Below are 72089 nucleotides of genomic sequence, written 5' to 3'. Positions count from 1 at the left end.
AACACAACCTTAAGTGGTCCAATTCTTGTGTCAAGCTTTCTCCATCTGAAATGGCATAAGCTCTTCTCGCCAACGTCCGCAGGACCCCCGTACGCTGGAACGGTGGATGACAGCTAGAAGCATGCAGGTAACGGTCCGTGTGCGTAGGCTTTCGATAAACACTGTGTCCCAGTGTCCCATCATCCATTCTGTACACCATAACATCCAGAAACGGAAGTTTTCCATCACTTTCCACCTCCATGGTAAACTTGATGCTAGGATGCAGGGAAATTAAAATGATCTAGGAGGAGGTCAAGAGCTTCTCTCCCATGAGGCCCCACCATAAACGTGTCGTCGACGTACCTCCAAAAACAGGTTGGTTTTAAAGACACCGTCTTCAGCGCCATGTCCTCAAAATCTTCCATAAAAAGATTGGCAATTATTGGGGACAATGGGCTCCCCATAGCCACTCCGTCAGTCTGTCCAAAATATTTATCAAGAGCTTCCCTCAAAATTACCGAGTTAGCTCCTAGCATCATCCGTGAGTTTATAGATACCTACGTTGATTTTACAAATACGGTCGCCGAAACTTTCAGTCGATTTATACTGCTTACGAAAAACCCTAATAAGTCGTTCCCGACAGTATTATGCCACGTATTTCTTCCGATATCTGTCTATTAACACTTCCTGAAAATCCCCAAATGTTTTAGCTTCTCTCAGATTGTATGTGTGTTACGTTCTGTTGCGCAGTTCAGTGGTATGATACCGTGACGTAAGTGGGTCGGCAAAGCACTGAGGTAAGCAACACGAAGGAGAACGCTGTGTCACCGGCCAGTAGACGAAGTGATAAGAAGCAGCTCGAGGCATGCCAGGTTGTCAACAACGAGGGTGGTAACTGGGTCAGATACGCCAGCCACGCAACACCAGAATATTCCACCGAGCTACTGGGGAAGAGGAACCCTAGACATCAGCAGCAGAAAGCTGTATTTAAGGTCCGGCAGGCAGCTCGTTATCACCGACCATCGTGAGGTGATGGAGTGACGCAGAGCCTGTGTCAGTTAGTGCCGCGACCATATCAGAGTCATCTCATCACAGTCATAGCAATATTCAACGCCATAATCTAGGGCGTCGTCTAGGAGGAGCCGGAGTGACACCACCGCCGTAGCTATCGTCGGACGCCGCCATCAGGCAGCCACCTGTTGTCGTAACTTACTGTTGGCATCGTCCTGGGACGCTGCCTCCACAAACACCGTGACCGGGGCCGGAACCAGGGACTCTGACTTGCCGACGCCAGGCAGCTGCAGCTGAAGATGGTCGGTGAGACAGGGCACTGACCTATCGCGGTGCCACCGTCCCCCAGCCGTCACCATAACAGAGACCCGCTGCATGTGGTCCCAGCCGCCATAGTAAGACCCAGCGAGGTCATAGCACCATCGTCGAGGCAGCAGATTCCAGTTACGGCAGAGTAGCTATCGAATCTGGCGATGGACTGTGGCGTCCTGTGCCTGTTAACACAGCCCAGTTTCATTGGTGTCAGGAACACTGCTCAAGCATCGCCCCTTTTCCTGTCTTTTGCCTGAATCATTGTTTTTATTCTTTGAGTACACTTTCTAAGCTTGTTATACTTTTTTCTTGATAAAATTGTAGTCGTTGAGAAGTAACTTTCAGCTACTGAGGTTATAGAGTAACTTGGGAAACAGGTAGATAAACTGAAACTTCCTGGCAGATTAAAACTGTGTGCCGGACCGAGACTCGAACTCGGGACCTTTGCCTTTCGCGGGCAAATGCTCTACCGATTGAGCTACCCAAGCACGACTCACGCCCCCTCCTCACAGTACCTCGTCTCCTACCTTCCAAACTTCACAGAAGCTCTCCAGCGAACCTCGCAGAACTAGCACTCCTGGAAGAAAGGATATTACGGAGACATGGCTTAGCCACAGCCAGGGGGATGTTCCTAGAGTGAAATTTTCACTCTACAGCGGAGTGTGCGCTGATATGAAACTTCCTGGCAGATTAAAACTGTGTGCCGGACCGAGACTCGAACTCGGGACCTTTGCCTTTCGCGGGAAAGTGCTCTACCGACTGAGCTACCCAAGCACAACTCACGCCCCGTCCTCACAGCTTTAATTCCGCCAGTACCTCGTCTCCTACCTTCCAAACTTTACAGAAGCTCTCCTGCGAACCTTGCAGAACTTAATAAATTACTGGTAGAGTTAAATAAGCTCAGAGTAGAGGAGAGGAAGCTGTCACAGTCCAGCCCGCCAAATCTGGATGGCACTGCGGGATGGGTTACCCCATTTTTAGAGAAACAGGGGAAAGATATTTTTATCTTTCTTGATAATTTGGCTATAGCCGCCAAATTGGAGGAGATGGAGCAAGGAGCATTTATTACGTGTTGCTGGCTCTCAGTGATCCTTCACGTTTTAATTAACTTCATTACTGTAAAATTCTTACCTTTAAGTAACTTAATCGCTCTCATCATTCGACCCTCTACAACTAGTAGAGACGTTGTGATCAAGAACACCATCGTCCAACAGCGTATTATAAAGAGGTGGTAAACCATAATGTATGGAGTGATATGAGAGAGGAGTATCAAGCATGACCATCGAGGACTGACGAGAGGAGCGAGGATAGAAAGTAGACGAATCTCCAGTTTGTTCAAATGGTTCAAATGGCTCTGAGCACTATGCGACTTAACTTCTGAGGTCATCAGTCGTCTAGAACTTAAAACTAATTAAAACCAACTAACCTAAGGACATCACACACATCCATGCTCGAGGCAGGATTCGAACCTACGACCGTAGCGGTCGCTCGGTTCCAGGCTGTAGCGCCTACAACCGCACGGCCACTCCAGCCGGCAATCCCCAGTTTGCCACAATAGATAATTAGGGCAAGATACGTCAGGTACTGGACGAAGATAATGTGAGTAAATTTGTCGTGGTATATTCCTAAGGGTACGCCTGCCAGCGTTTCTGAGTAATCAGCGCCGCGAATGCCATGCGAGCGGCCTGGGTTAGTAGATTCCCGGCTGGGTTGGAGACTGTCCAGTCGGGGCAAGTCGACGTAGTGGCGTCAAACGACAAGAATTCCATCAGGTGACCGAACTCTCCGAAAGGGGACTTCTGGCCAAAACATGTGACCATGGATACGCTGGAATACGTTGATTCATATTGTTTTCCGATGTAAATCTAAGAAAAGCGTATAGGTGAATTTTCGTTACGTTTCAGAGAATTAGTTATAGACAGTTAATGGATAAAATAGTGCTACAATTTGCAAATGAACGTGCCAGATTCTATACTGAGATATAATGAGGTCGTTTCTGATTCGTTTCACAGACGAGCCTTTAAAGAATTACGTTTCAGATATGTCGAGACGGTGAAATGCAGGTGTATGATAAATTTTGAGTACTTTGTGGGGACCACAGTTGAGGCGTGGCGGCCCATTTCACCTTCCCACTATCAATAGCTTACAGTTGGCGTCTCACCTGGGGGCGTATGTTAACCCCTTGTGCGATTGTCCCTGCCCCGGCTAGGCTTCAAAAGCAGCTGCTAAACGGACAAGCGGTGTGGATCAAGAAGACATCTTTTCCGGGTCGTCGTTAACCCTTCTTTGCCAGGACTGGGTAGAAGGCAAAATGTTTGGTTCGTCTGTGTTGTGCGTATCTGGTTGTTCAGTTCTGTGCACTGATTTCCCGCTCCCCAAGCTGCTTGAGCCGATGTTTCACGTTTGTATTCACTGAGTCGCCATGCATACCTTTGTTATTTGACTCTATGTGATTCTGGGACAAATTTATTGCCCTACCTGGTCCACACGATTTTTGAAGTGACTTGTGTTAAACTGCTGGCCTGGGTTCTCTCTAAGAATTTGCGTAGATAATTATTCTTGCGAAGACATGTTCATGTAATATGGATCTATCAAATTATGCCCGGCCTTAGGCTGTATGGTTTATGTCCCGATTTGTATTGGGCGGGCACCCTTGCTCAAAGTTCCTTTATGGCGTATGAAATTTGGTGCCTTGTGTTACATTTGGTTGTTCTGGGCGGCTATATAATGTTCCCAGTATTCAAACATTATTATATCAGAGGCCTATGAATTATCCAGTTTTTTTTTTAAATTTTGCGTTTTGTTTTTAAATTGTTTTATGTGAGAGAACAAACTGTTGCTCGGTTTTGTTTTCACAATGTTTTAGAAGGTAGTCTCATCTCTGGTATTATTACTATCCAGCCCCTTAAGTTCTGTGTGTTATGACCTCCAACTAATGGTAACACCTTAGCGAGTTATTATTTATATTCCTTCCTGGAAGAATTTACATCTCCCTTTGACTGATTTTCTTTTACACCTCACATTTTTAGCGAGGCTTATTTCATAGGCGTATGGCTTTATTAGAAAGGTTCTACGAGGGTCACTCCAAAGGAAATGCACACTATTTTTGTAAGAATACAATTTTCATTCTGCATGTGTGAATGTTTTACAGTGTGTAGATACATCCTTCCCACTTTTTTTAAAACTTAGTTCAACCTGTTCCCGTGAGTGGCACCGTCACAACATGTCTTCAAGATGGCTCCAACACTAGACGTTCGTCAGAAGCAACGTGTTGTCATAGAATTCCTGTGCTGTGAAAACGAGACAGTGGGAAACATCCACAAGAGGTTGAAAAAGATGTATGGAGAAGCTACTGACGATCGCAGTACAGTTAGATGGTGGGAAAGCAGGTTACGTGATGAAAGTGGGCACAGCAATATTGAGGATTGTCCTCGCAGCGGCAGGCCTCGTACTGCACACACTCCAGACAATGTACAGAGAGTTAACGAATTGGTGACTGCTGACAGACGCATCACAGTGAACGAATTGTCACGCTACGTTGAGATAGGGGAAGGAAGTGCATGCAGAATACTGAACGTGTTGGCGTTAAAAAAGGTTTGTGTCAGGTGGGTTCCCAGGATGTTGACAGTGGCTCACAAATAAACAAGAAAAACGGTATGCAGCGAACTTTTGGAACAGTACGAGAATGGCGGAGATGAATTTCTTGGAAGAATTGTCACAGGTGATGAAACATGGCTCCATCATTTTTAACCAGAGACGAAGAGGCAGTCAATGGAGTGGCATCATGCAAATTCGCCCAAAAAAAAAAAAAAAAAAAAAATTCAAAACCACACCTTCTGCTGGAAAAGTTATGGCTATGGCGTTTCTGGATTCCGAAGGATTCTTGCTTGTGGACATTATGCCAAGTGGAACCACCATAAATTCTGATGCATATGTGACGACACTGAAGGAACTTCAAACTCGACTGAGTCGTGTTCGACCACATCGGCAACAGCAGCATGTATTGCTGTTGCACGACAATGCATGGCCACATGTCAGTCAAAAAACCATGGAAGCGATCACAAAACTCGGAAACTCTTTGGGAAACTGAAAGACTCTCTTCGTGGAACATTGTTTGAAGATAATGACTCCCTTGTGCACGCTGCCAAACAGTGGCTCCAACAGTTTGGTCCAGAATTTTACCGTGCGGGTATACAGGCGCTGGTTCCAAGATGGCGTAAGGCAGTTGAAAGGGATGGAAATTCTGTGGGGAAATGAAAATATTGTTCCTTAAGGATGTATCTACACACTGTAAAACATGTAGAATAAAAGACGAATTTTTTTAAAAAAATAGTGTGCATTTCTTTTGGAGTGACCCTTGTATAAGTGCAATCGTGGTTAAACAATAACTTTCAGTTGTAGTTCAGTAATACATTTATATTCGGTGTTTGTTGACAGCACCAACTAAGTGGCCCGGAGAGCGTTCTGAGTCGACGGCTTCTTACTGCGTGGGCCTGGCTTTCTTGTGGCCGTGTGGGCGGCCCCCGAGCATTTCCTAGCGCCGCTTGATATTTGTTTGCATTTACATGTCGTAACTGGCTGTGCTCAAGTTGTTATCTGATTGTATGACACTGTAAATGAATTTTTTCTGTCGGTTAAGAGGCCTTTATCTGATCAATTAGCTTTGCACAGGGAATTTTCCATTTAATGTCATTTTCTGTTTAATACATATTGTAACCTTGTTCCAAATTTTATTTTAAATTATTTGATGTAAACCCTTTGGGTAAGCCGCAAAGGCGAACTGTTATGTCTTCAAATGGTTCAAATGGCTCTAAGCACTATGGGACTTAACATCTGAGATCATCAGTCCCCTACACTTAGAACTACGTAAACCTAACTAACCTAAGGACGTCACACACATCTATGCCCGATGCAGGATTCGAACCTGCGACCGTAGCAGCAACACGGTTCCGGACTGAAGCGCCTAGAACCGCTCGTCCACAGAGGCCGGCGTGTTATGTTTTGTTGACTGGTTAATATATATCTCTTGGGAGTCTGCTTAATGTATTGGCCTTGAGCTCGCTTTCAGAAATTTATCTAGAGTTCAGTTTTAATTATTTTACCGGTTTATTTAAATTTTTTAAAGGCCAGTGTTGTTATAGTCTTATCTTCTTGTATCTTGTTTAAGGCCATTAAAAGGGTGTTATCGTAAATCAGCAACTGTGCTTTTACCATTTTGAACGCTGTTGAAGTATGTAAATTTAACGTGGCAATGTAACTTGAAATTTTCCTACCTGTTTCTTTTAAAGGAGTCTTGTTGTTACTTTGCAAAACAGGTGTTTGTTGTCAAAAGAATACATGATGCTAGTTAAAGGGGCCTAGTCCTTTCATGTCATTTTCCTGACCCTGGTAATTCCTGATTAACTGTAGAGCTGTCGATGTTGACGGGATTACCATTTTCAGTACATCGAAAAACTAATCCAAAGTTTCAAATTTTAATTTTTTTACTCACTCTATGACTAGTTTCAGGCCGAGACCCATTTTCAGATCATCTCAAAATAGTCTAAAAAGGCATTTCCTAAGATTTCAAAACCTTGTCAGAAATGTGCAACGAACAGTTGCAGCGTATACAGATAACTGTTTAGGCCTTATTATTTGGCAGATGATAGAACCGTTTGTGGCAGATATATGTCCATAAAGGGTGAAAATATAAGTACGGAACGCGAGTGGAAGAGTTATCAGAGCCATTTTTATGAACTACCATCTTCTTCAACGCCATCACACAGAGCGAAAAAATCAATATCTGGTGTCGTACGGTCTGTCTATAGGTTCACACACAGCTAGACAACAGATATTGTGTTCAGAGGTGATAGATTAGCGAACAAGATTTACATTCCAGAGTGAGATTGTCACTCTGCAGGCTGTGGCTAAGCCATGTCTCCGCAATATCCTTTCTTCCAGAAGCGCTAGTTCTGCAGGTTCGCAGAATAGCTTCTGTGAAGTTTGGGAGGTAGGAGACGAGATACTGGCAGAAGTAAAGCTGTGAGGACAAGGCGTGAGTCATGCTTGGGTAGCTCAGATGGTAGAGCACTTGCAAAGGTCCTGAGTTCGAGTCTTGGTCCGGCACACAGTTTTAAGCTTCCAGGAAGTTTGAAGATGTACACATGAATGCAGGAAACAATACGATTTATTGTCAGCATGTTTCAAAGAAACAAATAATAATGTGTACATGGAACATCAGTGCGATGTAAAGTAAGGTGTACGTAACAGCTGTGTCATACTCTGCCAATGGCATCATCCAATACGGTATAGAGGACCATGTTTTCACCACACCACTCTTCCGCTTGTTGTTCTGTTTCTTGACTTTAAAACCGCTACTAATCAGACAAGTAGCTCATCAGTTGATCTTACGAGACTGAATGCACCCTGCACCACTCCTCCCACCAACACCAATGAAAAAAATTAAGAAAAACTGTCAGTACTGGGAATCGAACCCAGCTACCTCACATATCAGTCAACTACGCTGAGCTCTCAGGCGCAGAGGTGGACTATCCGTTCCAGTAAAAGTGAAAAAAAAAACACATCAAAAGCTTTTTATATCCGGTCGCTATTGAACATGTTGGCCAGAGTGGTCTGTTAGTTTGCAGTCGTTGGTCACGACACAAAAGCTACTGTCTGACTGAAGAATCTTTTCCAAACAAGGGCTTTTACATTAAAATTACTGTCACCAAAGACAACCTCAAGCGGCTAAGCTCTTGAATGGTTATTTTTTCCCAAAGTACGTATTCTCTATCAGACGTGTGGTTGATTTTATATCTTGAAAACCAACAAATGGTAGGCCATGTTTTGCAATCAATATTTTATCATGCGTCTCTACTCTGTTATTTACAAACAACTTTTTGCATTGAGATACAGTGCTATGTTAACACACAAGTACCAAAGATCTTTTTATGAACACGATATTCCCGTTGCGTCGTTGATACTACCGAGATTTTTTATTATCTGTTTAAGGCTTTTGACCGTGCTTATTACAGAATTCTTTTGGAGAAAATTTATGGTTTATAGGATCCAGTGAGTAAGTGGTTCCATTTATATTTAACCGATAGGAAGCAAAGAGTTGTGTTAGTCATGCACCTGTCATGATCAGTCTTCTTCTGAGTGGGGGGAAAATTTTTACTGGCGTTCCACAAGGATCAGTTCCGTGACTGCTCCTATTTGGGCAGGTCTAGCGACATCTGTTGTGTAGCTGTGTGTAGCCTACACATCAGATGTTGATTTTTCGGCTATGCTTGATCGTGCTGAACAAAACGATGTATCTGAGCTGTGCGCGGCTTGTGTTCATGCCGTTTATTGCTTGTCACCTTGTCTTTACGGTACTGTCGCCTCCTTTTTATTCGATTTACTGGCGTCATCGAGTTGCTGGTTAGCTTGCCCGTGAGTGGCAACAGCAGCACTTATCGATATGTGCACTGTCGTACTATCTCTGGAGCGACTGTTAGTATTTCTGGCTCATCGTCTGTTGGGAGTTCAGTAGGGGACGGAGCGCCAGTGACCCGCGGACAGCCAGTACTTGCCGACTGCTGGCCACACACATGAACTGTCCAACGGATGGAGATTGGAGCGGGAAAGACCGCCGGTTTCTCGTTCGGTTGGTAGTCTTATTGGGCGACATGTATTTGGTCTTTTGACCATTTCTGGGCCTCGTCTATTGGTCATCTTACCGGACGTGGGTCGGTTCCTTCCTCGTGCAGAGATGTCATCGCTGATGGGCAAGAGTCACCTCTGCATGGGTGGGTCCAGGCCAGTGTGCCCGGGTCGCCGTGTCTCTGAGTTCCGGACAGACATCAAGTTGAGTCAGGTTGGAGCTGCAGTGAGCTCTGGACAGCCATGACTCGCCCGACCTTGGCCGACACTCATAACTTGAGTGGGGACGACCTTGGACGGCCGTTCGGTCGGTCATCTCATCAGATGACGTATATTTGGTCGCCGACCGCTTATGAAAACTCTGTGTGTGTGTGTGTGACTTGTCATTTCTCCTTGTTGTTCCATGGTGATTTGTTTTAGGATTGTCGGAGTTCTTGGTGCAAGTATTTACCTGGAACTGTGTGTAGCTTCTGTGATTTTCACTGAGCTGATGAATGCTGTCTGCGTACTGGAGTAGCCAGTCGGTCAGTTGCGACAGAGCACCGAGGAAGTCTCCATGGCGTGAGATCAGGCCAGGGCCGCTGGCGATCTGCGCGCACGGTCGGAGTTGTGAGGCACCAGCTGCAAGAGTTGCAGAGTTCTTCGCTCACCAAACCTTGATACTGTAGTTCAATAATCAGTTAACTTGTTATGAAACCTCAACTTCGTTAATTGCCGGTTGTTGCTTTCTGGGTCGTTCCCACAAGCAGCAACGTATGGTGTGCTGCAGTCAGCAAATTTTGCAGACATCTTTCTGCATGGTGTTTAACTATTGAAATCATTGTAACTTATTAGTGAAGTGCACCAGCGGTATCTTCTGCCTTGTGGCCGTTAACATTCCGGTTAGTTTAGTTTTCTGGCAGTGTGTTTTCCTCACTGTGTTGATGCTGTTCAGCATGGCACGTAGTTCGACAGCTTTGATGTTTTTCATTTTTTGTCTTTGAGTGCCTTGACTGTCTTTAGACGCCAGTTGTCAAGATGTAGTGCTGCTGGGATCTTCGTCCTCGCTGATATTTTCGGTTGTCATGCTGTTGGTCGGGTGGAAGGGAACTGACTAGGTTGTTGGTTGGTTCATTAGCTGTCCCTAGGTCTTGTTGACACCCGATTATTTAGTGTTATGCTTGGCTGCCTGTCTCACCTAAACTTTTGTTAGAGTTTCCTTCCCAGGCCAATCCTTGGAACACTTCTGAGCACCATTGTTCTGCTGTTTGTGATTGTGATTTTCTTTTGTCGCAAGTACTGTGGCAGGCCTTCAGCCATGTATTAATTTTGTCTGTTCTATGTTCAGTATATGGCCTTCATCCATGTTTTATTTAAAATTCTTGTTTGCTCTGTATTTAGGCCTTCAGCCGCCTTTCTTTTAAAATCTGTGGTTTTCAGCCATAATGTGTAAATTCCTGTCTGTAAGGTTTCCCTTTAATTATCTTGAATTCTTAAAATGGCCTTCAGCTGTACTGTGTAAATGCTTATCTTAAGGTTTGTCTTTAATTATTTTGATAATTGTTTGGGCCTTCAGCAGGCAAGATATTTCAAGTTCTTAAGATGGTCTTCTGTTCTACTGTGTAAATGTTTGTCTTTAAAGGTTCGCTTTTATTATGGTGTCCGCCCCGATAGCTGAGTGGTCAGCACGGTGGTCTGTCACGCCAAAGGGCCTGGGATCGATTCCCGGCTGAATCGGAGATTTTCTCCCCTCAGGGACTGGGTGTTGTGTTGTCCTCATTATCATTTCACCCTCATCAGTGGAAGACAATGGGAAACCACCACTGGGATCACTTCCATTGATGCTCATGCGGTGGACCTCTCTGATGAGCCATCCCCCATGACAAGACTTACCACATGGCAGAACACTAAGTTAAGTTTATTATGTTGAAATATTATTGGGCTTTCACCAGAGGAATAATTTAAATTTTTCTTAGTATGGCTTGAATGTAGTGCTGCTGGGATCTTCGTCCTCGCTGATATTTTCGGTTGTCATGAAATGTGATGCTACAGAAGAAAGACTAGATGGGTAGATCACATAACTAATGAGGAGGTTCTGAATAGAATTGGGGAGAAGAGGAGTTTGCGGCACAACTTGACAAGAAGAAGGGACCGGTTGGTAGCACATGTTCTGAGGCATGAAGGGATCACAAATTTAGCATTGGAGGGCAGCGTGGAGGGTAAAAATCGTAGAGGGAGACCAAGAGATGAATACAGCAAGCAGATTCAGAAGGATGTAGGTTGCAGTAAGTACTGGGAGATGAAGAAGCTTGCACAGGCTAGAGTAGCATGGAGGGCTGCATCAAACCAGTCTCAGGACTGAAGACAACAACAACAACGACATGGCTTTTAGCCGAAATTTGTAAATGCTTGCCATTTAAAGAATTTCCTTTGCTGATCTGAAATATTATTTGGACCTTTAGCCGTGGAGATATTTTAATTTTACTCGAGTAAGGCCTTCAGCCATTTGTATAAATTCTTGTGCCTTAAAATGAATTATTTAAGGATATTTTAATGTTACTTAAGTAAGGCCTTGAGCCGTTTGTCTAAATCCTTGTGTTTTATGAGGAATTATTTAAACTTTATTATTGAGAAGTTACTTGGACCCTTAGCCGTGCATTGACCTTTGTTATTTTAAAGAGAAAACTGTGCACTGGTTTTCTAGGAATAAAGTTGTGTGTTATTGTGTAACTAACAGTAACTGTTCTTAGCCCCTTTCCACAACCTGATCCGCTCGGTCCTGCGAAACTAGATTTAAACATCGTTCATAAAAAAACGGCTTGCTATTATACACGAATAAATCGGAAATAAAGGTGTTTTCTGATGATGTAAGCATTATAATCAAACCTAACAGAGCTGCAGCAACAGAAGGAGTAATAAATAAAATATTCAATAGGATTATTGTTCGATTCTCGGTAAAAGACCTAACATTTACCTTTGAAAAAACACAAATCATCTACTTCTGTACATGGCCGAATGTATAACAACAACAGTATAGTCTGATGGAAAAAGTAATGTGTGTAACTGATTCTTCGAAACTTCGGGGTTTGCATACTGATCAGATAGATCTCCTCAAGCATTTTAGTCAAGCAACATTTTCTCTACGTGTAACTGCTAATTTTGATAATTAACTCTATCTGAACAGACCTTGGAAGGCTCAACAGTACCGAACGCACGCTGTGCGATCCTCAGCCGATGGGTGTCTCTAGATGCAGATACTGATGGGCATGTGGTCAGCACACCACTTTCCCAGCCATTGTCAGTTTCCGTGACTGGAGCTGCTACTTCCCAATCAAGTAGCTCCTCAATAGGCTTCAAAAGGGCTGAGTGCATCCTGCTTGCCTACAGTGCTTGGCAGATCTGGACAGTCACCCATCCAATTGCTAACATAGCCTTCAGTGACCTGACGGGAACGGATGTTACCACTGCGGCAAGGCCCTTGGCTTCCGTGATTAAAGCTTTAGAAAATAGATTACTTTGCATACTCCCATTCATTGATATCGTACAGAGTACTTTCCTGGGGCAATTTGATGCACATACATAAACTGTTCATTGCGTAGATACAAGATGTAAGGATAAAATCTGGTATCGGTTCTCAGATTTCTATAGGCAATCATTTAAAAAAATACGGTGTACCAACAACAGCGTCACGATGTAGTCACCTTTTTTTTATAAAGTTTGATGTGAAGAATCAGGTGTTATTTGTAGATAATAGCCGTTGACAAATTTAACACTAAGAACCAAATATAGCATTCCCAATGTACAACTTAATCTTATCTTGGACAGAAAGAATGCAGCCATAACTATATTGATCACCTCGTCATGAACTGAAGGTGCTGGCAGACATAGAAAGATTTGGAAACAAATTGGAATCATTTATACATGACCTGTTTCTAGTTAAATTTGTGAGTGGGAAGCATGTGTGAGATTAATTTACATTAACTTCTTTGGTAGAAGATAAAAAAGTCAGTTATGTTAATGGACAGCTCGTAGCAATGTTTTGACAGCGAAAATGTATTTTATTTTAAACAAAGACACTTTCCACATCATGGTGAGTTGTCGTGAATGTTATGCGCTAGTCATTTTTACCTGCAGAGTTGCGCGTGTGAGTATGGCGGTGAAGGAGGAGGGGACGGAATCTGTGATATGGGTTGTCCACTACTGCAGCGAGTGTAGAGTCAAGGACGCTTAGTCAACAGGAATATTAATGACTGTTTAATGTCTTCTGTACAGTATTTCAACAGTAGCTAACCGGATGCCAGTTTGCACCTAGTGGGCAGCGAGTGTCGTCCCCAGTGGTATACTAAGACAGTGACGGCTGTTTGTGGGCAGTGACTTTGATGATGCAATTCACGTCGACCAAGTCAGTCAGCAGTCGAGTACCTCCATTACTGTGTTATGCTGCTGGCAACTATGCAAGTCCACATTGAACCTGGGATCCTCAGAGAGTGGCTTCTGTGTCAGACGATAGCTCTCATTCAGCGGCCTCGCCTCAATGGATGCAGTTTGAAGCCCAGAACCATAAGGACCAGCTCATGGCTTTCAGGCTGGGTATTTTGCCTAGTTGGTGACGCTTCTCGATTGGAGTAGCTTAGCTACACGTTCACCCAGAGACTCATTGATCAAATGCATGACACTGAAGAAATGATGCTATTTGGTGAACTGGGAACATTTATACTCCGCCTGGGTGTGCTATGACATGTGGTGGCTCTCGTCATGTGAAAACACTATGTTACATAGCAGGATAGTCAACCAATGACGGCAACCTGCCACATTGCAAGCCGCGTGCCAACACAATTGCAGTGTTCAGTTGCAGAATTACATTATAGGCCTGAATCTCAGGCCGCACCATGAATATGACACATGGAACATCCAGAAAAATAAAATAAGCCAGCTAAACTAAAGCGACCACTGCAGCTCTTAATGCTGGACTCCTGGATTGCAGAGACACTGGAAATAGTGTTGTTCACTCCCCTTGTCAAGCATGTGTACGATTTCATTTGTCACGTGACAACTTAAGCTCAGACTGTCACGCAACCTGTTTTATAACATAACATGCACATCCCAATAGTCAATATGGTCCGTTCTTTACTGATGTATGAAAACTGCAGACAATATTCACTACTGAAAACGACTGCACAGCTAGACACTTTTCCTATTCTTTTGTTGTGGTGAGGAGGACCTATTATTTTCTGCGCGTTGGGAGCTTTCTTTAGCTGGTTCTTAACATGGATGTTAACATAGGTCAGAGTATCATAAACTTGTCTGGCAGTGAAAGCAGTGCCGAGAAGGTGTAATGTCTCTTGCAGCGGTCTCTCCGCGATAGTTTCAGAAATTTTATAAATTATATAACTCAGTACATATCTCAAAATATCTCTTCCTATCTTACCTATTCCTAAATTTTAATATACGATGATTATCAATGCAAAGTATTTTCAAGCCCTATTATTCCTTGGAGCGTCCATTTACTCCATGGAATAGCTTCTCTGCTATCTGTTTTCTCTTATGAAAAGAATGAGGCAATGCTTGCCGATTAGCCGTGAAAGAAGGAGGATGTATATGGATGTATTGTTGAGCTAGTCGCCATCTTGATGAGATTCTGTATGAGAAGGAATTTAATACATGAACTAAACTAAAGTAAGTGTGTTCGCGTATTATTTAACTGATTATTATTGACAGTGTCTGCTTACTACGCTGTGTTGCACGGAATCAGTGGGGAACGTCTGATTTACACTGGACGATATCCAGTTACTTCAAATAAATAGGCTAACACGGTCTTACCAGCAGATCTCCGGTCTTCCCCATGTGATCGCCGAAAGTTAATAATTATTACAAATGTTTTCAGGAGATCGACTGACAATTTTCGTCGCACTGAGACTTCGAAATTGCTTCACTGCCTTATGGAATTTAAGTTAAGCTCAATTTAATCAGGATAGAACAGTATTGAACTGTGTGAATGTGATAAGCCTGCTTTGTGAATGAAAATTCCCTTAACATATGCATGTTTTCCTATCCTGATCAGTGAAGCTAAATCAGGCCGGTGTGAGAGAGGTTTTTAAATTTTTTGAATACCACAAAAAAATATTAAACAGTAAAGAACAGCCAGAAGTCATATTGTACCATCTCCACATAGCAGATGTTGGAGGGTAACCTGAATATCCCACAATTGCTTTGTGCAAGATTTTAGAATGTTAGAAGGAATCTTTTTTGGCAGTATAAATATCTCAAAGCCAGGTGAAGCGCTCAGAACTTGAAATCATGGGACTGGCCATTATTTGCGGCCACACTATGAAGGAAACATCCCTGAATTTCGAGCAAGAAAGACTCAGTTGTGGGATTAGCCATTGCTCGTAGTCACACCACGAAGAGAACTTCATTTCAATTGATCAAGAAGGACTGATTGGCTCACAATAATACTTTAGGTAGAAGGCGCGTTTTCCTGCGTGTGTGTGCACACAAACATTTTCGTTGGCTGAGGCTGGAAGAGATTTTCTGCCTTCCTTCCCACATCATATCATTAAAATTTGCCCAAGCACGAAGTGGTTAAACTAGTTTATAAAATTATTACTGGCCAGAACTCACAAGGTCTGCTGCAATTGGCTGGCAAGGTCCCTACACTGCCAGATCCAGCTACGTTTTGGGAAGTAAAGTCAGAACACACTTACTGCCGCTCGTGAGTACACTTGCTTTATGGGCACCTTTGAGAAAGCACTTCACTTTAGGCAGCGGCAAAGACATCTGTCCCTGGCTTAGAGGAGAGTACAGAGGTCGAGTTGGACTCAGAATTTCGAGCTGCCACTCGAGTGTCTTCTACACTTATTACGCCTAAAAGTAGTAAGTATGAGCCATCGATGCTGTCACTGCGCTGAGGAAGACGTGAAGCTATTTAGGGTACATCCAATTTAATTCTGCAGCTAAAAAATAGGCACCCAGTTAGTTGCACCTGTCGTATATTTTGGTGAATCTATTGGTGGTTTTCCTGGGATCTTTCTTCAAATCACTAATCACTTTCACAGTCACTGGGCGTATCTGTCACGTAGCTTCACAGTATGCTTTCTTGTGTTTACTCACCAGTGCCAAAGATATAGTTCATGGTTACATCCTTGTGACAGTTTAATAAGTGTTTCTATGGTTGCTTCAGTGGGTAGATAATTTTCTTTGATGTCTTGTGATAACAGGTCAAATTGTTATAGTGATCGTAGTTTCCTTTGGAAGCTAGATAAATCCCTTCATAAATGTGAAGTGTGCTACCTGTACTTTTATGCTTAACTGGGCAACCTCTAGAAGTCTTCATTCAACAAGACGTTATCCGTTGTGTGACATCGTTTCTCTTAAATTTGCAGGATTTTTCGGGCAGCTTTCCTGCCCTCTAGTTCAGCGGGCTTTGAATTTATGGTATCTTAGGGGGAGGTCAAATAGTCAACCGACATCTCACACACTCCACTATATCATATTCACTTCACGGAAATCCTCATTTGTGTTTTGAAGATGACAGCACAGCAAGTTGCATCTTTTTAAATATGACTTCATAAGTACTGCATATGTTAACTTATATTGTTTCATGCGGATGCTTGGCTCTTTGCCAGTTAATACAGGATTTATGTCTTGTGAATCTGCTGGTTATAACTGTCTATTACACGATATTGCTTCTTTAGCAGCTTGTGCTACTGTCACTTTCAGTTTCAGCAACCTTCAAACATCGCGTGCACATAAATACATGGTATCACAGATAAATAACCTTGTTGGGTGATACAACAGTTACATCACTTCATTTCGTTCATTTGCAGACGTTGCTTGAAACAGGCCCCATGATATATTTATATTTATTTGTCGTATAGTTTTTAAGCACAATATTTAATATAATTAAAACAATATCACTGTAATTTACAAACAGACATCTAAATCTTTAATACATCTGCGGAAAAAAGTCGCAGCATCAAGAAGGTGTTGTGCGACAAAAATGAAAGTTATTGAGCTTATTTCTACATCTGAAAGATGATGTCTATTCCAGATTCACGCCAATAGTAGCGTGACTATGAGGATGCAAATCAGTTTTGTTTCCAGTACATGCTGTAACGGTCGTGAGCGTTATTTACCTTTGAGGTTGGACGTAGAGAGGCGATGTTAGTCAAGAATGCATTTAAGGCGACAAAGACGCCATTATCAATGCTTCACTTAGTTTGAACGACGTCGTGTAGTAGGACTGCGAGAAGCTGGATGTTCCTTCTGCGATACTGTAGAAAGACTTGGTAGGAATGTAGCCACTGTACATATTTGCTGGCAGCAGTGGTCACGAAAAAACGGTTCAAATGGATCTGAGCACTTCTGAGGTCATCAGTCCCCTAGAACTTAGAACTACTTAAACCTAATTACCCTAAGGACATCACACACATCCATGCCCGAGGCAGGGTTCGAACCTACGACCGTAGCGGTCGCTCCGTTCCAAACTATGTAGTGCCTAGAACCGCTCGGCCACCCCGGCCGGCAGTGGTCACGAAAATGTACGATTGTGAGAAGGCAAGGTTCCAGACGTCCACGTGGCACTACCAAGACAGGGAAGACCATCATGTTCAGTGTATGGCTTTGGCACATCGTACTGCATCTGCAACAGCAATCTGTGGAGGAGTTGGCATCACTGTGACACAGCGTTCTGTTTCAAATCGGTAACTGCAAGGACAGCTTCGAGCCAAAAGCCCTGTAGCGTGCATTCCAGTGACCCAAAAGCACCGCCATTTGCGACTTCAGTGGTGTCAAGAGAGCTCATTGGAGGCCAGGGTGGAGGCCTGTTGTTTTTCTGAGGAAAGCTGGTTTAATCTCGATATCAGTGATGGCCGTGCGTTGGTTAGAAGGAGGCAGTTTGAGGGCTTGCAGCCAACATGTCTGTTTGCTAAACACACTGGACCTACGCCTGGAGTTATCGTCTGAGGTGCAATCGATTTCGTATGACAGCAGGAACACTCTCTTCGTTATCCCAAGCACCCTGACTGCAAATTTGTACGTCAGTCTGGTGATTCGACCTGTTGTGCTGCCCCTCATGAACAGCATTCCAAAGGGTGTTTTCCAACACGATAACGCTCGCCCACAAACTACTATTGTAACCTAACATGTTCTACATTGTGTCGTCATGTTGCCTTGGCTCCCTTGATCGCCAAATCTGTCTCCAGTTGAGCACATAATGTGACATCATCGGACGATGACTATACCATCATACACGAACAGCATTAAATTGTACTGACCGACCAAATGTAACAGGCATGGACTTCCATCCAACAAACTGGCAACCGGATCCTGTACAACACAATGCATGCACGTTTGCATGCTTGCATTCAGCACTCTGCCGGTAATACCGGTTATTAATGTACCAGCGTTTCACGTTTGCAATAGGTCACCTCGTGCTGAAGTTAACCTGTGATCTTGCAATGGTAATCACTTAAATATGTTACCTAGACAAATGTATTCGCGACATTTCATTATTCTACATTACCTACCTTTGGTACTGCGATTTTTATTTCCATCAATATATAATCATTTGTGTCGTTTGTTGCTATCAGGAAATCGTCGAAAGTACCACGACAGGACCTGTTGGGACATTCTGTAACTATGTGACGAACGGTTTACCTGGCTGCTCCACACTCGAAATTTGGAGATGGAGCCTTATCCAATCTACGAAGAGAGAGTATGCTTCTGCCATGACTGGAGAGTATTCTGTTAGATATTGTCCATGTTCTGTGTGACTGGTCAAAGGCAGGGGTTTATTTTTTGTGCAGGTCAAGTTCTGGCCGTGTAGAGGGCAAACATGCGCCCAGTCTCGTTCCCATGAGTCTGTTAATTTGAAACACTACGTGTGCAGTTCCGTTAGCGCTGTCACTATCTTCACATATGAGTGCTTCAGTCCTTGAAATATCGTTTTTATCACAGCTGTTGGTACCGATAGACAAAGATAACCATGACCCACAGAAAACAGCACCCAACGTTCTTGATTCACACAAATGTTACATCAGTATCATTACTGGATTGTCGGTAAGGAAGTTAAAATAAAGTCCTTGCACAAGATGGTGTAGCTTCTTATATTCTCCCTGTTCGCTTCTAATATTCACGTGTCTGGCCACGCAACTTTCCGTTTCGTGCCTTAAATACTATATTATTCGCCCGTCTTTATTCCGCTTATTTTCTTCTCTTGCCCTTTTTTCCTCATATTCCTGTTCTCTTAGTGTCGCTCCTGCTCTCTTCTTGTACTCTAACGTAATTTAGGTGACCATCATTTGCATACGCAACTGAATTTCTTCAGTTTTCCAAGCCTCGCTTTCAGTACCTTTATTGCAACTCAAAATTTGATTACAAGTCTAAGATTCCGAGCTACACGGTTGAGCATTTCCTCTGACCTTCAATCAAAATCGGACATCAAGTCTAGAATATCAAAAGACCAAAGAGGTGGCGTGGTGATTAGGAACGGAATCGATGGAGTTACAGTAGGAGCGAGTAACCCGAGGTAGAATAAAAGACCTTATTTGTCGTTTGGTATCATGACTAGAGGGACCGTTGATTTCAGGGTCACCCTTGTAGTTTGGCCACGTCTGACGACAAATATCGTCTGTAGCATAGTGGTCAGACGATCTCGGACAAGTCAAAAACTGGACAATAACTTATAGCCACTAGCACCTCTATTCGTTTCGTAGTAGTAGAAGTAGTTGTTGTTTTTGATCTTTTTAAATAAAGTATCAGAAATACATAATTAATACATTATTTAATACTATCCAGGGAAGTGTAATCTGTACGGCCTATTTTAGCTTTTCAGATAGTAGGCTGTAATTATGAAGGATAAAAAAAATACTCACATCCCAACACCCTATGCTCCTGTTGTACGCCCAGTCACTGCTGGCCATGCCTTTCAGAATGTATCCAAAGCAAATTAACGACAAAAAGAAAATTTTGTCTAAATTTGTGGTCTTCTTGTAAAACTTACACACAACAAAACGCGGCTGTAGGAGGTGGGTTTGGAGACTAAATGCAACCCAGTTAACTTCTATTCAAGCTGCACTTTGTAGTGAATCCTGGTAAGATGTATGCACCAGCTGTGGGTGTCACCTGTCTCTCGGAAGTAGAAACAAACTTTTAATGTGATGGAACGGTGCAGCAGGGTGGACCGACCGATAGATTTGCGCTGTGCGAAGCCAGTGAGGTCAATGACAAGGAAAACTGCAAACCTCTAACCAGAAGGGAGCTGGAGATCTACCAGCAGAACATCACTTAAGCCACAGAAGATAAGACGATGGAACAGATGAGGGCAAACGAGTGTAAGACTTCACTGTGGCAGTCTCCGCGAGGAGTTTCAGACAATCCGGCGCCGAGCAAAGGCAACTCCGAAGGTTTCTCAACCGTATCAACCGTACATTTGGCCGTGTCAGATCAAAAGGACAGTATCGGCGAATGCTGCACCACGTCGATCAGGATGTTAAAGACCCTCAGTTTGAGGATGTGCTTTCTGTCGTGGGATCCCCAAGAAATTGACATTTTAGTAGAGATCCAGACTAATAGTTGCTTCAAAACGTACTGGTTAATGGAGTTTTTAGTTGGTGCCTTTTTGTGTTTGTTTAAAATTTATACAGTATAAAGTACTGATATGCTATTTCTTGTTTAGTATTTGTTGAAAAGCTTCACCCACTGTTAGTGTTAATGATGTCAGTACTGTGCCCACATTTGAGCGTCAATGTTTGTTTTCTTTCAATACTAGAGCGTGTTTTTATAAATAATTTTTATTTTACTAAGTGCACAAAACAGATAAGCAGAAATGCTCTTACTCCTGGCATTCTGCAAATGCCCAGGAGTAAGGACATTTCTGCTTATGCTGATAATCTCTGGGGTAAAAACAATAATTCATCCATGCTAATAAGGGCACATGATTTCGATGTGTTATATATTGTTATAACTTGTGTAGTGTTCTTTAGTTCATCGCTGTACATTTTGACATTTGCTATAACTTTTTTGTTTTGTTTTATCGATGTAAAGAACCCAATAACTGAAGAAATAGAATATCATCTTTTCCAATCAAAGGCAAAGTAATTTTCACTTCTTATATGGTTTTAGTTAACAAGAGAACCAATACCATATAATGCCTGTGCAGCTCACAAAGGACGTGGATGTATATAAATATAGTTTAATAGCCCCCTGAATCCCATCCACTGTGTTCCGTGTTCACACAGCTTTTCAATTTATTTTTTTCATTGTTCCATTTGTGTTACAGGTTAAGAATATATTAGCAATCATTCCAGTCATTTTGAATGCACTCACAGCAGATGACATTTTAATTTTCCTGTGTGCACATCTACGGTATATAATAGATAAACGTGTTCAGTCATAGCTTTGTGTTACACGACACCCATTACATGCAAAACTTAACGCACACAGTAAGGTATGGAACTTACATATCACTTCTGCGAGGCCTAAAGGCAGGAGAATCAGCAATGACCAACGGCATGAGAATGAAAAAGGCTATGGAAACCATTGCATTAATGCCATATAACATGTATCCACAGGACAGGTGTCCTGTAATTGGAAAAGTGTCATGATGACCTCTCCTCGAGGGGACTGCCAAGGTGGAGGTGGCCATGAGGAAAAGATTGAATGACCAATGAAAGGATAACTTCCAACGAGTCGGGGGGTGGAATGTTATAAGTTTGAATGTGGTAGGAAAGATAGAAACTCTGAAAAGGGAAATGATAAGGCTCAGTCTAGATATAGTGGGGATCAGTGAAGTCAGTTAATAGAAATGGAAAGAAAACAAAGATTTCTGGTCAGGTGAGTATAAAGTAATATCAACAGCAGCAGAAAATGGTGTAACGGGAGTACGGTTCGCTGTGAATATGAAGGTAGGACAAAGAGTGTGTTACTGTGTATAGTTCATAGGTTTTTTTCTCATAAGAAACAACAGCAAACCAATCCGATAACGATAGTTCGGATACACACGCCGACATCGCAAACAGAAGATGAAGAGGTAGAGTAAGTATATCGGGATACTAAGCGGGTAATTCATTACATAAAAGAAGATGAAAATCTAATAGCCATCGGGGACTGGAATGTTGTTGTATGAGGAAGGAGCAGGAGAATATGGTCTTAGGACAAGGAATGAAAGAGGAGAAATACTATTTGAGCTCTGCAATAAATTTCACATAGTAATAGCTAATACTCTGCTCAAGAATCAGAAGAGGTGGAGGAAAAGGCCGGACAATACTGGAATATTTCTTTTAGATTACAACATGGTCAGTCAGAGTTTCCAAAATCAGATACCGGATTGTAAGGCGCACTCAGGAACAGATATAGACTCAGATCAAATTTGGTGATGATGAAGAGCAAGCTGAAGTTTAAGAGACTAGTCAGACAGAATCAATGCGCAACAAAGTGCGACACGGAAGTACTAAGAAATGAAGAGATACGTTTGAAGTTGGTCATGCGTATAAATGCTGCGATAGGGAATAGTTCAGTAGGCAATTCAGCTGAAGAGAAATTGGCATCTCTAAAGACGGCAAGTTGGAAAGAAAAAAATAGGTACAAAGAAGTTAAATCCCAAGAAAACATGGTAACAGAAGAAAAACGTCAACTGATCGACAAAAAAAGGAGGTACAAAAATTTTCAGGGAAGTTCAGGACCACCGAAATACAAGTCACTGAGGAATGAAGTAAACAGGAAGTGCAGGGAAGCTAAGGCGAAATGGCTGCATAAAAATGTGAAGAAGATATTATTGCTCAGCATGTAGAAAAGTCAAAACAACTTTCGGTGGAATTAAAAGCAAGAGTGGTAACATTAAGAGTGAAATAAGAATTTCACTCTTAAATGCAAAGAAGAGAGCTGATAGATGGAAAGAGTACACTAAAGGCCTCTATGAGGGGGAAGACTTGTATGATGATCTGATAGAAGAAGAAACAGGAGAATATATAGAAGAGACACGGCATGTAGCATTAGTCCTACAATTTAAAAGAGCTTTGGAGGACTTAATATTGAATGAAGCTGAAGGGATGGATAACACTCCATCAAAATTTTTAAAATCATTCGGGGAAATGCCAACTATTCACGCCAGTGTGCTAAATACATCAGTGTTGTGATACGCCACCTAACTTTCGGTTAAACATCATCCACATAATTCCTAAGATTGCAAGAGGTGACAAGTACGAGAATTATCGGATAATCGGCTTAACAGCTCATGCATTCAGTTTGCCGACAAGATTAATATAAAGAAGAATGGAGAAGAAAATTGAGTGTAACTTAGATGACGATCAGTTTAGCTTCAGGAGAGGAAAAGGCACCAGAGAAGCTGTTCGGAAGTTGCGGTTGATAACGGAAGGAAGATTAAAGAAAATTCAAGACATGTCCACAGGATCTGTCGACTTAGAAAAAGCGTTTGCCTATATCAGATGGTGCAAGAAGTTCGAAATTCTGAGATGAATATTTATAATGTATAGGGAAAGACAGGTAATACACAACATGTGCAGAAACCAAGAGGGAACAATGAGAATGGATGACCAAGAACGAAATGTTCGGATTAAAAAGGGTTTAAGACAGGGATGTAGTCTTTCGCCCCTACTGTTCAATCTATATACTAACGAAGCAATGACGGAAGTAAAAGAGAGGTTCAAGGTTGGAGTGAAAATTCAAGGTGAAACGATATCAATGATAAGACTCTAATGACACTGCTACACTGACTGAAAGTGAAGAAGAATTACAGGACGTGTTGTATGGAATGAACCGTGGAATGGATACAGAAAATTGATTGAGGGTAGATCGAAGAAAGATGAATGTAATGAGAAGTAGCAGAAATGAGAACAGAGGGAAACTTAACACCAGGATTGGTCGCGAAGTAGAAGAGGTTAGGGAACTCTCCTAGCTCGGCAGTAAAATAAACCACGACGGACGGAGCAATGTTGGCCTTAAAAAGCAGACTAGCACGGACAAAATGGGCATTCCTAGGCAAGAGAAGTCTACTAGTATCAAACATAGGCCTTAATTTGATGAAAAACTTTTTGAGAATATAGGTTTGGAGCACAGTATTATATGGCAGTGAAACATGGACTGTGGGAAAACCGGAACAGAAGAGACTCGAAGGATTTGAGATGTTGTGCTGCAGAAGAATGTTGAAAATTAGGTGGACTGATAAGGTTACGTTCAGATGGTTCAAATGGCTCTAAGCACTATGGGACTTAACATCTGAGGTCATCAGTCCCCTACAACTTGGAACTACTTAAACCTAACTAACCTAAGGACATCACACACATCCATCCCCGAGGCAGGATTCGAGCCTGCGACAGTAGCGGTAGCGCGATTCCAGACTGTAGCGCCTAGAACCGCTCGGCCACACCGGCCGGCATCAGGTTAGGGATGAGGAGATTCTCCGCAAAATCGGTGAGGAAAGGAATATGTTGAAAACACTGACAAGAAGAAGAGACTGGAAGCCAGGACTTCTGTTAAGACATCACGGAATAACTTTCATGGTGTTAGAGGGAGTTGTGGAGGTTAAAAACGGTAGAGGAAGACAGAGATTGGAATACATCCAGCAGATAACTGACGACGTAGCTTGCTACTCTGTGATGAAGAGGTAAGCATAGGAGAGGGATTTTGGCGGGCCACACCAAACCAGTCACACGACTGATAAGACTGATGAATCAGATGTGGCTGTGGCATATTTATGTTAAATAATCTTCGATAATGCCTAGTATCCGTATTCAAAATCATTATTTCAAAAGCTAGTAATGCAAACTTATTGTAGCCCCAATAAATATGCCACTTATATGTAATGCATAATGTATCATCAGATTATTATTGTGCGCCTACGCACATTTCATATTACTTACTTTGTGTGTTCATTTCAGTATTTGTATCCATTTCAGATTGTTATTTTACTGTCTGATCACGATTTCGTCACCCAATTGAGAGCCAGAAAGAGACATATGTCATTGATAGGAAGATCAAACGGAATAAAACTTAAACCAAAACAATAAGTGAACTAAAACTGTCATATTTTCTGATTGATACCTGACCACACCACGTGGCAGCAATCGCGCTGCTGTTATTTTAGAGCCACGGTGATTAATTTCAGCACGTTATGTTGTCCACATATCTGCACTACTGAATACATTTGGGATATCATTAAGCGTCGTGCTAGAGTTCAGAAATAATTTGCCTGATATCGACGGGAACCATATAACTTCTGCGTTTGCAGGAGGTACCGCCTCTCCCGTGTGCCAACGCTTGTAGAAGTTGCGCTATAATAAATATAATTATTCTTCGTGCCCAGTTATACAGCAACGTATGAATGGTTATTCTATTTGGCACTAAAATCTTCCAATAAGTCTTCAATTTTATGTAAAATGTAGGTATTTTACAGTTGTGTTCTGTGTAAAAGTTCATGTCAGTTGCTGAGGACTCACGATATCACAGTAAACTGAATGTTTCCAGCATCGTCCTTGTGATGCTTAGTTTACGATATTACAGTTGTAACTAAAATTTCTATAAGTTATTCCTATGAGCAGAAAAAGAGTGAAAATTAATGTGTTGTGACGATGGGTGCTTTGAACAGGAGTTTTCAAGAGACCTATCAACACAAATTAACAGTGTTCATCTTGGATATTAATAACCGCTCCAGCTATATGTCGTCCTTCATTACTGGATCACTATCGGTTTCACTAAAAGCTACATCTTCAGGTGAACATATAACTAAAACATTAGAGCGTTTTAGCTCGGAATCTTTTTACGCAGCATTCGTTGTCCGTCAAAACAAAAAACCGCTAAAACACGATATGTCATAGAATAAAAGTAGCCAGATTCTAATATAGCTGATGGGTCCGCTACGGAACCGCGTACAGGGGGCGCGGCCGCGTGCTCTGTGATACTCAGTATGGCGGACCCAAACGCTGTATTGGAATGTGGCTATTTTTATTCTATGACATACCGTAGTTTAGCGGTGTTTTGTTTTGACGGACAACGAATGTTGGGTAAAACGATTTCGAGCTATTCCGCTCTAATGATTTAGTCATACGTTCACGTGAGGCTGTGGCTTTTAGTGCCACGAAACCGCTAGTGATCAAATAATAAAGGCGTGCATACAGATGAAACTGTTATTAATACCCAAGAAGTCCACTCATGACTATCGTTGCTCCACCTACAAGGTTGTCTGCAGTATTAACAGTGTGTCTACTACTCAAATTAGAACAGTTAATTTATATGAGGGGCCAATTTAGGTTGAAAAAATGCAGAATTAGTTGTGGGACATCGTGGAATATTCTGGTTTCAGCCCCTATAGTTCCATGAAGTTCCGATATGCTACGGCGCTACACGTAGCCTTCAATATGGCGTCTGAGTTTCAAGCAGAGAGCTGTCATTGAGTTTCTTTTAGCGGAAAAACAAATTATCGTAGACATTCATAGGTGCTTGCAGAATGTCCTCGGAGACTTGGCAGTGAGCAAAAGCACGGTGGGTCTTTGGGAGAGGTATCTGTCATCATCGCAACCAGATAGCGCAGGTCTGTCCTATCTCCCACGTGGCAGCCGACACACATACCTGTGACTTCTTCAGTGCCGGAACGTGCGGACGCTCTCGTTTGAGGTGATCGACGAATCGCAGTCAAACGCGTCGCTGCACGACTGGACGTCTCTGTTGGTAGTGCGGACACACTCGTCCGCCAGTTGGGGTACTGAAAGGTGTTTGCCGTCTGGGTCCTCCGCAGAACACCGTAATGAGCAGCGGAGGACACTCTGAGAGGAATTTCTTATGCGTAACGAGGCTGATCGCGACAATTTTTTGTCGAAAATGGGCACAGGCGCTGAAAAATGGGTTCGATCCACGGAATGACACAACACCATCTGTCCTCCAAGGAAAAAGTTCAAAGACGCACCCTCAGCCGGTACAGTCATGGCGACGGTCTTCTAGGATTCTGAAGGGATTATTCTGTCTGATGGCATCCATCATGGTGTAGCGATCAACTCTGAAATGTATTGTGCTACCCTCAGAATATTGAAGAAACAACTTCACCTCGTTCGCGCCTCAAAATTGCAAACGAACTTCTTCTCCGCGACAACGCAAGGCCTCACGTAAGTCTGATCACCCGAGAGAAGCTCATAGAACTTCATTTGACCGTTCCTCGTCCACCCAGAAGCCCGGATCTCACACGTTCCGACTTCCATGTTTTTGGTCCAATGAAGTATACACTCCGCAGAAGGTGATGGCGAGGTTGTCGATGCAGCAAGACGTTGACTCCAACATCGACCAGTAGAGTGGTTACCACGCTGGCATACAGGCCCTCCCAGTAAAGACCCGTAAGGCCGTTGCATTCGACGGAGATTGTCTTGAAAAATATGATTTTGAAACCAAAAAAGTGTGAAATAATGTGGTGCATTGGAATCCTGAGTGAAACCAACCCACTTTCAGAAAAAAGGTCTTGCGTTATTTACTAAATGGCCCTCGTAACTCTGGCTGAAGTTAAATTGGAGCGTTGAAATAATTATTTCGCCAAACGGACTTGATATTACAAAGTTATCAAGATGTGGATCTCCAGTAGTATGCGTGATACTAATTAATAATTATAAGAAATCATGATGTAAACAGAAAGCTTAAAGTTTTCTAACAATCTTTATGTGAATGTGCTAGATGCAAAGTTTTTAAGTAACTTTAAAAGGTTTTATGAAGATAATCGTTAAAAAAAGCGATGGCAATTTCTTAAATAATATCTCACACGATGAAAGCTGTCATGTGAAGAATGTTTCTATTTTGACGCTGTCGAGATGCAAGTCGTAAATAAAGAATACGTGAGTAAAAACATATTTGAATAATAGAATTTATAATCGGATATTACTATTACTGGAACATAATTAGTTTGAGAAACAAATGTTCGATACACAATTATCTTCATTTCAGGGGACACTTACCTTCCTTATTAAAACATCAAATCGTAGGTTTTGAATTGAAAGGTTTACATCAGAAGATGTCGGGAGTGATCATCTAATTAATCGGCAGTAAAAAATTTATTTCGTGATCTAGATAACAAGGACACTGTAACATACTTAATGGTCGGGGATTAGTTACGGAAATTATTTGCTTCATTCATAATCTTTTAACTTACTCTGAGAGGTGATAATCATCACACTTGTGCTACTGTTCAAGCAAGCAAACGTAAATCATTTAAACGTTGGAGGCGTATGATGACCTACGTCTGTGAATTTAAAAGTTGGTAGCAGGTAAACAGAGGAGTATCAATGTATGTATGGAATGTACTGAATAAGACGTACTTTTAAACAGTGACCGTTTTGTTGTTATTGGTTGCAATATATATGAATACTGCCTAACGACTGATAGTCGTATGGTTAACTGTAAAGACAGATTATCATTAACTTTGTTTCTTGCCGCCTGAAATTCGAATAAGGGGACAACGGAAAGACATGATTGGATTGGTGAAGTTAGTTACGCTAAGCACCGCCTCGACAGCGGCTACATCCTAGGAGACGGTGACGCCGGCGTTCTCGGAGATCCAGTCGAGGTAGTGAGAGACCTTGGTGAAGACCTCTGGGTAGCTGTTCTCACAGCCCGTGTCCGAGCCGAAGGACACGATGCCCACTTGCGTCCAGACGCCATCGGACGCCTTGTACACCAGCGCGCCACCACTGTCGCCCTGCAACCATTAATAGTAAGTTGTGATTCAGATGTGGAGCTGCAGACTAAAGACGTTACTTGTAATGAATCGAAGACAATGAAAAGAGCAAACACTGTCGATAAGGTAGAAAATTTTAGTGACGGAGGTAAAATCACAAAGAGAGTCCCATAGGATTCAATTTTGAGTCCACTCCTATTCCTTTTATATGGGAACGACCTTTCAATTAACATTCAAGAAGCGAAACAGATACTTTTTGTAGATGATGTTAGTATTCTAATAAATACCATTAGGGAGAAAACAACAGAAAGTTCGTAAATCATATTCTACAAAGAATGAAAATGGACTCCCCCTAAATGTTGAAAGAACACAGTAGATTCAGTTCTGTAGAACAAACAGAGTCATACCAACAACTGATGTCGCACATGATCAGGAGTCAGCAAGTACGTTAGAATGTTCCAAATTTTTAGATGCATATTAATGAGAAACTGAACAGGAAAAAGCATATTATTGAGCTTCTCAAACAATTAAGTTCAGCTGCTTTGCTCTTCGTATAATTGCTAATCTTGGAAACAAATGTAGCAGACTTCTGAAAAATTTTGCAATTTTTTGCACTTAATAATGTCGCACGGAATAATTTTCTGGGGTTACTCCCCAATTGGAAAGGAAGTATTGATTGCTCAAAAGCGAGCAGTTAGAATAGCATGCGATGTTTACGCACGAACGTCAAATGGGTACCGCTTCAAGGAGCTAGGCATTTTAACTGCGCCGTCAAAGTAGATATTTTGGCTGATGAAATTCGTCATAAACGATCCATCATAGTTTGAGGAGAACAGTGATGTATACAATACTAAAGGGAAAAGTGACCAATGTGAAACTACAATTTTCAACCTTGACCACAAGTTCAGTTTTCAGCATTGACCATAAGTTCTCAATCGGGTTGAGGCTGGGACTGTTGCAGTTCAAGCCGGCATAATAATGCGATGGTCAGCGAACCATTTCTTATTGATTCCAGCATTGTGATAAGGCCCACTGTCTTGCTGAAAGATGCACTGATCCTTGTTATCTTCAGACAAATCACAAACAGAGGGCAAAAATGTCAGCAATGAGACTTCTTGGTACTGTTTGTCGTTAATGTTGCCCTGTACCGCTTGCAGACTCCCGATTCCATATCTTACCATGCATCTCCACACCATGACAATGGTGAGACGCTTCACAGTGGCAGTGGTGCACTCAGGCAGGATGTCTTCGTCTGGTCGAAGACGAATGGAAATTACATCGATTCCTAAGACGTGCTTTTGCATAAAACCGTTTTGTGCATAAGCTTTAAGTCGCCGACTCTCAGAAGTTTTACTGCGGTCTATAATGCCCCTGTTTCAACATGTTCCTTTACCACTCATACTGTACTCTTAACGCTTTCCATGCAACTTCTTTGTAATGTTTTCCCCCCTTCTGAACGTGAATCCCTAATTGAAGGTGTGGACGGGGTTGCTTAGTCTCGCATTATTCTTCTGGTCAACAGATGGTAATAATGTTGGCAATCTGGCTTACCAGTTTATTTGCTCCTTCGTGTACGTTACTCAGTGCTTTGCGCTGGCTGGTGGCACACTGTGTCTTGTACTTTGAATCGCCGCGCTCGGGGTCGCAGCACAAGATGTAAGTGTCCTGGTGTTCATCCCATTTTTCTTTACCCAGGCAGTCATCCGTTGTATTGTTTAGTGTTGCTATGACACTGACGTGTTTTATCGCACCTAGACCGATCGCTACTCTCCAAAAATGTTATATGGTAGGGGAAGGTGTCCCATTTTCGGATGAGACGATAGTTCCGGATATGTGGATATTTGCTCCCTGAACAGTGCTGCAGATGCGGAAACTAGGTGAAATCCTTGTGCTTCCGCCATTTTAGTGACCTATGTTCACAGTTGATTTTTTCTTAATATTTTACACTTGAATATCATATTTTGTAGGCACAGCTTAAGCATGGTAAGTAGTTTCATATGTAAACGTTTTTTTAAATTACCGCTACCAGTCACAAACTTCATCAACTATTGTATTACTTATTTATTTAGCGACATGTAGCGAGGTAAACCTCATCTTCAGGCTAAATCGCATTACAAAAACAACTTTAAAATAAGGCCATACAGATGTTACATAGTCTTTTGGTGAATGCTGTGGTCATCCCGTGGAAGAAGAGAAAACTTAGTAAGGGGTGATGTTTGCACAAAAATGTTTTGTAACAGTCGCTCAATTTCTTCTTTTGGTGTGGCAGAGTTGTAGTGATGCGCTCGGGTGCCTCCATTTCCGTGCCTCTCCTAGTCACTGTTCACAAATTGTCACAAACATAACAGTAACTTGGAAACACGATCACAAACAGTTCTATAGTGCAGTGGACAAGATGGCGGTCGAAATACAGCTGGTTTCGATTTGACTATCGAGTTTTCGATCTATGTAGTGTCAGATGTTTACCTGTCTTCTGCACGTCTTGTTATCGTATTACACTTGTAGGTTGACGAAATACACTACAGACTGAGCACTTGTTACAATATTATTGAACACATCATAATATAAACTATTTATTTTACGTATTTCCAAGCCATTGCTGGGGATAGAGCCAAACGACTATGTCACTACCATATCAATCACTTGGAAACACGATCACAAACATATCTGTAGTGCAGTGGACAATATGGCGGTCGAAATACTGCTTGTTTCGATTTGACTATCTATTTGATGATCTACGTGGTGCCAGATGTTTACATGCCTTCTGCACGTCTTTTTATCGTATTACAGATGTAGGTTGACGAAATACATTACAAATTGAGCACCTGTTACAACAATATTATTGAACACATCATGATATAAACTAATTTAATTTACTTATTTGTAAGCTATTGCTGGGGATAGAGTCAAACGACTGTCATGTTATGTATCTTTTATTCTAGGAGTACTGTAGGGAAATTGGAAAAGAAATGTGAATTTTTGAAGTCTGTCATTTCATTCAGGATCTCGTTATTCCCCATGTGGCCGTGGATGAATATTTCCATTTCTTACAAGATTTCAATTTTCCAGCTCTTTTCTAGTTATGCAGTATTTTGAGATCATTGTTTATTGTAACACTGTGTCCTGTTTCGTTTATATGTTTCTCTATAGCCGCGATCCCCCATGAAGATATCTTCCACAGATGAGGACGAAACAATGGTATTTAAGGTGAAATCCATTCGACCACCGCATAGCAGCCCGGAATATTATATTAATTATTAGAAACCTATACGACTAAAAACTGTTCGCTTCAATTAGAGAAACATCTGTGGAAAAATATATGATTACTCAGTTTTTATTACGTGATTTTTGACTGGAACGCAAGTAAAATAAAATAGATATGATTTTTTTGTGTATGGCCTTTGTTACAACTGCAAATATACCTCCACTGACTGTAAACGGTATCTGTGACAATGTTTTTATGAAACAGAAATAGCTGTTCAGACCAGTAGAAACCCAACTTTGTTACTTACACTGCAGGGACTGCCATCAGGATTGCCGAGAGCACAAATGACGTCATCATCGATAGCGCCAGGATATAATTCAGAACACTCGCTGTTGGATATGACGACCATGTCGACATATTTCAGTGTTGTACTTACTGTCGATGAATCTGAAACAGAAATGTACATATTTCTCATTCCATGAAAGGAAGTCTCCTTGTTGCGAAACGCCTCGTTACCATCTTTAAAAAATATTTGGACTGTGTTAAGGACACTATGAGTAGAAATGTTCAAAGTTGAATTCGAAGTTCCTCGAGATGACACTAAACTTTTATTTTGTGTACTTTAACTAAGTAGTTTCCTAATATATCGACGCTATACGTAACAAACCCATAATTTCCTTCCTGCCTTTCTTCCTTTCTTCTTTGTCCTTTTCAATGAGTGGGTGTTAGTCCGTTTGTAAACCAAATGAAAATGACAGAACTGCTCTCTGGATCTCTTCATTGGCCATTCTATACTTCGTCTTCCGGTTTAGTTATAATGTAATACTTGGCATACCAGTCGTTCAAGCGGCATCCTTTTAATATCGTCTGTCCTGTATCTTCTTCACTTCTTTATGTTAATCCAGAAACTGATCTCGGCCACTTCAATTCTTTACTCCTTTCCTTCTCTTAGAATCCAATTTTTACTACAATACAGTATATAAGAACAGGTTTAGCCATCACGTTGTGATGTCTTAGCGTTTCCTCTTTCCGTATAGCTCTGAGAAGGTGGCTCCTTATACAACCATTAATAGCATTACGCAGGGGTTATCACACCTAATGGCATAGGGTTGAACAAACACGATACTATAATCAAATAAGCCTATTAAACATGGACTTTAAGACGCATACCTGTAGAGCTATGAACAATTCTTCATACTGTCAAACAAATCTCTTCTGCTGAACAAGTGCACATAGCTCTCAAGGTGTGCATTTTAGAGTCTCAGTTTACTAGACTTTACTAGAGAATTTTTTCTTGTTTTGGTCCATACTGACATCTCCCGAAATATGGAAGGAAAAGAGTTTGCAGTAGAAGAGGTTTGTTTCACAGTATCTAAAATGATGTAGTGCTCATATCTCTTCAGATATGAATTTTAGAGCCCATGTTTACTATACTAATTTGCTTCTAATATCGTGTACTTCCAACTGCATGCGTTTTCGCCGTTAATTATGGTACGCTCTGTATTTGTATACGTTTTGAACCACATGTCAATTAGTTTTGTGTATTGATATAACTGTCTCGAGCCATTTAAACTAATTTGCCTGCTCTAATATCTTCTTGTTTATCACTATTTTTGCTTTTGTTACGAGTATATCTTCCACTGCCATTACTTTCGTTTTGTTTACCGATCTATTCGTTCGATAAGTTTGTAAAATGATACACAGTTCACTTACATTGCCTTATGAAGCGCTTTCACTGTCAACTTGGAGAACCTGTTGTCCGCAAATAAAATTGTGATAGTAAATTTGTTCCTGTTCCCCAAATTTGCAGGTAAGAACTAGCCAGTAAGTATTTCCCAAAATTTCATCCTTTCTGCCTTATCTCAGGCCTTGCCATAGTCAAGGAAGAGCAAGCACTAAATATCATATAGCAACTGCACAACTCCCTTTTTGAGAGCCTTATTGAACTCTCCTCTTTTTTCTGTTACTTGTTTTAGAACAAATGTTGCTTCCGCAGAGGAGCTGCCTTTACTAAAGCCGCATTGCTTCAATCTTAAAAATGTTTCTGTCATTGGCTGAAGTTTCTTACTAATGATAGACGAATAGATTTTATAAGCTACATTTAAAATGGATATACCTCTATAATTTGAGTAGAATTTTATCTCATTTCTGGCATATACGTATGGTTCCTGCTAACTTCCATACCTCTGGAATCTTTCCCCAAGCATTAAATATCACACAGCAACTGCACGATAGTGGCATATTTTATAAGTTCCAGATTTATTCCATTTGTACCTGCAGCCTTCCTGTTTCTGGCCTCCTTTAATACTTTCCAAGACTATCATCTGGGCTGCATTGTATTCTCCAGTGTTGCCAGTCTTTGTGCAGTAGGGCTCATCTTCCATGACTAAAAGCTGCTTCCATATTTGATTTATGTCCTACTGTAACAATGAAAGACAAAAAGAGATGCGAACAACAGTTCTGGCAAACTGTCCATGCGAACTGTTTTATGTGTAGTTAACTCTCAACTGCAAGTGCTAGAGAAAGGAATACTAAATTAAAAAATTTAGAGTAGGACCAGTTGTGAGCTACGTGCAGTCAGGAGTAGATTTGAAGTATTACTGCAACATCATAAATGCTTGTAATCATATTTACAAGAGAGCTGAGTCTAGTGCATGCATTCGCAGTTTAGTATAGATAGTACAGACAGAGTTCTGAGACTGACGTCCGATACTAAGGTCTTAAATGCCCATCACATCAGGACAGAAAATGAGTTTGTAATGTCTCTTCCATGTCGAAGCAGCTTTACCAGTAGATTCTGCCCAGTAAATTCTTGTCCACGTATCCCATCATATTTAAGTGCAGTAGAAGACAGAAGCCAACGACCTTGCCGCAGCGGTAACACCGGTTCCCGTCACATCACCGAAGTTAAGGGCTGTCGGGCTGGGCTAGCACTTGGATGGGTGACCATCCAGTCTGCCGAACGCTGTTGGCAAGCGGGGTGCGCTCAGCCCTTGTGAGGCAAACTTAGGAGCTACTTGATTGAGAACGGCCGGGAGAGCGGTGTGCTGACCACATGCCCCTCCATATCCGCATCCAGTGACGCCTCTGAGCTGAGGATGACACTCTAACGTCGCGAGTTAATGCGCGATAACATTCGTTGCTGCTCAGCCCGCAGTATTGGAGCCAGAGGCTGTGAAAGAAACCGCCATTTGTGTCTTAGCCAATGAGTCATGTACACCTGCTACTACGGTAGCGTGAGAATGGCTCCTGTGTCACTTATTAGCTACCGTACATTCACCACCTATAAGAACCTAAATAAATGGTACTAAATATTATTCAATCATTTTCAAAAGCGGTGCACTATCTTTTGACATTCAGGAGAAGATTGTATCCAAATTACAGTTTTATAACTATCATAGTTTCAGAGATAGAAAAAATTGCTAGAAAAAGTTGAAAACCGACACTTTGGAAACCAAATTCAGTTAGGAAATATAAAAGGTTATCCTTTGGTATTATCTAAAAGCATAGCCAGAACTCTCAGCGTGCAGAATTAATTAACTGAGATTTTCAAATTAAAACTTTAATTATTTTTCGTTGTCATAAAAATCAGACATCAGACAAAATTATTATTTGTGTTTAATACTGTTGTGGGAGTAAATGTGAGTCGATGAGAGTGTGTACGTGGGACACTCATCAAATTTTAATGTTGTTTTACATACCGTCTTAAGTAACCTGCAAGAGTTACGCAAACCTGTCGTAGGAAAATGTTCATAGGGAACTGCTGATGACATATGTCTAGGTGTGATGGCTATTATAACAGAACAGCCAGAAAGTCAGCTGGAGTATTATCTGTATCTAAAGGATATTTCCAGATTTATTGCCTTTTCGATTTCGTTTATTAAACATGACTTTGATATTTGAATATAAGAATGACGTAATGCGTCTTTATTTAAGGATTGGTGCAGGCCATTTCTGGCGCGAGTATGATCATGAGCGAGCATTCTGATTGGCAGCGAGTATGGTTAGCCAATCAGAATTGAGATGGTTCCCGCTCGTTACCTGATATTTATACTGGGAGTGAGTAAACAGGAAGGGATTCGTTCGCTAGCTTTGAATGCGGTCGGTCATGTTACATTCATAATATGTAAAATGAAGGAATATTCAGTTCCTCACGTTTCATACGTGGCGTGAGTAACGCTGATGTATTTATAGACAGTCTTGTGAAGTTTGGAAGTTTTGGAACTATTTTGTTGGAATGATATTCAAGTGTGAAAATTTGGCCTTCATAGTATCAACGTGGCAATGTTGCAGTATTCAACAATTGAGCATTTTTTGGCGAGCAGTTCCCTTTTTGAGAAATTCACAAGAAGGACCGAATGTAATAACTCGTGTTAGTAGTGAAATTAATGACTGTGAGAATGTTGTTTTCTTCGGGTCGGGTTTCTACAGATCTCTGGCTGCTGTGTGTGTGTGTGAAATGAGTGTACGAATTGTGAATGTGAAGAAAACAGCCAATAGTTTAAATGTGGACTGAATAGTACCGTTTCTTTGGCTTGATGGACAAAACAAACCTTCTTGTGAGGAAATTTCGGACATTACTTTCCTGAAGCTGATTCATTTTCTTACCGCCCGATAAATTTTTTAATGACAGTTTTTCTACAGGACATTATTTCATTACTAGAGCCACTGTAGGTATTAGATGGTGTTTTTTTTATCAACCGTGTTTTTACATCATCTTGTAAGTATCTACATTGCCAATTGGAGGGACATCGAGCAGACGTCGTTCTGAGGTAGGTGAATTCTAATTTCCAGCCTGCACACGTCAATACTCAAAAGCCGCAACACGGCGGCCGATCGGTACCGTAGGGCCTTCATGGTCTCTTCGGGAGGAGAAGGCAGAGGACTAGACACTAGCCTCTAAACATGGATTTTTTTGCCAAGGTGAGATTCCCGCTAAAGATGTCGATGTCTCGTTTTGAAGGAAAATGCAAATATCCGTAGTCTTTAAATAGAAAATTTGATTAGTCGAATGGATAAAGTTTGACGAGATACAGCATAAATATATGCAAATGGTTTTGTATTGTTTATAGGTTTAGAGTTATGGTATCCAATGTAAGCAATAAACATTTCACAGAAACCAGTAAGTGGTGAAGTAAGGCTGCTTACAGCGCAATGCGCATGGAACAGCGAGTTAAAGCTGCGATAGCTATTTTAATAAATCTCAAGAGAAAAATTTGCTTATTTACTTGGCATATGAAAATTCAGTGTTGATAAGGGATACCTAAACGTATTAGTGCATGAACGTCAGAAGAATCCTGGGAGAGGGGGGAGGAAAAAAATCATGCTACCCATTTCACTTCCTCTTCACTATATGTACAAAGGACATGGCAAAGAGTCAGACGTTACGGTATTTGATATTTGAAGACGATATATTTCTCTTATCAAAAAATGAAAAAGAGTTGCAGTAAATTGTGGAAATAGTTCAGTCTACTGGGGAAGCTTAGCGCATGGAACGAAAGCTAAAAACACTGCTAAATGCAAAAAAAAAAAAAAAAAAAAAAAAAACAAGAATATTATCACGATTTCATTATCTACAAAGTAGAACATGTCGATCTCAGTCCAATAAGGTATTTTGTATGAAAAATTTGGTTAAGAAATATAGAAATCTGACCACTACGGAAAGAGGACAGGCCAAGGTTATTCAAAAAATGATATAGCGAAGAAAGGAAAAGGTAAAATGGATGATGCGCTGCAAAATGGAAAAGTTCTATGAAGAGTAGGTTAAGGCAGGCAACTACTGGTAACATTAAAAAGAAACAATGGGATTATGCATATTCCAATGAGAAATGATAGCGTAAAAGCGTTCTGGGAAGAAGTGAGATCATAAAAACGATGTTGAAGATTTTTCATAGGGAAGAGCGAAGAAATAAGACGAATAATTCTATTACTTGTAACGGTTTGAGGAGACAGGACACGAAATGCCCAGATTGGTTATCCAACTGCCTTGATAAGCAGAAGTTGTTTCCTGGAGTCTGGAACCAGAGACGAAATTTCCATATGAGGCCTCCCAAACATCATTGTCTCAATGGATGGGGTGGATGCACACACAGCCCCTGTTTTCTCCCGTTACAGTGACGCAGACGTTTACAGAACAAAAGCGATTACCGGAAACAATGGACAAGTCGACACGTAGACTAGACACAGAGTGTGTTGGTACGTCAAAAACAAAACCATCTAAAAATATTGGTGGAAACCTAAGACCAACATTCATGGCGAGTGAAATGTGGGTCTTACGGGGCATGTACGATAATTGTTGCTTAATAATTCGATGGGCGACATGAAACCGCACGGAAAATGTTGAAGAATGCTACGGAATAAATTCTTTCATTGTGGAAGACTGACAGTAGCCTTAATGAAAAACACATCAGCACGAAGCCTGATGTGAATCTCATCAACTGCAGCTCATAGATTACTCAGTACTTCGGTTCCGAGTGCAATGATGTTCACTGAATCATAGAGGGTAGCCGTTTGCTCATGAGACGTCTGGGAGCAGCCACAAGACACCCTCATCTACTGCCACCCCGATAGTCTAACGTACTGATTTCTGAGTGCAACATCAGTTTCCTGATACTTCTGGCAGACTCATCGTCGCCTAGTGACGATGCGCAATTGAGCTTTCCCGTCATAGCTCACCTGCCAATGTTCCATTTGTAATCTAGTAACAGTAACTGAAAGCCTGGCAAATAAGACCCTGAAAGTTTTCATTAATACAATGGACATATTATTATTTCTAATTTAGATCATACTGATGAAAACGCACGGTGTCCATAATTAAAGTTCCAGTTTCAAAACTCTGTAGAAAGAGAATCACTCCTCAGAATGAAGTCAATTTGAACATCATGTTATTGAAGAATCAAGGGTATGAAAAAAGGCATTATTTGGATGTCTGCTAGCGGACTGGCGAAAATGATTATCAAATTCGAAAATATAGGTACTTTTGAAGTGCAGTGTGGGTAAACGGGGTCGGCGCGCTGTGCGGTGGCGTGCCAAAGTGCCGTGAAGGGGGGAATTTCCCGAACGTTAGACATAACTGTGAGCACGGTGCGTAAAATGCTACGAAAATTGTGGGGTCGAGCACAATGGTGGTGCAATGTGCAACTCAAGTCATAGCCGTCTTACTGCGTCTTTTTGTTTTGTTCCATGATGTTTTCCCTTGCGTCAATAAAATGCTGCTCAAATCCGACGTGATTCTGAGCGATAGTTGCTAAGCACGCAAAATCACCCATATTCAGGAGTTTTTCCAGCTGCCCTGCCAGCAAGATAAACGTTCGCACTGGAATCTCTTGCTCGCATGGAAGTTGACAATAATTGGCCATCCAACATGCTGTGGGCGGAAGAAGCCCGTTTCCCTCTCCGAGAACGTGTTAATACCCCCGAGATACTCCGATCTGTTGTGGAGCATGCTGGTATTCGATTTCAACTTTTGACAACGTACTGAACATGTCCTGCACCAGTCTCACGACAGACACTGATGTAATTTTACTTCTTATGATGTTTTTGTCCTCAGGACAATTGAAAGCCGATATCATTTTGTTTTTTATGCGGTTTTTTGGCCTCATGACACTAAAAAATCATTTTTTCCCGTCCGATGTGGTACGACCTGCCCGTGGTAGATGGGATTAGCTGATTAAAAGTGCCTTTTTATTGTTCCGTCATGTTTTTCCCTGCGTCAATAATATGCTGCTCAAGTTTGTCGTGATTCTGATCAATGGGTTTATTTCTATAGCTTTATGACACTGGCAATTTAGTTATTGACACACTGTACATTAACGTTTTGTAAATGATGTGTAAAGATAAGGAGAAATTAACTGTCACTGTATCAAAGCAGAACACTTTATTTAAATAAAAAGATTATAATGTACTCTACTTACGTTCCTGCTATTGGCACAACTAATCCCTTTTTTTATTAAAATAACTGCAACTGCCAAATGATTTCATCGCGCGATATATAAATGTATCTCTACATATAAAAGGAAATATCCACACTGATTCACTGACACATCATCGCTCAGCCCAAAAAGCTAAGGTTAGAAACTTGAATTTTGTGAAGGGTGTTGACATTATAACGTGGGCATCGTTTAAGAAATTTTTCGAAATTCTATCCCTAAAAGGGTGAAATAGGAGATGAGTAGTTTTACGAGAATATTTCATTACGGGAGCATTTTTGAAGCTAAATCTACGAAAATTTGTGTTTTGCTTCTCGGTTGGATATAAAAAATAGGCGTTTCTGTATTTTGGCAAATTCAGCCCCTAAGGGGGTTAAAGAGGATGAAAAGTGTTATGAAAATTTTTATTATGAAAACAGATGCGCTTTTTCGACAGAAGTAAATGCTGTAAAGTCCATGCTTTATGGCATTAATTAGCTTGAAATGTGTAGGTGTTTTAATTTGTGAACTAAATCAAAGAAAGCTATTTAACAGACACCACGACAAATCGTTTTCGTCAGAACTGCATAGAAAAAGAAACGCATCTTCAATACATTAATTTTTCAGCAGGTCTAACATATGTTTATAAGTTTATTGTTCTCGTAATTACTGATGACCCAATAGATACCATGTTCAAATGCTATTTCATGTACAGGAATATCTGTTTGAGATGAGAGATTTCAGTATCGGATGTAAGACTGGCGCTGATAACTATAGAACAACGTATCCGATTTCTTTCTTTCTTTTTTTAAGTGGCTGTGTGAAATTAAAGTAAGTCCGTTGAAACATTTTAATTATGCAAAGACTGGCAGCCAAGTAAACGGTCACTAGCTCTTTTATAGTGTGTGCATTTACATACGACCGGTGGGCGTAACACACACGAATTCGATTGAAGCGAACTAATAAAAAAGAAGTCTGTACAGACCATACATTGTACACCAGCAAAGCAAATGACGCTAAGTTGGTAGTAATTAACTTCATAATGATATCCATCATCACATATTGAATGAGCAGAAAATGAATGGGAACAGTAAACAAATACTGATAAAGTAGAAAGCTAGTGAACGAATGAATACAATCAAAGAAAACAGGGAGGACTGCTCACTGATACAAAACTACATAGAGAATGATATATTCGTTTAGACCATGTATTAGAAAGTGGGTCTTTTAACCAGCACGTGGAAAACTGATATCTAAATAAAATAATCAGTTCGGTTGCACTTCATCAACGCCTATTTGGAAAGGATTACGGGCTGCAAAAAACATTTCATGCTTGTGACTAAGACAAAAAGGACCTACCAATTATGATAAACACACTGAACAAGATAAGAGCCAATAAATGATAAGAGAGTACAATTGCATGGTAGAAAACAGTTCAGCATGTGGAAATTGGAAGACTGAATTCGAAACTCTCGCAGATGTTAAGCAGTATAACAACAACTTTAAAGATTAAACACTGAGCTATGGCCTTACTGATGGAAAAAAGAAAGCAGAGATCCACAAACGTTTGTAACCAGTCATAGCTGCAGGCTGTGTGGAATAGAAAACAATGCAAAATGCGTATCAACGTTAAAAGTAAAACTGGGGGAAAAATGTGAAGGCAACGAAGGAAAAATTATCTAGGACAAAAGTAGGTTGGCAGAAAAAGTACGAAATATAGTTATGGAGAAATTGGAGAAAAATAAGTCGATACATGAAAATTAAGGCAAAAAGAGAGAACAGTGACGAAATAGCAGTCTTTCAGTCAGATTTTTGACAGAGGTATGGAAACATTGTTTTGAAGTAAGGAGATTCTGGTTAATGAATAATGTCAGTTGGCAAAATCAGTAAGTTAGTGTGCTGGTCAGAGTCTAATACAGATATAACAGCATATTTGTAGAAACATTTTGATTTACCTTCATAATAAACACATAAAAACTACCGAACTTGGTTACTTGAGCATGCATTTCATCCCTTTCAGCTCCGACAAGAACAGCGGAACACAATCGAATTCGTTTGCTTTTCAGTCTTAAGGATTAAACTGTTTACCAAGAAAATAAAAAAGAAGCCATTAACGTGGTGCAAATAACTAGAGAAGTTAAAGTTTAAATTTATGAAAAGAAGAAGTGCAAATATCAGCGAGCTTCATATAATTTGAGGAAGAAATTTCTGAGAATGTATGTATGGAGCACACGAATGAGTGGAAGAGGTTTATGGGCTGTGAGGAAACTGGAAGAGAAGGGACGAAGCATACGAGATATGATGCTATAAAAGTTTCTGAACGTTAGGTGGACTGACGAAATAAGAAATAAGGAACTTCTCAGGAGAATCGGCGAGAAAAGAAACACGAGCAAATCACTGGCGGGTTAGAACAGTTGGCCACGTGTTAAAACATTAAGGAATAACTTCCATTGTTCTAGAGGGAGCTCTAGAGGGTAGACACTGTACGGGAAGACAGAGGATGGAATATATCCATTAACTACAAGTAACTGAGGACATTGGGTGAAAGTGGTACTGTGAGACGAAGAGGTTGACATAAGTGGGGAGTCATAGCGGGTCTTATCGAAACCAGTCGAGGACTGATTATCACAAAAAACTTAAATTCGAATTTAAAATGACAGGACATTTTTATATCAAACAAAGAAAGCACATAAATATTTGGTAATAACATGTAGGAAAAATTTAAGAAGTGGGACCGTAAAATTAGAGATACATGGAAAACAACTAACAAGAAGAAAGCTTTTTTCAGCGGAAGAAAATTATATGTTAATATGAATCGTTTTGTGCGCCTAAGACAGCACATTCTAAATTATTAGTTGAGAGTATAGTGACGTCTGGAAAGCAATTTAAAAATGTGGAAAAGAGGAGTTATAATATACGAGTATTAAAAATGTTAGATCGACAGACTAGTACGAAGATGATGTCACTGAATGCAGGACGAAGTAACTGAGGAAAGCTCACTAACCGAAGGATTTGTTTTGTGATATAATGTATGACATACAAAATTAGTTAATTTCACAATGGAGACTTAAATAGAAAAGAAGTTTCATTTGAAAACATTAATTTTGTTAGCCAAGGGAAATACTCAGAGATTTAGACTTTAGAGTAAGGTGGAGTATGGAAAGGAATGGAAGTTCGCGTACAACTCGTCAAACTTATTAACAATGCAAGGAAAATTATTCTAGTAGTTATCAATAAATGCGATTCAGCTGCATTTACCATCACTTGTGATTCCCCATCCGCTCACGGTGACGACTTCTCCTTCATAAGTGAGGTCAGCTTGCGAGGAGGAAGGCAGCCGAAGCGCCTGTATGTAGTCTGCAACAAAACCAGTGCTTGTCTGAGCAAGTAAGTTAACGATAATCTTAATTGCAATAGCTGTCTTGTGTTTAGCATTTTTTTAATAATTCCCCTGAACATTTATATTCACTCAAGATTTCCTAGATGTATTAATTACATTAACGCAGTTAATTGGATCAATGTTCACTGTGACCTCCTGATATGCACAAACTTTAATATGAGACTGGTAAGTGACGGACAGGGAAGATTAGAAATGACAATACTTTTGAGCTCTTTGCTTATCAGCTTCAAACAGACGACAGAATAAAATACGACGTTAGTCTCCTCTGAAAATTATGATGATTACATTGTTATTCCTTCCCACAATTTATTATTTGTTTGCTTGATGTATTACTAGTAGATACTTATGCACAAATATGAAGTCATAGGTGCTTATTAACATGAGGTATCTACCTCAGCACTAGCAACATTGTGATATACGTTCTGTTTAGTTATAAGGTTTAAATTCTAAACAAAAACTGCAATACTGTTTTTACTTAATCACAGAATCACAGATTATAAATAATATCAAACAAATCAGTAGGCAACAGTTTCAAAAATGATATTTGATATAGTTTTTTTTTTAAAGAGAAAGAACTCTGAAATCATTTAGATATCGGTTTTGGGTAAATTCAGATAGGAAATGTTACAGTTCCTCCTGTTTTCGTTCGTACATGTTAAATGCGAGTACAGGCCTTAAAGAAGTGTAAGGTTGCTCTGTCATCAGTACTGTACGAGCACTGAAAACTACGGCTTACTTTCGTAACAGAAGACTTTGAAAGCACATAGACACGCGTGCAAGCATAAGAAAGTGAAAAATGCTTTATGATTTTGCACCACGTCAGAAGACAGAGCAGGTCCAAAATGACTTAGAGATTTTCAGTACGATGTTTCCAAACAATGTTTGACGGATTTTCGACCCTTCGCCATATACAAGAAGCTGAATTTTTACTGTGTCTTGTGCAATGTTATGAATTCAAAACAGTTGACAAAGCCGAGCCCAGGCGAATCGCCAATTCTGGGGCTTCCCATAAAAACTCATGTTACTCAACTGCTTTAAATTGTTCCAAAGCGCTCGGAAAAGTTTGCCATCAGAGAATGTTCAGTGAACGTACCAATTAGTGGAAATTAAAGTATTCCTCAACAGCAGCTGAGGTAGTATTTTCTACTTTACTACTTCCAGGAAGCGGTAGCCAAGCGGTTCTAGGCGCTTCAGTTGGGAACCGCACGACTGCTATGGTCGCAGGCTCGAATCCTGCCTCGGGCATGGATGTGTGTGATGTCCTTAGGTTAGTTAGGTTTAAGTAGTTCTAAGTTCTAGGGGACTAATGACCTCAGATGTTAAGTCCCATAGTGCTCAGAGCCGCTTCCAGGAAGACTGCGAGCTCCGACCGCTGGACTGGATAACGTGAACTGCTAACAGGTAAAAGGCCTCCTCCATCTGCTTCCTAACAACTTCCGCCGATAATCTCCGGAACAACAAAACTGAACTACCATTCAACGTCAGTAGGTCAAAACACACAGAAAAGCACAATTTTCAAACTTTCACGGAAAAAATGAAATTTATTTGCTTCCATTAAACCTCAGCAAATCCGCTTCGATCAGTGAACTTTACCTACAGCTAGTAAATCGCTCCTGCTTTCATCTAAGATGCGTTTTCCAGTCGGGCGCTTCTCGCTCAGTAAAATACAGCAGTCCACTAGGAAAGTGGAAAAGGACTTAGTTTGTAAACAAACTTTTCTGCTACAAGTCACGATTTACTTTAGTTATACAGGGTGACGCAGGGGAACGGGAAATTTTGAACGTTACAGTTGGCAGCACTGTAGCGCCGGCAGATGTTCGAAACTTTGCACAATTGATGTGAACGCATTGCCATTTAGTAATCATGGAGAATTGGACTGATGCGGAACGTGCAGTAGCTGTGAGAGCGTTTTACAAAAATGGTGATAGTGCGACTGCCGCGCAGAGACCATTTCGACAGCATTACCAACTTGGACGTCATGAACGTGTCCCATCTGCGCATGCGGTTACAACGTGGGTGCGTAATTTTGAAGGAACAGGATCTGCCTTGAAAAAGAAACCACCAGGTGGCATTCCAACGGTACGTACCGCAGAGAACATTGCAGCTGCTAGAGCTGCAATCGAGAGAAGTCCTCGCCGCTCCGTTCGACAGCATGCATCTTCGCTAGGGATTAAGCGACGAAGCTTACAAAGAATACTGCACGAATTAGACTTCCATCCCTATAAGTTGCAGATTGTGCAACACTTACATGAACGAGACCCAGCGTCACGTATGGAGTTTAGTAGCCAGATATTGGCTAAAATCAACGAGGACGCGAATTTCCTTGGTAACTTATGGATATCACACGAAGCCCATTTCCACCTGAACGGATTCGTGAAAACAGAATTTTCGTTATTGGGCACAGGACAATCCTTGTGAGTTTCACTAGCGACCACTACATAGCGACAAGGTCACAATATGGTGAGCTGTATCATGTCATGGTGTTACCGGCCCTTATTTTTTTGAACGTGAGGATGGTAGTGCAGTGACAGTAACATCCGCTCGATATGTTGAAATGCTTCAAACATTCTTTACGCCGAGACTGTACGAGCTTAATCTTAACGTCGAAAACACGTGGTTTCAGCGGGACGGAGCCACGTCACACACTGCTCGACAATCGATGGCAGCAGTTCGTCAATTGTTTGGAAGACGCATTATTTCACGTGACGGTGACATTGCATGGCCTGCGAGATCCCCTGGTCTTTTTGTGTTCGACTTCTTCCTATGGGGATATCTTAAAGGCAAGGTGTACCGTACACGTCCTGCAACAATCCATGAACTGAAGGAGAACATTGAAATCACTGCCATTCCCCATGATTTGCTACACCGCGTATTCCAGAGTTTTTATAACAGGCTGTTAGAGTGTGAACGCCGAATGGGAGCATATCTTTCCGATGTCATCTTTAAAAAGTAAAGAGACACTTTTGGACATTTTGATTGTAAAGACATACTGAATAATGGCACACTGAATACATTCACTTTCGTTAATAAATTACTAGTTTTATGAATTTATTCATGGAAATGACGTTATTTCGAAATTTCCCGTTTCCCTGCGCCACCCTGTATATATATGACGCATTTCGGGAGTAATTCCCATTCTCAAGTGCGTTTTCTTTTCTTTTTCGTGCTGTTTTCTGAAATGTGAGGCTCTGCAGTGTTCCGTTGACTTTAACGCAATGTATGTACAAGTCGAATTTCTTATTTCACTATCGATCTCTATATACATTAAAGGTGAAATTTGGAAGAACTTGCTTGTACTTACAGTTTTCCAAAATTTTCATCAACAGGCTGCATACAGGTCAGTATTACATAGGGCAACTAAAATATCTTGAAACGAAGAAAACACGCAACAGCAAATTGACATAATGAAAAAAACTGCAGATGCCAATCATTATACTGCTTCTGTGCTTGACACAGTCCTAGACAAAGTGAAGAAAGACCCAAAGGCAAATCACACCACAGAAAAAAGACAAAAACAAATATATATACTTAACATAATGTTATTGGCAATATGTCAAAGAAGACAGCAAATATTTTCAAAAATCGCAAAGTAAAAATTGGGTTTTCTATATCTAAAAAAACATAAACTAATACATACCGTTTCAGTACAATAAAGGCCCATACTCAGACTCTGGAATAAACAAAGTAATATGCCAAGAAAACCCATGTTCTACCTAGGACAAAGAGACCGAGATTTTTACGCCAAGCATACAGAGCACATTAAAGCTTACACACACAACAAAAACACACCAACAACAGCCATACACATACGTAATACAGGATAGCGACGAAATAAAGGGCATAAAATGGATCTCTTAGAACTGGAGATACATTCACATTATAAAAGAATATGAAGGTGGAATATTAAACGAAAAACTTTTAAGTGAATCAACGAATTTCTTCACCTGTTTAGACAATATACTTAAATAAAATAGTAACACATAGGAATAAGCAAATTATGATTCAGACTGTTAATATAAATACCATCTGTACTAGAATATATTGTACTCTTTAGAAGACATATAAAACCATCTCTGTTGACTAAATCTAAAAACATTTTTGTAACTGTCTATTTATGTAAAAAAAATTTATTGACTATGTATGTCGTGCACAGAGCAATGTGTGTAATTTTTAATGTGTGTCAAATTGTGCACAAATTGGCCATAAGAAAACTACAAGCACAAATTCTTCCAAATTTCTCCACTAACTATTCATAAAGATCGATAATCAACTAAAAATTGAGCGTTTTTTTATACATTGTAGAGAACTACAGAGCATCGCAGGACTTCACACACCAAAAACATTACAAAAAATGGAGTATTACATATAAGAAAACTCACTTAATAGTGGGAATCATTTCTTCAAACGCGCAGTGCAACATGTAAGTAAAAGAAAGTCATGTCTGGTAACAGAAAAGGTAAGTATACCTATAGGGTGCCTACAATAGTACTTTCCCATAAATCATACTTGTAATGAACACGCTCGCCTTCAGCTTCCTGCCCTCGGAATAGAAACTTTTTTATGTAATAGAGCCGTCAATAGGATTGACAAATTTCACATAATGGAACATGACGAAGGTGGCGAGTGTCAAAAGGCCGATGAATACGCTGTTCAAGACTAGTTTAAAGAACAGACTGTCAAAAGGAAACGTAAGTTCCAATATTCTGACAGAGAGATGTATTAGGTTGGTGCATAAGTTCATAACGTTTTTGATTTGTATGTTGACATTCCGGTTTCTATGGGTTTATTTACCGATTGCTATTTTTTATTTGTAGTTCACTGTTGGTGTTCGAGTTCACATAATGTCATTTTATCATTTGGAGATAGTGAGTGGAGTTGCGGACGCTAGAAAATGGCAAGTCGAGAAATCGGAACATTTCCGACATATTCTTCTGTTTGAGTTCAATAGAGGAGTGATAGCAAAAAAAAAAAAAATTGCGTCCGGTATAGGGATAATGCCACTGTACAGAACACTGAAAGAAAATAGTTTCCACGTTTTAAGGAGGGTTATTTTCACAGTATTGACTATCCACATTCAGGAAGACCTTCACGTGTGATGAATGTCGTTTAAAAGCATTAACCTACAATGATCCGCGTTAGTGTACTGGAGAACTGCCAAATGAACTGTGATCATTCCACCATCATGCGATATTTGTATGCCATGGACATGGTTGAAGAATCGAGTGTGCAGGTACCGCTTGTTCCAAGTCAAAATCGGAAAGTCAGCGGTTGGACGTACGTGCATCTCTGTTTGCTCGTATCAATTGGCTCGTGAACAACACTGATTATTCCTATACAGTATCGTTACTGATAACAAGAAATGGCGCCTTTATGCTAACATAGTCCGTCTCCTTAGCTGAGCGGTAACGTGTTTGCTTACCATGCAGTGGGCCCGGTTGATTCCCAGCTGGGTTGGTGATTTTCTCTGCTCGTGGATTGGGTGCTGTGTTGTCCTCATCATCATTTCATCATCACCAATGCGCAAGTCACCCAATGTGGCGTCATCTGGAATACGACTTGCAACCCGGCGGACGAACTTCCGCGGATAGGGCCTCTCGGTCAACAATACCACGCGATCATTTCGTTTCATATGCTAACATAAGGAAAGGAAGGGAATGAAAGAGCCCAAAGAAAGCAGCAACTCCCCGTAAAAAGACCTACGCGCATCTGCAAAACATAATGTCATGCATCTGTTGGAACAGCGACGGTGCGGTGTAATATGAATTGCTGCCCCGAGGTGTAACCACCACTGCTGACATTTATTGTCAAGAATTGAGACGTCTTGCAGACGCAGTCCAAGAACATCGACCAGGAAAATGAAATGAAATAAGCGTTTGGCGTCATTGGCCGGAAGACCCCTTGCGGGGCAGGTCCGGCCGCCTCGGTGCAGGTCTTACTACATGCGACGCCACATTAGGCGACCTGCGCGCCGGATGAGGATGAAATGATGATGACGACACAACACCCAGTTCCTAAGCGGAGAAAATCTCCGACGCAGCCGGGAATAGAACCCAAGCTCGTAGGACGGCAGTCCTTCACGCTGACCACTTTTTTTCCCCTTCTGTTCGTTGTTGATCGTTGTGTTTGGTCGTTGCGGACGTCACATGACATCCGGTCAAGTTCGTTTGTTGATCCTTCCACTCAGTTTTTTTATTACAGAGGCCAGCCAGCTCTCTGACCGAACACGCTGAGCTACCGTGCCTGCAAATAATGAGGACAACACAAAGACCCAGTAATCTCGAGGCAGGTGAAAATCCCTAACTGCCGAGAATCGAACCCGGGACCCCGTGCTCGGGAAGCGAGAACGCGACCGTGACACCACGAGCTGCGGACCTGCTTGAAGTGACACTACTCCTCAACAGCGCCCTCCCGCATTCTGTTAGGCCGACAAAAAGTGCTATACAGGAGTTGGGATAGTAAATCATTCCATACTCACCTTATTCACTAGACCTTTCCCGCTATTTATCGAAAAACCTTCAAGGAACTTCTTTTCCGGATGAACATACACTCCGAAAAGGCTCGAGGACTTTATCGCCTCAAAGCCACATGACTTCAAATTGATGACTAAAGACCGTGTTATAAGCAACTGTTGAGTTTATTAAACTTATAGAAAAACACTAAGAACTTATGCACCAACTTAATAGTTCCACAGCCGTATAAAGTTCGATTTTTGTTTGCGGGAAATGTATAGTAAAGATTGAGATAGTAACAAGGATGAAAATAAAAGGAAATTGCCAGTAAACACTATAGAAAACTGCATGAGCATAGACACACTATCTGATCAAACGTATTCAAATACTTCTTTATCGTAATGCGGACTGACTATTTGATGCCACGAGAGACAGCCCCGCGACTATAAAATAATTCAGGGACTATTATATTGTCAGTAGAGGGGTTGTCAGCGGGATGGGTCGGCCAGGAGGGCTCAGAGACCTTGAACGTGGGATAATTATTGTATATGCAGCTGATTAATAAATCCATCAGTGACGTTTCAGTCCTAAAGCTGCTCAGGTGGACTGTTAGTGATATGACTGATATGACGAAAAAACTACAAAGAACGAAACTTGCCTATCTTCAAGGGGGAGACCAGATGGCGCTGTGGTTGGCCCGCTAGATGGTGCTGCCATAGGTCAAACGGATATCAACTGCGTTTTTTAAAATAGGAACCCCCATTTTTCATTACATATTAGTGTAGTACGTAAAGAAATATGAATGTTTTAGTTGGACCACTTTTTTCGCTTTGTGATAGATGACGCTGTAATAGTCAAAAACGTATGGCTCACAATTTTAGACGAACAGTTGGTAACAGGTAGGTTTTTTAAATTAAAATACAGAATGTAGGTACGTTTGAACATTTTATTTCGGTTGTTCCAATGTGATACATGTACCTTTGTAAACATATCATTTCTGAGAGCGCTTGCTGTTACAGCGTGATTACCTGTAAATGCCACATTAATGCAATAAATGCTCAAAATGATGTCCGTCAACCTCAGTGCATTTAGCAATACGACATTCCTCTCAAGAGCGAGTAGTTCGCCTTTCGTAATGTTCGCACATGCACTGACAATGCGCTGACGCATGTTGTCAGGCGTTGTCGGTGGATCGCGGTAGCAAATATCCTTCAACTTTTCTCACAGAAAGAAATCCGGGGATGTCAGATCCGCTGAACGTGCGGGCCATGGTATGGTGCTTCGACGACCAATCCACCTGTCATTAAATATGCTGTTCAATACCGCTTCAACCGCACGCGAGCTGCCGGTCGGAGTGGCCGAGCGATTCTAGGCGCTATAATCTGGAACCGAGCGACCGCTACGGTCGCAAGTTCGAATCCTGCCTCGGGCATGGATGTGTGTGCGATTTCCTTAGGTTAGTTAGTTTTAATTAGTTCTAAATTCTATGCGACTGATGACCTCAGAAGTTGAGTCACATAGTGCCCAGAGCCAATTTCCCACGCGAGCTATGTGCCGAACATCCATCATGTTGGAAGTGCATCACCATTCAGTCATGCAATGAAACATCTTGTAGTAACATCGGTAGAACATTGCATAGGAAATCAGCATACACTGCACCATTTAGATTGCCATCTTTAAAATGGGGGCCAATTATTCTTCCGCCGCGCGGGATTAGCGGAGCGGTCTATGGCGCTGCAGTCAGAGACTGTGCGGCTGATCTCGGCGGAGGTTCGAGTCCTCCCTCGGGCATGGGTGTGTGTGTTTGTCCTTAGGATAGTTTAGGTTAAGTAATGTATGAGCTTAGGGACTGATGGCCTTAGCAGTTAAGTCCCATAAGGTTTCCTCCCATAATGCCGCACCATACATTAACCCACCAAGGTCGTTGTTGTTCCACTTGTCGCAGCCATCGTGGATTTTCCGTTGCCCAGTAGTGCATATTATGCCGGTTTACGTTACTGCTGTTGATAAATGACGTTTCTTCGCTAAATAGAACGCGTGCAAAAAATCTGTCATCGTCCCGTAATTTCTCTTGTGCCCAGTGGCAGAACTGTACACAACGTTCAAAGTCGTCGCCATGCAATTCCTGGTGCATAGAAATATGGTACGGGTGCAATCGATGTTGAAGTAGCCATATGTTTGTGACTATTACAGCGTCATCTATCACAAAGCGAAAAAAATGGTCCAACTAAAACATATTTCTTTACGTGCTACACGAATATATAATAAAAATGGGGTTTCCTACTTAAAAAAAAAAAAAAAACGCAGTTGATATCCGTTTGACCTATGGCAGCGCCATTTAGCGGGCCAACCATAGCGCCATCTGGTTTCCCCCATCAAGCTAGACGAGTTTCGTTCTTTGTAGTTGTTTCGTTTGATGCTTATTTCGTGAGATATTTGGCCCGGTCACTATCAATGAACCACCCTGTATAACATTGTATGACCATAAATATTGGAAGCCTCAGTCATGCACAGCTCTTCTGGCAACATCATCACTTTGTGACTGCCGACGAGCGCCGATTTAGCGGCTGCAATAACGGAAATGTGGTTAGCAATAGTCCGTCATTACTCGGAAGATCTGTAATAGATTTTAACACCATACGTAATGGCACGGCCGTGTTACGTTCAAATGGTTCAAATGGCTCTGAGCACTATGGGACTCAACTGCTGAGGTCATTAGTCCCCTAGAATTTAGAACTAGTTAAACCTAACTAACCTAAGGACATCACACACATCCATGCCCGAGGCAGGATTCGAACCTGCGACCATAGCGGTCTCGCGGTTCCAGACTGCAGCGCCAGAACCGCGCGGCCACTTCGGCCGGCGTGTTATGTTCACGTGAGGGTGTACAGGTAGTGCACAGTGACGGAGGACTCCCCAGCCTGCGGCTGTTACCTGTGAAGGAGACGGACTGTCCCAGGAGCACGACGCCGATGTCGTTGTCGGCCGTCTTCTCGTCGGTCCAATAGTCCGGGTGCCACGCGGCGCTCGTCGTCGTCACCGTCACGTCTTTGGCGTCTCCCGTCACCAGCACTGTGCCCAGCGTCACCACGAATGTTGTCACCCTGTATAACAACACGTCCAAATATGCACTGAAAGCTGATGGCTAACTTCGTGCGCCTTTACAAATTTATTGTCCATCGAGAATATGAAACTTAGTCGTTCAGATTGGGACCATCACTTTGCGTGAGCCGTTTGTAGTATTTCTGTCAAAGAGGCTAACTTATACATTTTCAAAGGCTATAGTCAATAAAAAAGGTTATGTTACTGTGTGTCTGTCGAGGTCGACACTGAGCTTTTCAGCACCACTGCCAAACTAGTACTCCATGACAGTTACGTCATGAATCTCACTGATATTGTTTTTTTTTTTTAACCCAACGAGCAAACAGTTAATTCCGTGCCATTTTCTACACAAAGAAGAAGGCTGAGCGTACGGCTCACTCCACAATGTTCTGAATTCATCACCAAGTGGTAAGTAGATCCATACCTATGCTGATGACGTGTCAAACAAAGAAAAACGATCGGTGTAATGAATAGATTTTCTCCATATGAATCGATTGACAATGTAAGAAATTCATGTCAGTTACTGAATAACATGGCAAATTGTGCTCTGGACACAGTCAACTCGTGGTTCTCGGTTAATAGATTCATTCATAATTTCTATAGAAGCTATTATGTCCAGGATATTACGAAAAATTTTGGGAGCAATAACATGAAATTTATTATGTGCCAAGATTAACGAAATATGAGATGGAGATAGAATGGCGAATATTTGAGGTAGGTGTACACTCAGAACCACTTGAAGAAGCCGAATGTCGTTTTCTTTGCAATTAGAATACTACAGAGTGAATGTTTCATTTTGCAGTGGAGTGTGTGTTGTTTTAAAACCTGCTGGTGGTCAGCGCTCCAGTCCTGCAAATATCGCTTTCCTAATTTTCAAAATTCACAGAAAATCACTTGCGTAGCTTACTGGACGAATGCACTTGGGAAAAAATGTGTGGTGGACAAATAGTTCCAGGACGAATATTGTCCACAGTCGTCACATACCTAGAAAATGATTCTTTATTCAAGGTTGTCAGAAACAGAGCGAAAAGCTTGTAAGAATGTTGTGCTGAGAAACAATTGCTGTGAAAAGAAATTCGATACCCTGCGCTGTTACCGAGTTAATTAGTATTGAAGTTAGCCAATCAGGCCGTAGCTCATACAAATGCAACCGGCCTGACAGATACAGTTGTGTCAGTTCATCTCATTGCGAAGACAACAGCGCCCGAGGTAACACAACAACTTGTGGCTCGGGGTCGATCTTTACTAGCGTCCCATGTCCAGTTTTTGTATCACACTCTTGTTCGGCTTTATGAAACTAAACAAATACTCGTGTGGGGACACCGTCTCTAGCGGGCCGCTTGAAATCGCGCGTGCAACGTTCTGACTAGCTTCAGTGTTAACTAACTTAGAAACGGCGCAACGTATTGAATTTTTTCTTCACAGATACTTCTCAGCACAACATAGTCTGCAATACCCTTACAAGATTTACAGACTGTTTCTGACCACTCTGTATATAAGACAATTTTTGGGGGGACACATTTTTGGTAGAGGGTAGTAGTTTTCGTACATACGTGTACTTAACGAGCTGGGTATTCTGATACTAACATCGCAGTACATTTATTCCTTTTGAGATTTGGTGGTGATAACGAGAACTTTTTTATAGGAAACAATGGCGTTCATACAGTGAAGACGAAAGAAAAATTTATATTTTGTGAACGCGTCTTTAATTACTACCTGAAGCACACTGATTGGTATATTCTGCTTAGGCATCCATAACAGATGAGGATTATTCGTGACAAACATGAAGTTTACAGGCACAGGTTGAAGTTTTCTCTTCTGGAAAACTGCTGTTTCCTGCGATGATAATTTTGGTCAACTTAACTGCACTACGAAAAAGTAATACACTAAAACAGTGTAATATTAGACAAAGCTGCTCATGTATAAGTACTTAAGATCTTCTTCATGGCATAACACAAATTTGATTGTATGTCATGTACTGAGATACAGTTTTCCTCTAAAGAACCTGCAGCATTGTTTATATAATCCTGCCACTCTTATTTCCGTTTCTCTTGCCACTCTTAAACCATTCCATATCAAATCTGAGACATATAAACACAACACACTATTCTCAATACATTCCCCTTCCTTGGCTGTTGTTAATTTGAGGTGCCTTAAGGTTTCCTCTAGGCCTACAGGTGCTATGAAAGCTTTTAGGTTTCTCCTTTTTGTTCATTTCATTATGGAAAATTCATAATTGCTTTTCTGATACCTTCATGTCTTCTTATACTAAACTGATCTTTCCGCAGTACCTTCGTAATGTTTAATTACTTCTATATTCTTCCACTCAAAAAGTCAAAGGTTCGACATATTATGCTGATTGTTAGTGTCAGTAAGTTGTGTGTTTAGTAGCGTAAAGATAAAGCGTTTCTGAAAATTATGTAATGCGTGTTCTGTTTCATAGGTTTTGGATACCAGATCCACTAATCTCTTAGCCGATGGACTTCCCATACTTCTTTGGAATCCTGAAGATATCACACTGATTCATGCTTAACATGATAAATGGCACTTATGGCTGTTAATATGTTTATTAGTACTGATTGCAGTTTCCACTGCTTGCCATAATCAAGCATATACATTGAGTGCTGTAGCGCAAATTAGAAATATTAGAGGTGAATAAAATGGGCCCAATGCCATTTGAAGGTGGCACATTACAACTGTTAACGAAGCAATATAATCACAGATTTCAGATATGATGCTTTCCTTTCATCGGAAATATCATTTACGAAATATTTATGAATGCTGTGGGCTCTCGCTTCATTAAACTATTGAATTCCTACTGGCTTCAGTGACTGTATTATATTATCTTCTAGTTCTTCCGATCAATCTTTATTCGTCATATTTTTGGGCTACCTACTTGGTAGAGCATCCACATGCACTTCCGCAAAGTCACGTCTGTTCCACTTGTTCAGAATTCTTATTTTTACAACGTACTAAGTTGTATTAAAACAAAGCAAGCTATTAGTGCAACGAAGACAGACCCATTGTAGTTCCCTATTGAAACTAATTTTCAGTAGCGTTCATGTAGAGGTCCGCGTCGATGGCTGTGGGTTTAAGCGACGGGATGCAATGATGGTAGACCATTGGTCCCCATCCTGGAATTACCTCCTAAGTGGTGAAAAAAAAAGTTCTAAGGGGAATGAAAGAAAGGTTTCGATTGTGTGATTTTAAAAAAGATCGTTATTGCTATTTCATGAGACTGTAACGCTGATTACATGTTGTTGTTGTTGTGGTCTTCAGTCCAGAGACTGGTTTGAAGCACCTCTCCATGCTACTCTATCCTGTGCTAGCTTCTTCAACTCCCAGTACCTACTGCAACGTACATCCTTCTGTATCTGTTAACTGTATTCATCTCTTGGTCTCCCTCTACGATTTTTACCCTCCACGCTGTCCTCCAATGCTAAATTTGTGATCCCTTGACGCCTCAACACATGTCCTACCAACCGGTCCCTTCTTGTCAAGTTGTGCCACAAACTCCTCTTGTCCCCAATTCTATTCAATATCTCCTCATTAGTTATGTGATCTACCCATCTTATCTTCAGCATTCTTCTGTAGCACCACATTTCAAAAGCTTCTATTCTCTTCTTGTCCAAACTATTTACCGTCCATGTTTCACATCCATTCATGGCTACACTCCATACAAATACTTTCAGAAACGAGTTGCAGACACTTAAATCTATACTCGATTTCAACAAATTTTTCTTCTTCAGAAACGCTTTCCTTGCCATTGCCAGTCTACATTTTATATCTTCTCTACTTCGACCATCATCAATTATTTTGCTCCCCAAATAGCAAAACTCCTTTTCTACTTTAAGTGTTTCATTTCCTAATCTAATTCCCTCAGCATCACCCGACTTAATTCGACTACATTCCATTATCCTCGTTTTTCTTTTGTTGATGTTCATCTTATATTCTCGTTTCAAGACGCTGTCCATTCTGTTCAACTGCTCTTCCAAGACCTTTGCTGTCTCTGACAGAATTACAATGTCATCGACGAACCTCAAAGTTTTTATTTCTTCTCCATGGATTTTAATACCTGCTACGAATTTTTCTTTTGTTTCCTTTACTGCTTGCTTAATATACAGATTGAATAACATCGGGGAGAGGCTACAACCCTGTCTCACTCCCTTCCCAACCACTGCTTCCTTTTCATGCCGCTCGACTCTTATAACTGCCATCTGCTTTCTGTACAAATTGTAAATAGCCTTTCGCTCCCTGTATTTTACCACTGCCACCTTCAGACTTTGAAAGAGAGTATTCCAGTCAACATTGTCAAAAGCTTTGTCTAAGTCTACAAATGCTAGAAACGTAGGTTTGCCTTTCCTTAATCTTTCTTCTAAGATAAGTCGTAAGGTCAGTATTGCCTCACGTGTTCTAATATTTCTACGGAATCCAAATTGATTTTCCCCGAGGTCAGCTTCCACCAGTTTTTCCATTCGTCTGTAAAGAATTCATAAGATTACATAAGTTACCAATAATCACATTTCTTTCGATATTAGGGTTAACATATGACACAATGTGGTGGAGGCTATAGCTTGTGAAGCGAATGTATCAACATTTTCCTCAGTTAGTCCATCCAATACATACATCTTCTTACTTTGAACCATGTATCTACACCAGGAAAAGTGCTACATATACCTCACATATGCCTAAATCCCTCATGCAAGCGCTTTCCCTGAATTGTAGGTAGTTCACACAATGGATCAGAAATTGCTTCATTATTCTTTTCGCAAGAGGTAATGGAACTAATTGACAACACAACAGTGAGTATGTAATGGCTACTACGTTGGTATAGGGACTACACAGTACTATTAGTATTATCATTATTGTTAGTATTAGTGATAATAGTCAGACACAAAGCTTTGGCAGCCAGTAGTCTTCCAGTTTCTGTAAGTTCAGAAGAAAACAATGAAGTAATTTACAAACAGTAAGAATGATGCAGATATTGTAACTTGTTTCAGTTTAAATGGGGTCCAGGGTGTGGGTCAAAGAAGTGTCGCTAGGGGGAAGACTGGTGCGGATGTCTACCCTCAGTGTGGAAATTAGCTTTCTTTCCTGAAGAGGAATTGTAGGTAGTACTCGATATGCACTGAGAATGGTTTATCATTCTATGAAAAAGTTTGTTAGATATAAATAGTAGCAGTTGTCTCAGTTACTCGTTAGTTCGTGATTTAATAAAATACTCACAAAACATAAATATCGTTCATCTTTGGTCATTTTAAAATAAAAGTGTTCAAATAAAATTCTTTTTCAGTGGTTTTGTCACATTGAAAGCGCTATTTCTCGGCTGATCACCGAAGTGAAACAACGTTGGTCCAGTTAGTATTTGGATGGAAGGCTGTCTGGGACAGGCGGTTGCACGTAGGAGTGTTTGTACTTAAAAACTACTCAAAATTATTTCATGCTTTTTTTGCAATGGAATCAAATGAAATACATTATTTGACCTTAATTATTTGTTTATTTACAAAATGTACAAATTTGACATGTTGTAGAGAAAATAGGATCTAAATGTTCATTGGAAGAAGCAAGGCAGTTAATGAAAGAGGCCTTACCCACACCATTTGATAGCAGTATATCTTTATTCAGTGCCAAACTGTTGGCCATCGTCCTCTTCGTCATCTTTGGCTTGCTTGGTTCTTTCGTCGGTATCATTTTCGTCTGGAGGTAAAGATGGTATACTCGCGACCATTACACTGATTACCTCTTCCGAAAATGGGCCGCTTTTAAAATGATACCTTGCCCTGATACAACTTAGATGGGATCTGAATTTAGTAACAATCTGTGCAGTACTCTTCTGTTCCGACCCACAAGTGAAAATTTACGCAAAATCTATCCTTTATTGCAGTATGTGCTTATTGCAAGCCTTAGTTGCTTCCTGCGACAATTATTGGCCTATAGGTAGAATTACTTTAGATGCGACTTCGGTACCATGCATTAAAACTTTGTGAAGAGTTGGTGGCGTAGCATACCAGCCATACGAATTTGTGTACATTTTTCCAGTTTTTCGAGGAAAGGCATCAAATTTCTCAGTATCAATTGTGTTGCCACTCGACATCACTTCCGAGATTACTTTGAATTGTTTCATCACTAAATCAGCATTGAGGCCAGTGATTCGCGAAGAGAAAAAAGTCTACCGCGTGTGTTGCCTCATCTGTATTCCCACATACAACGAAAAAGTGCTATGTTGCAATAGTTTAACTGATTTAACATCTCACTTTGAATCAATAAAAACGAAATGGCAGATGTGTTAAACGATTATCATCGGTCAAAATTTGACGACTGTAAAAGAAATATAGCTGGACAAGACCCGACACGAAAATGGAAACACTAAAATCTCAAGAATTGGCTCTGAGCACTATGGGACTTAACTTCTGAGGTCATCAGTCCCCTAGAACTTAGAACTAGTTGAATCTAACTAACCTAAGGAGATCATACACATCCATACCCGAGGCAGGATTCCAACCTGCGAGCGTAGCGGTCGCGCGGTTCAAGACTGTAGCGCCTAGAACCGCTCGGCCACTCCAGCCGGCAATCTCAAGTACTGGGAGGTAACAAAAATATCTGTAGAAATACTGTCTACGAACGTAAAATTTAAACAATAAAATAATGAAGGTACGATATAAGATAAAGTACATGCCTTTCATTTCAATAATAAGTAAAAGTGTTTTTATCTAAGAATAACCACAAAAAATGAGGAAATAAAGGTAAGAAACAAGAGCTCACGGAGGAGCACTTGTATTTCCCACTATATCTGGTTTACGATTGACATTGTAACAGTCAGCGTGCGCCTCGTGGAAGGTTTTGGCTGCCGAAAGACAGACAGTTTATTGACCTTGAAGATTAACGCCTTTGAAAGGATTTTAAAGTAGCCTGGCGATATCGAGTTTTGACCGATTTTAGAGTGCAAAAACTCCTATGTGAGTTAGGTCAGGGACAGGCAAGTTGACGAAGTGGCGCCTAGTCGAAAGACTTGCACCAGGTCGGCACGCCTCAAGACGTCATTGCAGTATTATTCTAAAGTTCAGTTAGTTGCTACTGTCGGTGATGGTGGGTTGAGAGGAAATTCGTAGCGAATATCTGATGACACTCGGGGGTAGTGGCGTCAGAGAGGTTGGGAAACCCTGTGTCAGACTCACCCGTCGACGCAGTGCGCCGCTGTGAGGACGGCGCTGTCCGAGATGAGAGATCCGCCGCAGAAGCCGAAGCGGTCCAGCCGGATGGCCGCCTGCCACGGGAACTGCCCGTCCGTGGCGTCGGCGCCGTTGATGATGCGACCGCCGGATCGCCTGCGCGACCGCGAAAGCGACCACGCCGCACCTGCCCCACCTGCCGTCAGACACGAGCCGGTCACTGCACGCTTTGCACACTCTCCAGACCTTATAATAGTTACTCCAGTATAACTAACCACATCCTACACGATCCAACTATATCCGGTCACTTATAGGTAATCACAAGACATATAACACAGCGGAGGTAACACAACTGAGAGAATATCACGAGGGCTTCAGGAAGTCTCGGTCCTGTGCTGAACAGGTACTCCATCTTAAAACTGTACTGGGATATTCCATGATGAGAAAATGCAATCTGGTTGTCACCTTTGTTGATCTCAGGAAGGACTACGACCCCCTTAATAGAGAAACACTACTGGTCATTAAAATTATTACACAAAGAAGAAATGCAGATAATAAACGGGTATTCATTGGACAAATATATATTATACTACAACTGACATGTGAATCATTTTCACGCAATTTGGGTGCATAGTCCTGAGAAATCAGTACCCAGAACAACCACCTCTCGCCGTAATAACGGCCTTAATACGCCTGGGCATTGAGCTTGGATAGCGTGTACAGGTCCAGCTGCCCATGCAGCTTCAACACGATACCACAGTTCATCAAGAGTAGTGACTGGCGTACTGTAACGTGCCAGTTGGTCAGCCACTATTGACCAGACGTTTTCAATTGGTGAGAGATCTGGAGAATGTGCTGGCCAGGGCAGCAGTCGAACATTTTCTGTATCCAGAAAGGCTCCTACAGGACCTGCAACATGCGGTCGAGCATTATCCTGCTGAAATGTAGGGTTTCGCAGGGATCGAATGAAGGGTAGAGCCACGGGTCGTAACACATCTGAAATGTAACTTCCACTGTTCAAAGTGCCGTCAATGCGAACAAGAGGTGACCGACGCGTGTAACCAATGGCACCCCATACCATCACGCCGGGTGATACGCCAGTATGGCGATGACGAATATAATGTGCGTTCAACGCAATGTAACCAAAACACGGACGCGACCATCATGATGCTGTAAACAGAACCTGGATTCATCCGAAAAAATGACGTTTTGCCATTCGTGCACCCAGGTTCGTCGTTGAGTACACCATCGCAGGCGCTCCTGTCTGTGAAGCAGCGTCAAGGGTAACCGCAACCATGGTCTCCGAGCTGATAGTCCATGCTGCTCCAAACGTCGTCGAACTGTTCGTGCAGATGGTTGTTGTCTTGCGAACGTGCCCATCTGTTGACTCAGGGATCGAGACGTGGCTGCACGATCCATTACAACCATGTGGATAAGATACCTGCCATCTCGACTGCTAGTGATACGAGGCCGTTGGGATCCAGCACGGCGTTCCGTATTGTCCTCCGGAACCCACCGATTCCATATTCTGTTAACAGTCATTGGATCTCGACCAACGCGAGCAGCAATGTCGCGATACGATAAACCCCAATCGCAATAGGCTACAACCTGACCTTTATCAAAGTCGGAAACGTGAAGCTACGCATTTCTCCTCCTTACACGAGGCATCACAACAACGTTTCACCAGGCAACTCCGGTCAACTGTTGTTTGTGTATGAGAAATTGGTTGGAAACTTTCCTCCTGTCAGCACGCTTTAGGTGTCGGCACCGGCGCCAACCTTGTGTGAATGCCCTGAAAAGCTAATCATTTGCGTATCACAGCATCTGCTTCCTGGCGGTTAAATTTCGCGTTTGTAGCTCTTTATCTTCGTGGTGTAGCAATTTTAATGGCCAGTACTCCAGAGACTAGGACTAGACAACAAAACCTGCATACTCATTCTAGAAACCTTGACCAGCATCAATTTCAAGGTCCAATTTAGAGGTGAGATCTCAAAAAGCTTCGAGATAAAAACTGGAGTGAGACAAGTGGATGGACTCTCCCCGTTTCTCTTCAACTGTGTTCTCGAAAAGTTTGTGAGAGAATGACGCAATGAACTGACGAGTTTGAGTGTTGAAAGTGGTAAAGTGTCGCTGGACAAAACAGAGTTCTACACCAACGTCAAAGAAGCTAACAGAGAGATGTTATTAGACCAGGGAAACATGAAAAGGGCTGAGAAGTTAAAGGATCTCGGCGAATGGGTTGAACCTAACTTATCAGAAAAAAACGTCATTATCCATTAGAGTCAACTAGTTGGAACTAGCCTATCGACTGACTATGAACACCTACAACAAAAAATGTCTGACACGCAACCTAAAACTTAAGCACTACTCATCAGTCATTTGACTAGAAGCCCTGTATGCCACGGAATGTCTTTTCATGAACCAGAGAGGTCCGATGGAGAAATTGGAAGTCAGAGGAGAACCTTCACCAAGAGCCTAGACCCGGTAGAAGAAGATGGAGAATTTAGAAGGTGACATACCTCGGAGTTCTACGAACGTATTGAGGGGCTCTCTGACTGTGCAAGAAAAAGAAGGGTAGCTTTCTATAGCAATGTTGTAAGATTGCCTCCAAACAGATTGACCAACCGTCTGTTGACTTTCTGGCAAAGCAAGGAGGTTCGCACCTCTTGGCTGACAGAAACTGAAAAGTACGTTAAAGAACTGGGAATAACTGATCTACAGAACAAACAGTCTGAGAGACGTACCATCAAGGAAATCCGAGGATTTCAGGAGAAGCCCCGAAGTAAACGTACCTCCAGGACAGAAGAAAGAAAGGAGTTACATCGGCAGAGGATGCGACAGTACAGGGCAAAGATCACAGCCCAACATTTGAACAAGCGTGATCCAAAGTAGGCCCATTCGAAATAAGAAGAAGACAGCGGAGGTAAACACACTGGACAATAAAGACATGACGTCATACGGAGTAAAGCCGCCTCTAGCCTTGACGGTGGGCTAAAATAGGCGACGGAGAGAGCCCACAAGTTTATTAAGATATTCCATATCCAGCTGAAGCCACTACTTGATGACAAGATTCCACGGAGGTAGCAAACGGTTGCCACAGTTTGTTGACTGCTGCGTTTCACCCACTGTTCCAAATAGTCCCAGAAATTTGTTACGGTGAGTGGACTGGGCGAGATGCGATAGGGTATCTGAGTATTACTCAGACCAGGAACGTGTGGGCATATCCCTGTCAATGTGGCCGTTGTCATCTTGGAAGACGGGAGTGTCCACAGAGTACTCATCATGAAGATGTAGAAGTGAAGGAAGCACTTGGGTGTTTATCGATAACCCATAATGATTTTTGAAAACGGGAAGATGGAACGTCTAGAGAAGTTCATAGAAAATATAACTTTAAAATTTGAGCTATTTAGAGCTGCTTTTTATTGTTTAAATTTCGTCTCACCTGAATTTAACCGCATATTTTGCTATTACATGCAAGGTAACATTAAACTTCTGTACCTCGGAAACGGATAAAGATATCAAGACATTTTTCAAGGTTGTTCTGCATCGGAATCATACGAATACACATTAAAAATTACAGCAATTTGCTATACATAGCCGTTTTGGAATCAGCGGCATGGGTTTGGTTCCAAAAATGATAAGTTAACGCTGTTTTTAGGGTTCTCTAAGGAACAGTCCACGTGCTAATAACTTTGAACCTCTGCATAAACAGATAAAAATGTAAAAGAAATTCAAGGTTTTTGAGATCACGGTCTTAGGAATATGTCGTAAAAATTTCAGCTGTTTGTTATTGATAGTCGTGTAGGAATCCGTGGCTCTGTTTTGGTACGAAAAAGGCCGAAAAAACGCTTTTTGTACGATTTTCTAAGAAACCAACCATGATCTAACAATAAAGAACGGGAAGATGGAACCCCTAGATAAATGTCTAGAGAATATACCGTTAAAATTTAAGCAATTTTCTGCAGTTATTTATTATTCAGATTTCATCTCATACCGGATTTTATGTGCGTATTTTACATGTAGAAGTAGGATAACTATGAATCTTTGTGTTCGTAAATGGAAGAAGATATCAAGAAAATTTTCGAAGCTGTTCGAGATGTGGTTCTTAGGAACATATCTTAAAAATTTCAGCCATTTTCTGCGCATGGCTGCATCGGAATTCGCGGCCTGTTTCTGGCACAGAAAATGATACAAAAACTATTTTTGGCAGTTTTCTAAGGAAACGCCCCTAAACTAATGGGACCTCCATAAACCACTTAAGGCCCACCGTAGACCACTTCAAGTGCAAAAAGAAGAAACGATTTGCTCCATTTGCTTAAGCAAGAAGAAGTGTGTATATTATTACTTTGACCTTGTACTGTGGGATCCTCCTGTTGGTATACAAATGGCCCCTATCCCAAGGGCTATACTACCTGGCATGAGACGGGAGTTGCTGCTGCGTCCAGCCACATCGCCCTCTTGGTGATTAGTCACAGCAGTCCGCAGTCGCCTAACTTGTAGCTCGTCATCCTGAAACAGGAAAGGGGAAACAAAGTAATGGAAGTTAAACTTCAACACAGTTCGTCGTTCAGAAAATATCTTCCTTGTCCCTTTTTATTACTCTCTCAGTTACCACAGGAGCTACTGACGAGAACAAATTTCATCCTTGCAGTAGTTATCCCCACTAAGCGACTGTAAAAGGATAGTGATCATTGCGACATTCAGTAATGTGATAGTTGTAGGAGACATCATTGTGTCCAGCCAATTGTAAGGTCGTACAACTTATGAAAATAGTTATCACATGATATGGTTGCTATCCCAGAGGTCTGATGCGTCGTTTCGTGGGATGCCGCAACTATTCAATGAGGTTGAAGTCTTTTAGTTTAGATGACAGTTAAGATTCGTGATCATTGCTACAATTTCAGCTTTAGCTTTACAATTTTAGAAGTCAGTATTAACACCTATGTTGTTAATATTAGGAGTTACCTTTCTTTAGCTGCTCGTTCAGTCTTGCATTTGCGAAGGTAAGAAAACTGATGTCTTCTGCAACTAATTTTTTCCTAAACAATCATGTTTCACATAATTTTCGTATGCACCTTTGGTGGTACACAACAGAAATGATTCTTATAATTCCTATGGACCCCATGTTTCTCCTACTTTTTGCTTGAGTCCAGTTTCTCTTTCTTTGATCGTCTACAGTCTAGCCATCGTGCATATAAGTTTTACTTTCATGTAGTGCATACACTGCCACTAAGAGTAACATATGATATTTCATTAGTCCTGGAGCATGGTTAAGAAGACTGGAGCCCAATGCATTACGGCGAAAATTCGTATATAAGGTAGCTTCATATTATAGAATTTAGAAGAAACAGAGCAGACACTGAAAACATCACAGGAAGGCCTGTCCTTCTTTGTATACACCCAGAATCCCCTTTAGTATGCATCCCACAGGACTTCCAGGATGAGTCGCAGGAGCGCTTTGTAAGCAATCTCCTTTGTATGCAAAATGCATTTTCCAAGTATTCAACCAATGAAACAGTCTGCCACCTCCTTTACTTCCGACTGGGCGTATGTGGGTGTGTTCTATCTCCGACTGAACCTATGTTAACATTTCATTTCATATCGATTGAACTTTCTGCAGTCAGATATTTATATATAGGTTCACTGATTCCTGTTGTGACTTAGTGAGAATATAGGCATAGGACAGTACGGTTTTGAATTTGTCAGTGTGGGATTTTGTATTTCTAAACATTTAAACCAAGTTGCAACACTTCGTAAGCATATTAATCTCTTACTGAATATCTGCGGAACTGTTCCAGACTTACTTCATTATAGACAACTGTTACAGATCTGCAAAAAGGTCTGTGGACATTAACATTATCCACCAAGTCACTAATATTCTATATGAACAGCAAGGGTCACATTCCTGGGCACTTCCCTGGGAGCACATGAACGTAGTTCTACATCTGCCGATGCTTCTCCAACTCAGATAAAATACTGCATCGATACTGCATCGACCCTATCCAGAAACTCTCTGTCCAGTGACAAACTTCATTGATACTCAATGTGGTGGAGACGAAATAAAAACTTCGAGGTTTGCCTCTGACATTGTAATTCTGTGGAGGTAGCAAAGAACATAGAAGAGCAGTTGATCGGAATACAATGAAAGGAGGATATGAGATGAACATCGTGAAAAGCAAAACAAGGGTAACAGAATGTACTCGAATTGAAGCAGGTGATATTGACGGAATTAGATTAGGAGACGAGAAACTTAAAGAAGTAGATGAGCTTTGTTAGTTGGACAGCAAAACAATCGATGATGGCTGAACTGCAGTGGATATAAAATGTAGACTGGCAATGGCAAGAACAGCGTTTTTGAATAATAGAAATTCGTTCACATCGAATATGGATTCAAGTGTCAGGAAGTCGTTTCTGAAAGTATTTGTATGGAGTATAACTATGCATGGAAGTGAAACATGGACGATAACAGTTTAGGCAAGGAGAGAATAAAAGATTTTGAAATTTGGTACTGCAGAAGGATGCTGAAGTTTATATGGGTAAATCACGTAACTAATGAGAAGACGCTCAACAGAACTGGGGAGAAAACAAATTTGTGGCGCAACCTGACTAGAAGAAGGCATCCGTTGGCTGGACACATTTCGAGACATCAAGGGATCACCAGTTTAGTATTGGAGGGAAGTATTGTGGGGAAGTATGATTGCAGTAGTTATTCGAAAATGAAGAGGCTTGCACGGGACAGAGTAGCATGGAGAGCTACATCAAACCAGTCTTCGAAATGAAATCCACAACAACCCAATGTGATCTGTTTTTGTCAATAAGCGTGGGTGCGGTACCGTATTAAATGCTTTTTGGAAGACAGAAAATACGGCACCTATACGCCTTGATCCATGGTTTTCAGGAGGTCACGTGAGTAAATAGTGAATTGGGTTTCGCATGATCTACGTATTCGGAATCTTTGCTCTTTCGGTAATTTCGCTGTCTCTGGTTCTGGGGATTTCATTAACGGCTGACGCCTACTGTTATACCTAGGATTATGACTACAATTTGATACCAATATGGAATTGGGTTTGCCTGCAACTGGGCCTGAGGGGTTCTTGGTGAGACGTGTCAGTGAGTGGTCGTACCGCGCTACTCGCGCCGGTGGCTCTAGAAATATTTCGTCAGTAAGTGCTCAGACATTATTAATGTACCATTTCATATTTGCAACGGCTTATCTCGCGCTTACTTTGACCTGTGATCTTGCAATGTTAAGCACTTAAACATGTATTTCAGAAATTTCACTAGTCTACATTAACGATTTTTTGGTGTTACGATTTTTTTCCGTGTATGTATATTTAGGATGCTTGTGTAATATGTGCTTGAGAATTTAAGAGCCAGTTTGGGAAGTAATATTGGACTTATAAACATTGAATGGATAAAGAATATTTTTTTTAATCTACTCAAGAAGCCTTAATAAATTCAGTTTATTTCTAGTGATCTCATTACTTGCCCTTTAGGACAGAGGTTAAGTTCACTGGACGAAAAATTTGTCAATCCAGTGCGCTCTCACAGATGAATCGTTAAGCCTTTACAAATGATGCAGCGATCGAGTCACGTTTTCAACTGCGCACGCACTGCCTCTACGTGTGCATAAGGCAGTAGCGATCAGTGAGACATTTATGTTCCAAACGGACACTGTACGTAAACATGGGTAAATGCATGGACATGACCGTCGTGTTTGGCCGCACCCATAGCCACAAGGAATGTGAAGTTGCTCGATTTGTTGGTGTTTCACGGAGGAGTGTTCAGTGTATCTACAAACAGAGGCGTAACACACGTGGACACTATACACGAAGTCACAATTGTGATCGCTAAAAGATCCTGCCCAAACCCGACAGCACTTTCTGCAACTGGTGAATGATGATCCATCCCAACCTGTTGGGAAGAGAACATTGCGACGGAAATTGCATCCAACAAACATCTGAAGTCGGGCACTTTGCATGAGGCAATTCTCCACACAGGCACAAGAAGACAATTGCATAGTTCATCGGGCTACAAGACTATGTTACTCGTTTTCTGAACACTCCCAACATCAGGATCCGTACAGTTTGGTGCAACTGCGCGATAAAATCCTCAGCGAGTGGCTGAATCTGGATGCAACTTAGCTGCACAACCCTTTGGATTCACAAACTGGTGAATCCAAGTGGTTTTCAAGTCCAGGGGCGGAATTACAAGGCATTAAATGATGATTGTTATGATTTCTCTTCGGGTGAGTAATTTTTTGTCCGGTGAGCTTATTTGGATATTCTGTGTTGATGAGGAATGGGGCGAACGATGTAGCAGCCAGTGGTAGATCCAATAAACAACCATTAAAGCTGCTTTTACCGACAGCCTTAAAAAGAACGGCTCCTTTGAAAAACATCAGTAAAGCGCTAAAAAAAAGAACCGATACCGAGTGCACATGGTAAAAAATAAAATGAAGATATATATTTGCGTACTGAGTATTTGTGCACATCTATGTGAAGGTCTGCGTCGCGGAAGGGATATAAATATTCAGATGGCTGGCGTAAATTACGTTGATTCCAGAATATTTTATACACCGTCTTCGGAAAGTTGCTGTGGAGTTACAACATATCATAGAAATGAAGTCTACGGGCGGCTATGCAAATCTGATTGTTGTAGGCTTCTCTCGTACGAAACAGTTCAGGTTTTAAGTTACAAAGCGTGCTTGGGCAGTTGCGATTTACACCAGATTTTACTGCTCCCTGAAGAAAAACGGCTGATGGAGTACGGTCCGTCGACCGAGGGGGGACAAGTTTTTTTGAGATGAAACGTACCCCGAAAAAACTTCTTCAGAAGACGCTTGGTAGTATTAGCTACGTGTGCAATAGTGTCATCTAGTTGACACCTCCCACAGTTGGTTTTGTCTTCCTTTATCTGGCTTAATGAACTCGAGGATCATTAATATCTTTCACTGATCAAGGTGCATTCAAAAGATAAAAGCCCTGTTATGCACCATCTGCGTATTACTGCCCACACTCGAATTTTCTGATCATGGAGTGGCATTTCCATCACAGGACGAGGATTGTCCTTTGACCATAATCGTGTGTTTTGTGTGCCGGAATGACCAGAGAGGTAGAACCACGCCTCGTCTGTATAGAAGGTGACTGCAAGAATATTGATGGTATTTATCTCAATAAAAGACGAATTCCCTTTTCGTGATTCGCTTCTTCCAATTCTTGCACTGCCGTCATCTTACACGGGATCAACTTCGATGTTTGCCTAATCGCCTTATGCGCCGTTGCAAGCCAGATATCTTTCTTGTGCCAAGGCTTTCTTGTACCAAGGCAACCAACTTCGAGTCTTCCAGCTCGTTTGGCTTCTAACACTGAGCCTCTAGAAATTTCTCAGCAAGTCAACGAACCGCCTTACGATGATGTACAGCTGTGTCCTGGAATTTTTCAGCATTTGGCTCCTGCACTAAATCTGAGTAGTTATCGCGTTGTCGAAACACATGTTCAACAAGAAAAATACGTCCCTCAGTTGAAAGCACCGTTATTCAAAAGCAGATTGAACATGTGGGGATACAATTTCTACATGGGAGAGTGGAGAGTCTTTGAACTGTAAGACAGGAGACACAGTGCGTTCTGAGAGATTGTTCAGTGTAGACATACGAAAATGGCTCTTTTGAATAAATATTCGTAAAGTAAACCTCGTCTGTGTCTGGAAGGAGTTCATACTGTACCAAGGTCCTCTCTTCCTACGGAGATCTAAACACTACACAACGCATTCAGTAGCTTTCGTCAATTGAACCAAACAACTGTTACGCAACGATAGGACTAATCAAGAACACAATCGCGTATCTGTGAAAAAAAGAGTTCTGCCAACTATTTTTCAGCCAATTTTATTTGAAATTCCAATTCCAACGTATTCTAAATTCGTCGATCATAGCCTCGTGCACAGCAAATTTCCGAAGCCACTGTATTGCAACTAATTTTGTTGGACCAGTAACATTATGTCCAAAGGAAACATTATAAATATGTGTGTCTGAATTTTGATGTCTGCTTGACTGTAAACTAGTGTCCCCCATAAGCTGTTAACAGGCTTGATGTATGTGACATAGCTGTTTCGACACCAATGGTTTCCAGACTCACCGCGCTTGTAGTCACAGTCAAAGCGAGCAGCGCCGACAGCAGGAAGTGGAACCTCATTGTGCCGGTATCTGACAGCTGCGTCCGCCACAACAGCCGCTGGGGAACTCTGGCGACGATCTAGATCAGACAGATAACTGCCCGCTGATGGCGCCAGTCGCTAGTCGTCGGCAGCTGATATCAACGAGGCCTTATAAAGGCTTTCGCAATCTCCCAGTGCAATGCGTGAAAAGCGTTATCACCGCTTGCTGAATGAAAATACGATTGCGCCACTTCAATGGACGTCGCATCGGAACAATGGACGTAGATGTAGCTGTAGATGTAACTCAGAGTGCACAGTACGCATACGGAATCTAGTCTGTCTCTCAATCTCTAACAAAGCACACCAAATATGCGACTGGATTGACGTGGCATATACTTGTCAAGCTGTAATGGAAATACAGCCTAAGAAGAAGAAAAAAAATTTCAGGAAAACTGGGTGATTTATTCTACAGAAAGAGCTTCACAAATTGAGCAATTCAGTAACACGTTGTTCCACCTCTAGCACTTAGTTTTTTGACTTGGAATTGATTGGCAAAGTTGTTGGTGCCCTCCTGAGAGATATTATGTCCAATTGACGCGTTGGATTGCCATGTAGTTGGAGGGTCCTGCCCATAATGTTCCATACTTTCTCAGCTGGGGAGTGATCCGGTGACCCTACTGGCTAGGGAAGCAGCTGGAAACTATGAAGACAAGCAGTAGAAACTCTCTCCGTCTGCGGGCTGGCATTATCTTGCTAAAATGTAAGCCCAAGGTGGCTTGCCATGAAGGGCAACAAAACGGGGCTTAGAATATTGTCGATGTACCGCTGTGCTGTAAGGATGATGCACATGGCAATCACAGGGGTCCTACTACAAAAAGAAATGGCACTCCAAGCGATCACTCTTGGTTGTTGGGCCGTATGACAGCGAAAGTCAGGCTGGTATCCCACGTCTGTCCGAGACGTCTCCAGACACGTCTTCACTAGCTATAGGGGCTCAGTTCGAAGCCGGACTCAACACTGTAACAATTCTAGTCCAGTAAACTAGATTCCAGGCCGAACGACACGTCTGTAAACGGGGGTGTTCTGTATACTTGCTCTACCAGCTATGCTCCGCAAGCAGCGTGGCAGAAATAAAACGAAAACGCTATAAGAGAACAATCACTATGATAACTGCTGTTGACTGGTGCCTGTAGTGTCCACATACATAGCCAACCGCGACACGCTCGGTCTCGTGCTCCTGTTCCACCAACAGCAAGTGTTCCTGTAATTAATTAATGTATACTGGGGAGGGGAAAGGGCGCACTCACAAGAAGCCCTGGTAAAACTGTGCGTGAATGGCGGGCTCCATGTGGTTTCCAAGTCCTGCAGCGACCGTAAACCATAAAATAACCAAATATGCAGCAACCAGTCGCAAAATCATGTTTTATTTATTCACTTTTGCAAATCGATTTCAACTGATTAACAGCCATCATCGGTGCTTTCAACCAATAAGTGCCCTGAGTCGTAATATACTAGGCGCTACAGTCTGGAACCGCGCGACCGCTACGGTCACAGGTTCGAATCCTGCCTCGGGCATGGATGTGTGATGTCCTTAGGTTAGTTAGGTTTAAGTAGTTCTAAGTTCTAGGAGACTGATAAATTCAGAAGTTAAGTCCCATAGTGCTCAGAGCCATTTCAGCCATTTTGAGTAGTAATACTGTCTTAAGCAGAGGTCAACCAGACATTTTGATTAATAATCATCGCTGGCGGCCGAAGCCTTCCGACATAAGAAGTCACCCTCATTCTGTCAACTGCCTTGTCAAAGAGGGCGGAGGAATGGACAGAGGTTCAGGGCATTTTCCTGTCTTAGGGGTGGGAAACTGCCCCTAAATGCGGAAGAATCAACAATGATCAACGGCATGAGAATGCAGAAGGCAATGGAAACCACTGCTTTAAAGACACGTAACGTGTATCCACTGGACATGTGGTCTGTAATTGAAGAAGTTTCATGATGATCTCTCCTTTGGAAAAGGATTACAGAATAGTCCCTCATTCGGATCACCGGGTGTGGACTACCAAGGACGAGGTTACCATGACAAAAAGATTGAATAATCAACGGAAGGGTGTTCTACAGGTCGGAGCGTGGAATGTCAGAA

General features: G+C 41.5%; 1 protein-coding gene across 1 annotated transcript; it reads right to left on the bottom strand.

Annotated features, from left to right (window-relative positions):
- Positions 1 to 28417: 28417 nt before the first annotated feature.
- LOC124775669 (brachyurin-like) lies at positions 28418 to 69992 on the bottom strand. Its single transcript, XM_047250497.1, has 6 exons — positions 69936 to 69992; positions 64215 to 64311; positions 59809 to 59998; positions 52466 to 52635; positions 32083 to 32222; positions 28418 to 28591 (listed from the first exon to the last, which is right to left on the bottom strand). Exons 1-6 carry the CDS (start codon positions 69990 to 69992, stop codon positions 28418 to 28420), a joined length of 828 nt encoding a protein of 275 aa, XP_047106453.1.
- Positions 69993 to 72089: the final 2097 nt, after the last annotated feature.

This window comes from Schistocerca piceifrons, chromosome 2 (assembly GCF_021461385.2).
Source record: "Schistocerca piceifrons isolate TAMUIC-IGC-003096 chromosome 2, iqSchPice1.1, whole genome shotgun sequence".
NCBI classification, from domain to species: Eukaryota; Metazoa; Arthropoda; class Insecta; order Orthoptera; family Acrididae; genus Schistocerca; species Schistocerca piceifrons.
This window is presented reverse-complemented; position numbering and strand designations above follow the sequence as displayed.

Excerpts from the sequence above, each read along its gene's own strand:
- LOC124775669 (XM_047250497.1), bottom strand. The coding sequence starts at position 69,992 with ATGAGGTTCCACTTCCTGCTGTCGGCGCTGCTCGCTTTGACTGTGACT. Across the intron at positions 64,312-69,935 it reads TGACTGTGACTACAAGCGCG|GATGACGAGCTACAAGTTAG; the intron begins GTGAGTCTGGAA and ends TTCCTGTTTCAG. Across the intron at positions 59,999-64,214 it reads CAACTCCCGTCTCATGCCAG|GTGGGGCAGGTGCGGCGTGG; the intron begins GTAGTATAGCCC and ends GTCTGACGGCAG.